General features: G+C 35.1%; 1 protein-coding gene across 1 annotated transcript; it reads right to left on the bottom strand.

Annotated features, from left to right (window-relative positions):
* Positions 1 to 37,528: 37,528 nt before the first annotated feature.
* LOC120421436 (protein spaetzle-like) lies at positions 37,529 to 67,776 on the bottom strand. The gene is made up of 2 exons (XM_039584644.1): positions 67,163 to 67,776; positions 37,529 to 37,598 (listed from the first exon to the last, which is right to left on the bottom strand). Exons 1-2 carry the CDS (start codon positions 67,774 to 67,776, stop codon positions 37,529 to 37,531), a joined length of 684 nt encoding a protein of 227 aa, XP_039440578.1.
* Between the last annotated feature and the right edge of the window lie 4,313 nt (positions 67,777 to 72,089).

Genomic DNA, 72,089 nt, shown 5'->3' with positions numbered 1-72,089 from the left:
AAAAAAAATAGTTTTCCAACATTTCGAGCTGGTCTAACAATATTTAAAAATCTGTATCTTGCCAAAGACCAGTTTGGTGTACAAAATTGTAGGTGTTGTAATGTCTTTTCAGAAAAAAAAATCAATCGGCATAAATTATTTGTCGATTTTGTAAACACATTTTAACACTTAAAAAGAAATTTCAAAAATATATTTTCTAGTATTCGAAATTGTTATAAAAAAAATGGAACCAAAAAAAGAACCTTAAGAGCATATGTTTAAGATGAAGTAAATCTGGTTCCAGAGGTATGATTTTGATCTTTTAAAAAAAATAATGTGATTTATAGAAAATACAGTGGGCAAATACAATTAAAAAGCTATTTTATTAGATGCCAAATAATATAGGTCATCGAAAATTGCAAATGTCATTCGAAAAAGTAAACCGTTTTGAAATAATAAAAAATTAAAGGTTAAAACTTTCAACAATTTTTTTTAAGATTCAAAATTGTCGTGAACGAAAAACAACAATGTAAATCGAACATTTAAAAATCTTATCTAGGGAACTATTGTTTCGGTTTTCAATGTTAAAAATTGTTACTTTTTGCAATTTGTGTCTTTTTTTTAATTAAAATAAGGCTTTTGCATTTTTTTTTATTTAGGGGGCAAAACACATGATTGCTAGCTTTTGAAAATAAGGCTTGAAAGCAGAGCAGAAGGGCAAATGCTTTAAGTTAGGGTTCACTCGCCTGAATCAAGCAAAATATTTTAAAATATATTTCATTATAGTTGTTCTAGATATTAAATGATTAACGAGAATTAAACAAAGTATAATTATAAATATGCAAAAAATCACAATATTTTCATTCACACTAAGAGCTATCAATTTGACGAATTTATCAAGTACAGTTCAGTTTCGATTATCCGAAGGCCTCGGAAAAAAATTCATTTCGGATAATTGAATCACAAAATAGTAGTTTTTGTAATAAGTGGCAAACAAAGTATTTTTTCAACAGTCGTACATTTATCCAACAAGGTTCACCGAGTTCGGTTGAAAAACTCAAGTTTTGCAACGAGTTCCATACAACATTTTTTGCAATTACGAAAAACGCCCTTTGAAGTGAATTAAAGGTCGAATTTCCATGCAGTCAATAAATCGTTTAAATAAAAAAACGTTGAAAGGTATTACTTTTCCAAACGAATTCTGAAAAGTTCAATTTTTCAGCATCCATTTCAGTGCTGACAAGTAGAAGTTTTCAGCACTTATTTTGAAAAGGGTTATAATTCTATTCTGGTTTTTTTTTGTTAGAGGAAAGTAGGCTGTTTCGTCGTTTGTAAATGACAGGAAATGTAATTTTACGATGGAACTGCAAAAAAAATTTTTTTTTCGTTGTCTTATTTTTGATTGCGGAGCTTAAGTAAGACCCGTAAACTACATTAAAGTGATTTAGAATTTTTAAATCCATGATGGCGGCCATTATTGCGGGAACAAATCACAGAAAAAAATGCAATTTGTTCGAATTCGACAAAATATAATTTCTTATGAAATTTGCGAAGAAAAAAATTAAGTCCAATGATTCCCTGTAGGGCCGTTGCAAATAATTTTGAAGTTTATGTCCCTCGACTCTTACCAATGTCGAGAGAGGAGGGCAAAAAAAAATAGAATACATATGGGTCATTCCATCTGAAGCGGAACAGCATTTAAAAATTACCCTCTCCGATCCTGCTCAAATTTGGCAGGGCTGTTGATACTATCAAAACATGCAAGAATCCCGAATTTCATCCAAATCGGACCACCCCCTCCATTTTTGTACCCTCCCAAAAAATCGACTTTTTACCGATTTTTGAGCATAACCCCAATCTTCAAACGGCGATAACTCAGGAACCACAAATCTTAGAAGGTCGGTCTTAGACTCAATTTTGAAGGAAATTGGACGTAGAATCCATTTCCGTGATCGAAATGTTGATTAATTTATTTTTTCCTACCTGTATTGCGCAATTGAAAACTTTAAACGGCCGTATCTCAAAACACCCCAACTTATTTTTTTGATCTGACCTCACCATCGTGTTCCCCGGCCAATTTTACATAAGAATCACTTATCGACAGAAATGAATATGTTTCGTTTCAGAGATATCGAATTTTAAAGTTAAGTGTTTTCGAGATTATCTACATCAGCTTCATTCGCCGCATCTGCTAGAAGCACACAAGCGGGCTGATCAATAACTGCTACCTGGTCATTTATTGAAATAATATTTCATCATAAATAATCTTTAACAAATTTGGCAAAAAAAAAAACTGTATAACACTGTAGGAAACCGGAGTCGTGGGTCTCGTGGCGCAGGGGTAGCGGCTTCGGCTGCCGATCCCGATGATGCTATGAGACGCGGGTTCGATTCCCGCCTTATCCACTGAGCTTCTATCGGATGGTGAAGTAAAACGTCGGTCCCGGTTTCTCCTGTCTCGTCAGAGGCGCTGGAGCAGAAATCCAACGTTAGAGGAAGGCCATGCCCCGGGGGCGTAGTGCCAATAGTTTCGTTTCGTTTCGAAACCGGAGTTTAATCGCGAATGTTTATTTGCTCAAAAAAATTAATTAAGTGATTTTCTGTGCTAACCCACAGGACAGAGCAATAACGACACACAGTAAAGGGCGGAGCAGGAAAATGCAATTAATCTTGTTAGTAACACTGAACAATAAGTGCACGATACATTATTGAGTAGAAAATGTGAATTAAAATGAATAAAATTCGTTGATACGTTGTACTCTAGTGAAGGACGATCACAAGGAGTAGGAAAAGGATTTCTGGAAATTATAAAACTGAAAAATGTAAGAAAATCACAAAGTTTGATCTGCTGCAAAGCGGCTAATTCCCCTAATTTAGTTGCGATGATTTCGACACCGTCCGAACAACAGTTTTTTTTCTTCTTTCATTCTTGGATTCTTGGAACACAATACGGCTGCTGTCCTCACGTATAAGGATTTTTTTTAAATTAAATGTACCTTGACCAAAATCATCTTTTTTTTTTGAAGCTGGCTCACAATATAAAAATTGATTTAATATGATCAATCTTTTAAACCATAAATCAGATTTGCCAAATTAAGGTAAAGAATCAATAATAAACTTTGATAATAATAATAATAATAATAATAATAATAATAAAAATAATAATAATAATAATAATAATAATAATAATAATAATAATAATAATAATAAAGCAGGTTTTGGGGTTTTTGTTGAATGGCACTATTTTGCTACCGCTTATGATAAAGGCCCTAGTCATGGCCTCGGAGGTACTCTAAAACGGTTAGCAACATGTAAAAAACTATGCATTCAAAATAACCCAATAAATATTCCTTTCACAAAAATAGATTGATCAAGGTAGAGAAACAGCATCTAATTCCAGCGTTCCTCTAAATTACAGCTAAATTACAGCTGATTAAAAGCGTTTTCAACTGAAATCGAGAGATAAATAGCTCAATAAGAAGTGAACAAGCAAGTTTCTATCAAAAGTTTTGCAAAATTTGTTGTTTGAATAGTGAAAATGAGCAAATTGGGCGAAACTAGGAGTGAGGACTTAATCTGCCAAACATACGAGAATTTCCCCTATTAACCATTTGAATAAATATTTGCGTAAAAATTATAAAAATATAAATTAAATTAATCATCTCCCAGAACACCAGGTAGCAGTTATTGATCAGCCCGCCTGTGATGCGGCGAATGAAGCTGATGTAGGTAATCTCGAAAACACAAAACTTTAAAATTCGATATCTCTGGAACGAAACATATTCATTTCTGTCGATAAGTGATTCTTATGTAAAATTGGCCGGGGAACACGATGGTGAGGTCAAATAAAAAAAAATAAGTTGGGGTGTTTTGAGATACGGCCGTTTAAAGTTTTCAATTGCGCAATACAGGTAGAAAAAATAAATTAATCTAAATTTTGATCACGGAAATGGATTCTACGTCCAATTTCCTTCAAAATTGAGTCTAAGACCGACCCTCTAAGATTTGTGGTTCCTGAGCTATCGCCGTTTGAAACTAGGAGGTTTGGTCAAAAATCGCCAAAAAGTCGATTTTTTGGGGAGGTACAAAAATGGAGGGGGTGGTCCGATTTGGATGAAATTCGGGATTCTTGCATGTTTTGATAGTATCAACAGCTCTGCCAAATATGAGCAGGATCGGAGAGGGTAATTTTCAAATTTTCATTTTTTCGTGCACAGTTGAGATGAAATGACCCATATATAAAAAATTTAAATTACAAGTCATGTTTCCAACATTTAGATAAAAAAAATGTGTTTGAAAATGCATTGTTCACCTGTCCAGTTGATTTAGTTGAAATAAAAGAGGGATCAAAACATATTAATAAAAGTGCAATCCATCCAAATCCATCATCTGAAATTATAAGTTTTAGCAAAATTGCAATAGCTGTAAGAAAAATTACTATATTTTAAAAATGAAAAATATTTTTATGAAAAAATACCTTTTAGGGTTATTTCAGATTCGAAAAAGGCATTAAATTTGCCCACCCAAAATTTATGCTTTTTTATACTTTTTTTCAGCCAAGATGGCGGTCAATCATATTCAGTCAGACCACCCATTATTTATGCATTGCTATTGGCTGCGTCCAATCGGCGTCGTCGTGCTATCTTGTCGCACCCGCCCTTGTCGACGTTCCGAGAAAATTGCGTTTCAATGTTTGACCTTGAATAAACAAAAACAAAAGCACGCAATGTAAACAATAGCAAACACGTTTTGTTTGGCTGACCATTCTGTGCATCGTACCGAAGTTTGGTTGAAGTTGGTTGCTGGAGTCCCGAGTTATAATTACAAATGTTTCGGTAGTATAACTTGTACGTGCGTCAAACGCGTTCTGACCTAAAATCCCTTTGGCCAGTTGTCGCACTTACATCAATTTTCATGGAGTAACAAGATAGCACGAAAAGATGGAAACTACTTTCATATGTAAAGTGACAAAAATGCACGGAGTTTTTTTTTCCGGATTTCGCTGAATATCTCAAGATTTTTGGGATCTGTGAAGGTCAAAAGGCTGCACAAAATGGCGTTCGTAACTCAATTTGGTCCAAAATGCACGTACGACAAATTAGCACGATGGCGACGAAGTTTTCTTTCAGGAGGTTATGATTTTAAGTGAGCTTTTGCATGCCCAATGACACTTGACAGCTACAACACCCATAATTTAAAGAAGCATGCGATAAATCCGTTTGGCATGGCATTGCCATCTGGTTTTGACGACTCTCTTAAAACTTTCATGAAACCTATTTGAAAGCCAGTTGGCTTTTATGTTCAGTGAAAATAACGCACATTGTTCACCAGTTTGCATTCCTGATGCATTAAACCTTGTTAAAACCCAATAATTAGCATTTGCTCATTGGTTTCGATGAATGCCGAAATAAATTTTTCAAGCAATCTAGGTGCTACAAAAAAATCAAATCTAATTATTCGCTCTACAGCATTGCCTTGGCGTTCTTGATTTCGAGGTTCCTACTCGAAACTAGGTGTCCGAAGGTTTGATTGTTGAGGCAATTGCAAACCTCTTTTTACACCTAAGCTTCCATCTATCCCGGGATTCGAACTGACGACCTTTTGATTGTTAGTCCAACTGCCAACCAGCGACTCCACCGAGGCAGGACCCAGGGAGACGACTCCTACATCTGGACTGAGCTAACGACCTAACCTTTTTTTTAGGTTAGTCCGGGCCAACATTTACTTCCCTGTCCGTGATCAGACAAACTCGTCTCAAAATTTGCCACTGGAACCTTCTGGGATCGAACCCAGGCCGGCTGGGTGAGAGGCAATCACGCTTACCACTACACAACGGTCCCGTTTTATGGTGCTACCATAAAACCTTAATAAAACTAGGGGTTCGTTCAAAAATTACGTCCATGAATAGGGGGGGGGGGTCTGGGGTTTGTGACAGCCCATGTTAAAGGTATAGGAAAAGTATGTGACAGGGGGGAGGGGGGGGGTCTGAAATCCCGAAAATCTCTGGACGTAATATTTGAACAAACCCTAGGTGGTGGCTAGTTGATTTAAAAATGTTACTTGGGTTAGACACCAAATTGCCAAATCACCATTTCAAGCTGCAAATAATTTGAAAAATACACGTCTTTTTTTAAATGTTCAAAATTAGAAGGGGTCGTACCACCCCTCCGTCAGATATAGGAAAATGGACCTCGGATTCGTGATCAGGGACAAAAGAGGGGTCTGGGCAACTTTTCCCGATTTCGTGTGAGTTTGTGAAGAATTATTATGTCCATTCTTTTTATTAGTTGAGTTTTATGTTCGATTTTGGAAGTTTAACCAAAGATTTTTTACAGCACATTTCTTCAAAAAAAAATCCCAAACAAAACAGAGACTGCAAAGAAAGTAAACCTTCCAGGACACTTCCGGTGACGCACTTCAGAAGACTAATGATGCTGACGACAAAACGACGACGATGATCTATGGCTGCGATATGGTCTCTGACTTGATTTCTGTTTCAATTTAACGCACCGCTGCATTCCAATATCCTGTGCCGAGCTAGAAGTGGATTCATCTTTCGTAGCCACCCGAAGCCTACCTTCCTACCCAGATGAGCTGGGCTGTGTAACCATGAGAGACTGGCCGGGGCGACGCTGTTTTCCTTTTGCACACGGTCGAAGGTTATCCCGATGGTCAATTTCCATGTCGTTTTCAATTTCCGATCCAATCGGTACCGATTGACCCTGTGTTTGTGTGTGAGAGTGTGTCGTTTGCATTAGCGATATTCCTGGGAATGCTGGAAATTTCCTTAGGGCGTGGAAATTGGGATAGGCTCCGAAGACGGCAAAGTTCAGAGTTAATTACTGCTCAAGAACATGATGTATCGGTACCAGAACTTGCACTCAAGTGAGAAATTAACGTTACGCTTTATGGTTTTGCGATACATCTGATGATTTGAGAATTTGAAGAATTTAGTACCAACTAAAGTTGTAAAATGGCTCTTCCTGAACAATCCTCGACAATCTTATTTCCTCAACCATAAATGCACCAAAATTATTGCCCTCCCAGCAGCACAAATCTTCACCCCGAAACGACAAATTGATTATATTGTAGAAGCGCAAAACCGTGACGTTGTTGGGTGGAAACTCGCGGAAACGTAAAGTAATAGTTGCCCAGTTATGAATATTTAATTTCACACTGGCGTGAGAATCTCCGCCCTCACCCGGGGCAGCATCAGGGAAAATGGACTGCCCCGAGGACGTCGAGGCTAAAGTTTTCGCGGAAGCCAACGCCGGCGAAAAATGCTTTCCGGACAGCGCATTCCGCTCTCTCTCTTTTCACCCGGCATCAGCCAGCAAGTCAGCTTGGCCACACGATGAGAACGGAGGATGACAAAGGAGCTATATAACTTTGCTTCCGGGGTAGGGTTTGCAAAAAGTGGCAGACAAAATTGAAACAAAATTGTACTTTTATATTTTTCAAAAGAAAATAATTAATGAATTTCAAAAATCTATATTTTTAGAAGGGATTTTCTGATCGATTTGGTGTCTTCGACAATGTTGTAGGTAAAATAAAGAATTTTAAAAAAGTCAGGGAAAATCAATGTAGATTTTTTAAATAAACTCTTTATTTTAAAACTTCAAATCCCATAAAACATATTTTTGAATTTTCCGAAATTTTCAGTTTTAGTAGACACCTTTTGCCACCTGGTGCAATATCAATTATCAAAGTTATTGATTTCAGAAAATAGATATCGAAATTATACATTATTTTGGAAACTGTAACCTCGACTGTATTCCCCTTCCAACCCATGTGAATAAATGTGCATGCAAAAATATCTTTTATCTCTTCTCCCGTTTAAGGTTTCACGAGGTTGATGAACGGCCCTTGACAAAATTTAAATTTAAATTGACAATAAAAAAATTTCAAGTCGTGAGCATCTTTAGTTTTTTCAAGCGTTTAAAATACTTTATTTTTCCTTTCAGCAATTCCGCACGAAAACAGCATGATTCAAAAAAAAAGTTCTCCGATCGGACTCAAAAATTGTCTGGGGGTTCCTTGGCCGAAATAACTAGACCCATATTTTTTTTTTGTTTGGCCATTAGGGTGACCTACGCCGTGTAAGAGTGGTCCGAAAAATGGAAATTTTTGTCGATTTTCGCAAAAACCACTGCGTAGGGTAGGGTAGTCATCAATGAGACACTTTTGGTTTTCAACTTTCAACGATTTTTCTAATTTTTTCATCAGCATGTTTTAATGAGCTTTTTGTTGCATTTTCTTTCTTTTAGTTTGTTCTAATATTGACCAAAATATGAGATCCATCTGACATCTACAGCCAGAGTTATTCAACTGTCTCATTGTAGACGCACTTGGCAGGAACAATGAGACAGCTGGGGAACAATGAGACACTCTACGAAAATCAATACTTTTCTAGTAAAACATCATGTTTTTGTACGACACGAATGCCATTGCAATGGTAAAGTGTCTTTAATAAAACTAATAATAATAATCATGTTTTTGTATTGTTCCATTACAGGTGACTTGCCTTGAACATTTTAGATCAATTTTGCCAGCATGAAACTTTAATTAACAAATGTTATACTAAAAAGTATTTAAATCTTGTAAAATCCATATATTTATACCAAATAACTTTGTATGTTTGGTTAAATGAAGTTAAAACTCTATAAATATGCCAAAAATCACTTTCACTTCATGTTTTGAAAGATTTACATGGATTTTGAAATGTTTTATGAAGAAAAATCAAAGTGTCTCATTGTTACCCATGGGCTAAAATGAGTGGGGAACAATGAGACAGCCCTGGAATCTGGGTATATTCTAAATTTTGGTCAAACCTATTGCAAGGACATTGTAGCCCAACTCAATCCCTATATAACGTCGAAAGAAATTTGAAGAAATATTAGTTTTGATGTAAATGGCAGGCTACGAGCGAAAAAGTATTTTTTGTTCATAATTTACTTTTACACCCCAGAATCAAACATTTATGAATAACTTTTCAAGGGAGCGTCCATAACCAAAGCCACTATTATAGCAGACGTGTATCCAGTAGATACACCTTTCCCCCAAATATGAGCCTGATTGGTTGAAACTACGGCTTGTGAGAGCCATTTTATCATTGTTCCCCGTGTCTCATTGATGACTACTCTACCCTATTTCAACAACGAAATTTTTTGTTCCCTAACATGGTCATCGCTTAAATTTTGAAGTTATCGCAGTTTTAAAGAAAAAAGTCGATATTTCCCGTTTTCGTCATTTTCACATTTCAGCGCGTGGCGCGTCGAAAAACCCAGTCTTTATTTTCAAAAAATCGTATCTCAGATTATTGAAAACATAACTTCACCATTTTTTGAATGTTATGTCAAATTTTCCGAGGAATCTGATAAAAATATTTTCAGAAATAGGCTCTTTGGTCCCGAGACCTTCAAAACATGAGCATGAGCATGAGCATGAGCACAGTTGACTGCCATTGAGCTGCTACTCCGTTATTGACAGATCAGCTGGAGTTAAAAAATGATCAGTAGGAGCCAACCATGCGTTCACTGTTTAACCTCTGAAGATCTCTACTTTATTAGTCAATACCGGCGCCCTCCCAAGAAGCCTGCAGTTCAACAAAAGGGATGAATGTTAGTCCGATAGTTGAAGTTGCAGACTCATCAAGCACATCGTTTTTCGCAATATACTTGTTGATACCGCTTGAGACCGTTGAATCCACAGCATCTCCTTCAAGCATCACGTCATTAATTTTTTTTTGGGTTAGTAGGATAAGGTATTTGCTTTTCGATGCCCCTTACAATCCACCCGACGCCGTGCCTTCCGATCAACGATGATATAGGAAGGGCTTTGAAAATCACAAATATCACTTTTCACTCCGAATATTTTTTACGACCACGCGCTCCCTTTGTCAATTATGCACTCTTGGTCCCGAGACCTTCAAAACAGCATGTTAAGTTTTCATACGACCTTTTCAAATGTTAAGCTAGATTTTTGGAAATTCTTACTATTTTTCAAAGAAAGCCAAACTAATCACCTCTCTTTTGCGTCTAAGACAGCCAAAATATGATGAAATGGTGCGGAGGTATGATTTTTTGAAAAAAGTGGTTTTTAAGAAAATCGACGAAAATTGTCATTTTTCGGACAACCCTAACACGGCGTAGGTCACCCTAATGGCCAAACATAAAAATATGGGTCTAATTATTTCGGCCAAGGAACCCCCAGAAAATTTTTGAGCCCGATCGGAGAACTTTTTTTTAAATCATGCTGTTTTCGTGGGAAATTGCTGCTTTTAAACATATTAAAAAATACTGACTGAGATAAATATACATAAGAAACAAATAAAAATTTGAAAAAAAAATCCAAATTCGGAAAGAGCACTTCAAATTCATTTTTTTTTTTTGCTGTTATGATAAACATATCTAGAGTTTTTTAAAAGGTCATGTAAACTTTTGAAAGTAAAAAGTATAAAGAATTTATTGAAAAAAAGTCTAAATATTTTTAAGCCCGAACCAAAATAAGTTTTAGTAAAGAATTTTTTTTTCAATGTTAGGCCGTTGCAAATATTTTTTAAAGTTTATGTTTCTCGATCTAATCTAAGTCGAGGGGAGCAAAAAAAATCGAAATTGCAGGTAAGGGTTTATACTTTTGAATGAAAAAAGTATTTAAAAATGCATTTTACACTTGAGCAGTTCTGTACGAAATCGGTTTTTTTTCTTAATTTTAATTTTTGTATTTTTTAATCCGGCTGAAACTTTTATGGTGCCTTCGGTATGCCCAAAGAAGCCATTTTGCATCATTAGTTTGTCCATATAATTTTCAATATAAATTTGGCAGCTGTCCATACAAAGATGATATGTTGAAATTCAAAAATCTTTATCTTTTGAAGGAATTTTTGATCGATTTGATGTCTTCGGCAAAGTTGTAGGTATTTTTTTTGGTAATTTTTAATTTTACTTTTTGTCACTAAAACTTGATTTTAATAAAAAACACCAAAGGCAACTCATCGTCCGATTTTCAATGTTTAAATATAAATATAACATTCATAAAATTTTCCGATCTCTTCGAAAACAATGTTTTAAAAATTTTAAATCAAGACTAACATTTCAAAAGGGCCAAAATTTCAATATAACGCCTAAAAATGTTAGCATTGATTTAAAATTTTAGAAAATTTTGCGTTTGAAAACATCGAAAAATTTCACGAAGGTTTCATATTTTAACATAGAAAATCGAACGAATTGTGGATTGTTTGCGTGAGACTTAGAAAACATCATTTTTTTCTGTTTTTAAACCGCATGGCAATATCTCAGCAACTGAGGGTCGTATCAACAAAGTTCAAAAGAGCAAAATATAGGAAATCTTAAAATCATCAAATTTAAAAAAATGATAAACTATGACTATTTTCAATAAAGATACCTAAAAATGGCTATAACTTGAATACGGTGCACTTTATCAAAATTTCACTAATGTACTTTTTGATAGCGAGTTCGATTTTATATCGAAAAATGAAGTTGAAAAAATTTTGTATTTCGATTTAAAAAAAAACAGTATTGATTCAAAAATGCATAACTGAGTCGAAGATTTTTTGCACATTCTGGAAATTTCTGAAAAGTTGGCCCCTTAAACATATCAGAAAAAAATGGTGTTTTTTGCAAATCAAGTTTTAGTGACAAAAAGTGAAATTAAAAATCACAAAAAAAATTAACGTGTATCATTTTTTTTTCAGTGTAGTCCTGATCCATACCTACAACATTGGCGAAGACACCAACTTGATCAAAAAAATCCTTCAAAAGATACAAATTTTAGATTTTCATTTATCATTTTTGTATGGACAGCTGCCAAATTTGTATGGAAAATTATATGGACAAACTAATGATGCAAAATGACTTCTTTGGGCATACCGAAGGCACCGAAAAAGTTTCAGCCGGATTAAAAAATATCAAATGACTGAAATCTCAGAGAATTACTCACCTATTTACATAGTCGCGAGCCAGCCGAGATGGTTGAGGCGCGGACTTGGTAAACTGAATATGACTTTCGCCGGATTCATATTGATTTTAGGGTAAGCAACCCTGGACAAAAAATTTCTTTTCAGGAAAACATGTTTTGTTTTATATACTGAAGTGAAAATGTCATCTCAAGGTACAGATTATTAAAATTTCACAGCACTCATGTATGAACAGTAGGATGTGTGTGTGTGTGTGTGTGTGTGTGCAACCAACCAAACGGGACCACGCGGTCGCTTCTTACAAATTGAGTTGTTTCCATGTATTTTTAGATCTTCATTCTATACATACAAATAACTCGCATAGGCATTTGGAAGGTGTTAGCTCTGCCGAGCTTTGGTGACCCATTTCTACGCTGGCTAGCCGAGCGCGAGGTCCCTCAGCTTTTATCGACAAGCCCCGCCCTGAAGAACGATTGCACCAATCGGGTTCAAACGTTATTTAGAACTTCCGAACCCTTGTCAAATGGACAAGGACCCAGCGCGTATATAGTTTGATAGTAACAGTATTCCTAATTCCAGGCGTCGTTCACCAAGCCGTGATGGCCTTGTGGTTATCATTTTTGCTTACCAATCCAAAGGACGGGGGTTCGAACCCCGACCCGGGCGACTTTGATTTTTCGTGCATGTTGTTCAGTGTTTCAAGATTAATATTTCCTATACTTTCTCGTTGGGAGCAGATGGGAATCGAACACAGGACCATTCGCTTAGAAAGCGAACACCGTAACCAGTCAGCCACGGCCGCTCCTACTCATGTATGAACAGTAGTATGTAACAAAAATTACTTTTTGGCAGGCATTCAGGTGCTTGTTCCGGAATATAGAACATTCTAGTTCTGTGGATTGGGGAGCTCCGTATACGTTTGTATTTTTTTAAATTGCCCGCCGAGCTTATCTGGGTAGAAGTCTTCAAAAAAAAGATTATATACAAATTAAAAATTCAATGAAAAGCGTGAAATGAAGGGACAAAAATTACAACGTGGGACCAAGTCTCACGCAAATCAAATAGAGGTCGGGGCAACTTTTTCCGATTTGGTGTGACATTTATAAATTTACTTGATTTTTTTTTTACAAATATTGTCACGATTTTGTCACGAACTAAAACCTGCTCCGCAAACCCCGACCACCTCCAGCCGTGGGTGGATGATTGGTGGGTGATGCAAGTTTCGTGGTAGATGCAAAGTTCACGCTCCGATCCCCCCCTACCTTTCTCCAATTTCGTACGAGAACGCCAACGGCGGAAAAAGCACAAAGAACGGAAGGGGCAGGGACGCGCAAGAGAGAGAAAGTTCAAGTGTGTCACATTCGTGGATGCTAATGAATGGTGAAAAGTTTGCCCAACGCGCTGGGGGAAAACTTTTCCCCGATGGTCTTGGGGTGGCTTCATCGTGGCTCGGAGAAAAGCCAGGTGGGAAATTTTCGGTGAGGGAAAATTTAATCAAAATGGGTACGGTGCAAAGTCGAAAGTCTCGCTGGGAAGAGCATTACGTGGGATTCCGCGCCGGGAGTGTTGTAGCAGCAATAGTTTTCGAAGGAAGAAGGAAGCTTTGGTTTGGCAGAACGGAGACACTAACTGGAGTTAGCGCTAGTGATTACTATTAAAAAGTTCATTAATTGTCGTTTCACCTCGCTGCGCCGCGGAAGTTGGTTTTGCGTTGCGGAGGTTGAAATGGGTTAAAAGTTTGGAAATGAAATATAGGTTATTATTTCTCGAGATTGCAACTTGCTTTTGGCCAATTTATGAACATGGAACTTGGTTGAAAACTGTTGGAATGTGATAAAAACAGCAGCAAACAAAAATTGAAAAAAAAAAACAACCCAAGATCAAACTAACTGCCCGAGTCACAAAATCAAATATCTCTTTCCGTGAAAGATACTGTGCCTAACTAACTTTATGGATCCATTCCGTTTCTCATTATTGATTTCTGCGAAAAGATAGGACACTCGGATGATGGAAATGGCGATTGCTTCCTCATCAAACCAGGCAGCAGAGACGGCTGATTGGCCATGATGATGACTCTCTTCTGTCAGAGCCTTGAAGCGCTTTTTTTTGGAGGGAAAATTTGAAAAAGATTGAAAGAAAGTAGTTTTTGATAGAGTTCCAACACTTCGATTTTTTTTCAAAATTGATCTACAAAGATAAAATTATGTGTTTATTCATCTTTTAAAAAACCAAGTAATAAAACTTCAACCCTTTTCAAACGTTACTCCCCCGTTTCCACCAGACCAGTTGGAAGATATTGTTCCAATCGCCTTAAACTTGCCCCGGTTTCGCATTGTGTGAAGGCATTTTCGGCCAAAAAGAACCGGCCACAGCACGACTCCGGCAATCTGACAGGCCATCAGAAAAAAAAAAGAAAAGAAAAAGCTCAATATAATTGAATTTGGTTGCGCCGCTCCGCCATTCTTGCGACGTCGTCGTCGTCGCCGTCGGGATGAAATAAAACAGATTTCTGAAATAAACGAATCCCGGCTTTGATTCATTGTTGCTGTGCTTCTTTTTGTCAATGCTGTTGATTTGGACTTTAAGTTTCCGAACAAAGTAGCATTTATTTGATCTTCCTGTTTGAGACAGAGAAAAGTAATCAGGAACTGCTTCCAGATGAACGTAGCTGAACCAGCAGGCTGTTTTTTTATTGTTGCTGGCGAGCATGTGTTTCCGCCAAGCAAACACCGGAAATCTGTCACTCTTAGAAAACTTATTAACTTGGTTACCAAGTATACTACTTGAAATTGCAATTGAGGTTTACCTACAGAGAGTTTCCAAACTGTTAAAGCTTTTCATGTTAAAAAAATCATGAGCTTTGCCAATTTAAAAAAAAAATTGAAAATATTTTCTTGTTCTGTGGTTCTGTTGTTCTGTTGTTCTGTTGTTCTGTTGTTCTGTTGTTCTGTTGTTCTGTTGTTCTGTTGTTCTGTTGTTCTGTTGTTCTGTTGTTCTGTTGTTCTGTTGTTCTGTTGTTCTGTTGTTCTGTTGTTCTGTTGTTCTGTTGTTCTGTTGTTCTGTTGTTCTGTTGTTCTGTTGTTCTGTTGTTCTGTTGTTCTGTTGTTCTGTTGTTCTGTTGTTCTGTTGTTCTGTTGTTCTGTTGTTCTGTTGTTCTGTTGTTCTGTTGTTCTGTTGTTCTGTTGTTCTGTTGTTCTGTTGTTCTGTTGTTCTGTTGTTCTGTTGTTCTGTTGTTTTTTGTTTTTTGTTTTTTGTTTTTTGTTTTTTGTTTTTTTGTTTTTTGTTTTTTGTTTTTTGTTTTTTGTTTTTTGTTTTTTGTTTTTTGTTTTTTGTTTTTTGTTTTTTGTTTTTTGTTTTTTTGTTTTTTGTTTTTTGTTTTTTGTTTTTTGTTTTTTGTTTTTTGTTTTTTGTTTTTTGTTTTTTGTTTTTTGTTTTTTGTTTTTTGTTTTTTGTTTTTTGTTTTTTGTTTTTTGTTTTTTGTTTTTTGTTTTTTGTTTTTTGTTTTTTGTTTTTTGTTTTTTGTTTTTTGTTTTTTGTTTTTTTGTTTTTTGTTTGTTTCATGAAAAGATCTTTAGAAATAGGGGGTTATTGTTGAAGATTGGATCCATTTTAATCCTATAATATAGTTCTTTTCATAAATTGATTAAAATTGGTGATCATAATTCAGTTTTCTAGATTAATGCTTGATGCAATAAATTATAAAATACATTCACGATTCCATTTTTGGTAACGCTTCATCAAACCACTCAGTGGAGGATAAAAATGCAAATTGTTTCCATTTTTCCTCGCGCGCTTCAGCGTAGTAAATTAAATTCCGGCATTATTATTTACTTCCCATCGAAAAATATTCAAATCAAATCACCTCATTAGTAGTCGAAACTCTCCTTCCGACTCCTTCTCGTGCAAGGTTTTCCCCCATTTCCCACCTCTAAACCTGAATCAACCAAACATCGTCACAGGTGCCGGCATGACCTTCTCGGAGCAGCAAAATTTTCCAATTAAAAATCTCCACAGGGATGAAAAAAAAATGTTACGCCTCACTCCAGTGAGCTAAACGCGCCACGCCACCTCGTGAATACTTCAAATTTCAATTACTTCAAACAACTTTATCGTTTGCTGGTGGTGGCCTCATCCCCCTGCCAGGATGTCAGCCGGAGACCGGAGACAACATCCAAATCAATAAATCTAACTTGGTTTCCTACAAATTAAACGCAGGTTCCTGGCAGGGAGACTGGCATATTCTAAATTTAAAATTATTTTGATTTTCTGTGTATTTTATTTAGAAAAATACTGTTCATTCATTTTTTATAAATTAATTTTGGACTCAAAAACAAAACAAACAAAAATTTGCATGATAAAAACATGTTTTCTGCAAAGTAAAAAACAAACCCTCAATTTAAATCCCTTTTGCTAACCGTGACCCCCACAGCTATGACTTTTACATCCGGGGTGTGGGGGCCGAAAAACTTGATTTATGTCCTATCGATTTAGAATGCGGGAAAATTGAATTTTTAAACAACTTTACCCTGCTGCCAACTCGACCTCCTTTCAGATTGACTAAATTCCAGGGTCCATTCCGGGTGACCAGCAGCAGCAGCAGTCGGTGGTTGGCCACACAAACTATTGGAATTATTTGTGGAATGCGAAATTAGGATCTGATGGGAAGGAGACGGGGGGTTACCTCGTTTATCATTTGTGGCGCAAATCCCACATGTAGGAGTTTTGGTGGACCACCGTCGAAATTGGTTGAAATAGATGAGGGGAAAAAATCGCGGAAAATGGTTTACTTTTCGAGAGCGTGAGATTTGCAAGTCAGTGATGGGAAAAATTGAAAGAAAAATGATCAAGAGACTAATTTTGGAAATAAAATTCGATTTCAAACGTTTGTTTGGTGAATTGCATAAATGTAAAAAGTTTTGTAATGATTTGGGTGAGTTATAGATGCGATATCTAGAAAATAACCAACACACAATGTGTGTGGTGGTACAAATCCAGTTACATCTACACCTGCTTCCCTCTAAAATCGAAGATTGACCCATCACAGACTGAATTCCAAATTTTAGCTCTGTAAGACCACAATAACAGAATGATTGTTGGTTAAGTAAAATACATTGTTTATAAAGAAAGTTTTGACAGACGGTCTAGAATGATATATTAAAACATGATTTGCCCTAACATTTAAAAAAATAACTGATCTTCATTGAGATTAATGATTTTCTTCAATATTTGGTCATTTAAGAATGGTTGTTCATTTGTTTTTGTTTATAAACAATGTATTTTCCACAAGCATCAATCAATTTGCCCACAAATTCACCGATATCACCTCGTTAAATAAATTGATAGAGAAAAGTCAAATTTAAATTAAGATATGTATCTAAAAACAGACATCGAAAGACACGGAGATATTTTAATAAAATGTTGGTGAAAGTGTGAACTTTCAGGTGCTTTGTTCGGTTTTGCGCCAAAATGCGTTATTTTGAAATCATAGCAACGTAAAAAAGGTCCAAAATAACTTGAAACAGTTATAAATTCTGAATAATGGCTCAAAAACTTTTGCTGTCTTAAGCAAAAATGTGTGATTTTACGTTATAACCAACTCTTCAAAACATAATAGGCTGCCAAAAAGCTAATCTTTTGCGATATCACCAAAAAAGTGTTTTTTTAACCATTATTGCAAAAATTGAGCTTAAACTTCGCATCTTGGACAAACCCTGTATGTCAATAACTTCAAAAGATAGCCTTTATCAACTACAACAACTTTTCCCAAGACACCATTTAGCTGGGACGTCAAATAAAAGAGTTAACAACTTATTCCACTCAATTTTGCATTGCAAATTTTCTGACGATTTCATGATGTTTGAAGTTCCTAGCTGAATTTTATGAGAGATCAAATATAGAACCCTCAACAAACATGCTAAAGCAAATTAATAAGTCTTTACTTTTATACCTTTCCACTCATAAAACTTAAAAAAACAAGATTTTTTTAAAGCAAAATACGTCAAAATTTGATCCAGATATGTAGAAGATACAATTATTGGGGCTGTCCATACACCCAAAGTTAAAGAACGAGGGGATAGTCCTCACAAAAAGAAACGTGAGGAAAGTGCTATATTGCGAGAGTATAGTCCTCTCGCGTGTTCATTCGTTCATTGGAACAGTTCATCCTATGAGTGGCTTATATGGACAAACGACCGCCACTTAGTCACCGAGCCATGGTGGCCCATACGGCAAAGGCACGGTTCAATATGCCGAAGGTCTTTGGTTCGAGTCTCGGTATCGGTACTTTTTTTTTTTTGATAGATGAACTTTTTTGGAAAATGAACCATGAGTAAAGTACTCTCGGTAATTTTGGGATTTAACCTCTCCGTCCGCACACGGTACCATTTTACTACCGAATCGTGCTCTTTATCCTCTCGTATGCCGATGCCCAGTTCTGGGTGTAGAAATGTTTTATGCAAACATTCGAAAAACTGTATCTCGAGAAAGGATTCTCTGATTAAGGTTATTATTAGGACTCAAATTAAAATTAAATTATTAAAAAAAAACTCGAAAAATTTATCCCATAGACTTTTTTTTATTTTTTTTTTATGTTTCAGTAATCTAAAATTGCCAACTATTAAGCAGTAGGGTATGTTTTTGGCCAAGTTATTTTCATTTTATGAAATCATTTTTGGTGAAAATTGAGTTCTTGTTCGATTTGACATTTCACATTTGAAAAAGTGCTCCGTTCTTCAGTTTTTATTCAGAAATTTTTGTGTTGAATTTTTCTGCAACATTGTATTCCTCCCTCTCAAATTTCCACAAAAAAAAATAAATAAATTTGGATTTATTGAAAAACAATCATGAATACAAAAAGATGAGTTGTTCCTTTTAGTTCCGCTATATATTTTAATATCTAGACAGATACGTATTTCGTCTACTACTTGCAGACTTCATCATTGTTCTGTTCTCGACGAGCTTAAGTTATTTGCAAAACTTTAAAATATTGTGTTTTGATCTAATTTTCATTGAACTTTCAATATAGTTTTTGGACAGTATACACCCAGAACTGGGCATCGGCATACGAGAGGATAAAGAGCACGATTCGGTAGTAAAATGGTACCGTGTGCGGACGGAGAGGATAAATCCCGAAATTACCGAGAGTACTTTACTCATGGTTCATTTTCCAAAAAAGTTCATCTATCAAAAAAAAAGTACCGATACCGAGACTCGAACCAAAGACCTTCGGCATATTGAACCGTGCCTTTGCCGTATGGGCCACCATGGCTCGGTGACTAAGTGGCGGTCGTTTGTCCATATAAGCCACTCATAGGATGAACTGTTCCAATGAACGAATGAACACGCGAGAGGACTATACTCTCGCAATATAGCACTTTCCTCACGTTTCTTTTTGTGAGGACTATCCCCTCGTTCTTTAACTTTGGGTGTAGATAGCATTTATTGATATTCTAAGTGTTGATTTATATAGTTTGCCATAATCTTCTTTATTCTATAGATAGATTAGTCTAAAAACATTAGAAAATGTATTTTTAATTGATTTTTATGCATAAACCGTGGTCGGGGCAAAATGCACCGCAATGATGCTCCTTTGTATAAATAGCGGTGTCATCTAGTGGTGACTAGTGAAAACTGCTTTTACCCGGTGCATATTTTCAAGAGCCAAACGACATGCGACACCTAGTGTTGAGTAGCAGAACAGAGCGAAGAATGTCGATTGAAATTTCCGCCCTTTGAGGTTATGTATGCGAGTTCTGTTTTGTTAAATTCCGGCGTTCAAATCAACTTTTGAGCAAAAATTCGAGCTGATACTTTGTTAACTTTTGATGCTCTATCATTTTAAACAATATTATTTTTTCAAATTTTCAAATTTTTTTCTTGCGTTAATTTATAGAGGGCAAAAAGTTTACACTCGTACTACTTGATTTTTTTCTCAAAAGTTGTTCTAAGAGCTGTAAATTCAATTTTAAGTTTGCATTCCTATATACAATCGGAATTACGTCGTAGGAAAATCCGCCGGCATCCGAACCGGTCCACGATTCACAAGTCAACCTATATGGAATCGGAAAGGGCGTAAAATTTCCGATCTTTTGATACCCACACATCTAGGTTTTCTTTAAAACCTACGTTTTAAAATACCTAAGCAAAAACGTTGTTATGGTTTTGTTTGAGCAACCTGCCAAAAATGTATGGAATTTCGTAATTTTTGTTCTCATGGATCAAACTTACTTTTTGCCCAGGTATTTAAAAACGTAGGTTTTAAAGAAAACCTAGATGTATGGGTATCAAAAGATCGGAAATTTTATGCCCTTTCCGATTCCATATAGGTTGACTTGTGACGACGTAATTCCGGGTTGGTACGAAATTCCAACGAAAAATCTATTCTATCGATACAAATACCCCCAAAACGGTGTTATACCCACTCCAAAATGTTTATTTAGCAATTATATGGTAATATTTTGACATTTAGTTGAATTAAAAGTTTGTTTAGATAAGTTTTATATAGAATTTACAGAGTTATATAAACTTTTAAACTAAGTAGTTAGTAAACTTTATATTCAATCCAAATTATTTTTTTAATCAGTCAAGGATGCCTATTTGGAGTTGGGAGACTGGATTTATGGTGATTTGTCAACAAATAACATTATTTATGTTAATTTTTTGAAAGGTGTACATACTTTTTTTGCGCCTTTTTTATTTTCGTAATAGTATTTGTTATATAACTTTTTATAGAAATCATCTTTTCATGAGCTTTTTGTAGCAAAATGTTTGGCATGAGTTTTTGAACAAAACGTAGTACTAGGTTCCTGTCAAACTTTAAATTTTTTACATGTTTCATCACAAAACGTGCATAGTTCCCAAGGGGTGTAAATACTTTTTTTACATACTGTAACTAAACAGCGAAATTTTGAATCTTCAATCTTCGATGCTTTGCGCCATCTGCCGGAATTATGGAGCTTTTGATCAAGAATAGAGAATTTGAAGCAAAGCTAAAAGACACATGTCGCCACCTATGAACAAATAGCGTAAACCTATGATTATTTGAAAAAAATTGTTTTTTCCTTCATAATCAACATTTTTATAAAACTTTTGCCGGATTCGGAAGTGAAAAATTATTTCCAACAATATGGTGCACAACTTCCCAATATTTGTATGATTTTTCTATGAGAAAACTGTAAATTTAGAAAAAGATAGTAATTTAGACTATTTTTTCAAAAAAGTCTGTCAAAAATCAATAAAAATTGTTGAATATACGTAAACACATCTGTTATTAACTATATAACTAGTTATTTCAAAGACAAATTTTTGCGCGCCCAAAAATTGATGTTCATTTTTTTAAAGCAAACAATTTTTCTCGTCCTTTGCAACCTCAATTGAGGTTTTGCAGCGCGACTTTGTTTCAAATGTAGGTGGCGCCAAAATGAGGTTACTTGCCAAAAATCGTATTCCTTTCTGCTGGATTGAAGAACAAAATCGCTTATTTCTCATGATTCCCTGCATCAATCTAAACGAAACTGGTTGCAAAAGACGAGAAAAATGTTTTGCTTTAAAATAATGAACATCAATTTTTGGGCGCGCAAAAATTTGTGAACTTTTACTTCAAAAAACATGTTTTGGAACACGAAAAAATGAGTTTTCCCGTATATATCAATGAACCAATGAAGTCTTTTTTCACATGGATGACGAGGAATAAAAGTTGTTTTAGAACACCTAACCAAATTCTTGCAAATGGTTGAGAAATCATAGTTTGCCCTTAGGGGGTGCATATTACCCCCTCTCTCCCTATATCTTGCAAATGTTTGATAATCGCATAACTGTAAAAACCAAGGAAATTCACTAAATTAATCTTTTTTCGCTTCACTACACGTTTTCGTACAAATTTGGTAATGTTAAAAGGATCTGAACATTTTCAAAAATCTGTATCTTAGAAACAAGTTTCTGATCGATTTTGAGTCTTTGGCAAAGTTGTAGGCATGCGGGAAAAACGAATACAGTCTTAAAAGGGACCACCATATTTTTTTTTAAACAAGGTCAATTTTAGGTGAAAATTAAAAAGTTTTTTGTGGCTGAAAATCTACTGAATCTTTTTTTTTTCGAGTGGAACCATTATTTATCAAATTCTCCTTACTCATGCCTTTAACTTGCCCAAGAAGCCAAACTGAAGCTTAATTTTCAATACTTTTACTTTTAAAACGTTGAAAAGGAAACCAACTAGAAGGGAATTCAGCAAGGGATTTTGGCAAGCTGATTTTCTGGAAAAGCGAATCTTAACATGCAAATGAGTTTCATTTGCAGAAAATTTCGCCTCATCCCTGCGAAAGCGAAAACATCATTTCTCATAAACCATAACCCCAAACCCAGATCTGGGGTTGGGATCCTGTTGAACGTGTTCCGCTGCGGCCACAGAAAGATGGATGACGACTTCAAGGAGGGAGGGGAAAACCAATGATGCGAGATTTGGCGGGATTTTTTCCCCCGGATGCTGCCGCTGCCCGAGGCGGATATGTGCTAGAGTTGTAGCCTTAGAAGCGTGTTCGTATACGGATATCTGGGAACCAACCACGATTTATGCTAATAGGATTTCGCTTATTTTTTAGTTTGGGTGGAGAACGATTGAACGTTTGCTCGAGAATAAAATGGCAGCGTTGAATCATGGGCTCATGAAAAGCTAAAACTAGCTTGAGCATCTTTTAGATTGAAAATTTCTTGGATAAATTTTCACGTGGGAAATTTTTAAAAGAGCTGAGTATTTGTGATTTGCCAAATTCAAGTAGGATGTTTGATCATGGATCAATTAATCAAGTACAACTTTGTTTGTCAAATTGTTCAAAAAGTTAAATTGGTTCAGTGCCAAAATTTCCCCCTCACGCTTCTTCACAACCAAACAATTTCAAATGTTATTTTTAGTCAAGTCAGCCCAAAGTTTAATCGTCAAATATTTTTGCTCCATCCGTATGTTCCAATTCTGTACAAATAGCAGGAGAGAGTCGAACAAAAAAGAAAAACATAAAATATGAGTGAATTTATTTTTCCGAATACCTGATGTTCCAAAACGGACGGATGATGGAAAAGTTTTTTTTCTGCCCCCAGCAACCTCCCAACTCAATGCAGTCCTCTGCCCAGGACTCGGGCAATCGTCATCACCCGGAGAGGAGATGTTTGATCAGGGTGATGAAGGGAACACTTGGAGGGTCCGGAGGGGGGTTGGGTTGGGACATGGAGTTGGCATTTGATCTGGGGCTCTCGATTTGGGGCACAGTTGCCGATGATTGGAAATTGTACATTGAAAAACAAACGGTGCTGCTGAGGCTGCTGCTTCTGGTGCTGGATTCGTCATGGCTTCGTGTGCGAGTGAACCGTGGCAGCCACTCGATGAATGATAAATTTGGCCAAATGTTTAGATAACCTTATTTCTCTTTGCGAACTTTTGACTGTGTTCTGAGCGGTGTTGCCGGGAGTATGGGCTTGGGAATTTATTTTTTCACAATTCAAACGGCTTTTTTTTTAATTCAATATAAATATCTCTCTGAAGTTGTTCAGAGTATTCTAGTTTTAAACTAAATTGATAACAAAGAATGCATCCGCTAGATTCACGCCGATATTGAATGTTGTATGTATTGATTTGAATCGCCCTAACATAAAAAAAAACAAATAAAAGTCAATTTGAACCTAAATCAAGGTTTGTTCATTTCTGAATAATCCAAACCAACCAAGTGATGCACACATTTCCCCGTAAGGACTTTACATTCGCCATTCGAAACAAAGGCCCGATTTGGCTAAGGCAAATGAGCTTAATGGCAATATTCATGTGTTCGGCGCAAAGTCCTAGCCGCTCATTATCCATTCATTGCGATCTGCTTATGCCTAGATATTAGAGGCTGCTGATACAACGTGTATCTTGTTCAACGGCCCAACCCAGCACTTGAGCTTAATTATAGTATCACACAGGATGTTCTCTCTGTGAGCGCAGCGCACCATGCAGATGATAGCAACTCTTGCACCAGGCGCCATCATCATCGTCATCATCATCACCACCGTTGCCATCGGAAAGAGCTTTGAAGAACACAGCTCTGAATTAGAACTAACCCATCGGTATACATGAGGTAGCAAGTGGTTTTCTCCCGGCGAGCTCTAGCTGTGAACTGGGTTTAATTAACGGTGTCGAGGCGCATGAGGCGACATCATTACCGCGTAATTGAATTCCATTTCATTCGGGACCCACCAATTAGGGCATTACTAGTGGAAGATGGTTCTTTTGAGATGATAACTATCTGACTGTTACATCGTGTTTTTTTATCTTATAATGTTTCACTTCAAGAAGGTACGGAGAACCAAGAAAAAAACATATTTTCATTCAAGTACAAGTGTAATCAATTCAATATACTTAGTCCTGAAAGTTTATTTTTATCAGACTTGGTGAAGGCTCCATTAAATTCGTGGACACTTTTTTGAAATTTTCAACCCCCCTTGAATGAAAAAAAAAGGATTTTAGGGATATCCCCCGGTTGTATTCCTCACGCAAAATTAAGCATTTGTGGCAATTTAGAGCAAAATCGGTCAAGATTTAAAGGTCGCTGTAGATCAGGGGTGCCCAACCTTTTAACCTTGCGGGCCAGATCTGATTTTTCTAAAACAGTGGCGGGCTGGAACTAATATTTGATAAAAGTTGAAAAATAAGTTTTTTTATGATTGGGTTCTTTTAAAATAAATAAATAGAAGAACTAGTATTGCAAATAGGATTCATATATCTTGATTTAAAGAATGAAAAACAAAGATAACTTGCAAAAATGTGTTTATTTGACTTATTTCAATTTTTGTTTGTTTGTATAGTACAATTAAATAGCTTGATATAATATTTAAAAAAAATCTAATTTTCATGGTCGTTGCAATTTTTGTTAGTTTAATTTCCTCAACACTACAATATAAAAAAAATAATGAGATATGGTAAAATTTATTCAAACAAAATTTGGATTCGCAATATCCCTTACAAAAAAAACTTTTCGCGTTGTTGTGCACCTTTATCCAAATAAAAAAAAATGTAAATGATTTAAAAAAAACAAAATTTAAAAAAAATTAATGATTTTATTTTTTTTTACTTTTTTTAATTTGTTTTTTTAATCATTTCAAATAATTTTTTTCGCTATTCTTCGAAATTCAAAACTTATTCAGAATATATTTTTGCTCCCTAATTGCTTGACGCATTTTGAGACATTTTTTGATATTCAGTATGAATAACCTGCATTTTAAAGCTTTTCTCAAACTGAAAAGTTGGTCTGGAAAATACATTAGTTTTTGCTTACATATTTATTTAAAAAATAGAAAATAGAAAACAACCTCAATTTAAAAAAAACACTGTTAAAGCTGAAAAATATTTAAATTTAGTGTCTTTTGTACATTTTTAGACAACAATCCAAGTTTCTTCATAAATTTCATAATTTTACAAAATGGACAAGTTTTCAGTTTAAAAATATGAATAAAGAAATTAAAAGAATCAAATTCAAACATGAAGAATGTTGTATATATATGTTAAAATTTGACCTCAAGCTTATTTCGTTTATTTCAGACAATCAATTTATTTATTTAATATTTCATGAACAGCCTTAAGGGCCGATCATAGAACTATTTTGAAAAGCCATCGCGGGCCGGATAAAATGGCTTCACGGGCCGGATCCGGCCCGCGGGCCGGATTTTTTTTTCATACAAAGACGTCTTCTTAAAATCGCAAATAATTTTGCAGGATTAGTATGGATAGCTTTGTACTCTTCAACAAATTTGTAGAGGCACATCGGCACCGTCGTGCTAACTAGTCATACGTGCATTTTGGGCCAAATTTAGTTACAAACGCCATTTTGTGCAGCTCACTATGCCTTACCTTTTAACCTTCACAGATCCCCGAAATTCGATTTCAATCCGGAGATATTCAATGAAATCCGAAAAAACTTCGTGCATTTTTGTCACTTTACATATGACAGAAGTTTCAATCTTGTCGTGCTATCTTGTCACTCCCTGAAAATTGATGTAAGTGCGACAACTGGCCGAAGGGATTTCAGGTCAGAACGCGTTTGACGCTCGTGAGCAATTCTCTACCAACTCACACGAAATCGGGAAAAGTTGCCCCGACCCCTCTCCGATTTGCGCGAAACTTTGTCCTAAGGGGTAACTTTTGTCCCTGATCACGAATCTGAGGTTCGTTTTTTGATATCTCGTGACGGAGGGGCAGTACGACCCCTTTCGTTTTTGAACATGCGAAAAAAGAGGTGTTTTTCAATAATTTGCAGCCTGAAATGGTGATGGGATAGAAATTTTGTGCCAAAGGACTTTTTTGTAAAATTAGACGTCCGATTTGATGGCAGACTCAGAATTCCGAAAAAACGTATTTTCATCGAGAAAAACACTAAAATAGTTATAAAAACTCTGTTACTCGACTGTAAAAAAAATTTGGAACATGTCATTTAAAGGGAAGTTTAATGTAATTTCTACATTGTCCCAGAAGGGTCATTTTTTCATTTAGAACAATTTTTTTCATTTTAAAATTTTGTTTTTTTTCTAACTTTGCAGGGTTATTTTTTAGAGTGTAACAATGTTCTACAAAGTTGTAGAGCAGACAATTACAAAAATTTTGATATATAGACATAAGGGGTTTGCTTATAAACATCACGAGTTATCGCGATTTTACGAAAAAAAAGTTTTGAAAGAGTTGGTCGTCGTCGATCGTGGCCGTTTATCGTCACTCGCGACAGACACGGACGACGAAACAAAGTGAAACGCAAAAAGTAACTGTTTCAAAACTTTTTTTCGTAAAATTGCGAAAACTTATGTTTGTTTATCAAAGTTTTTGTTGTTGTCTGCTCTACAAATTTGTTGAACATTATTACACTCTAAAAAATAACCTTGCAAAGTTTGAAAAAGCAGGAAATTTCAAAATGAAAATTTTTGTTCTAAATGAAAAAATGACCCTTCTGGATAAATGTAGATTCGAAAATTACATAAAAATTCCCATAAAATGACATGTTCCAATTTTTTTTACAGTCGAGTAACGGCAAATGGCAGAGTAGTAAATATATATATTTTTTTAATGAAAAAACGTTTTTTTCGGAATTCTGAGTACGCCATCAAATCGAGCGTCTAATTTTACATAAAAGTCCCTTTGACACCAAATTTCTATCTCATCACCGTTTCAGGCTGCAAATTATTGAAAAACACCTCTTTTTTCGCATGCTTAAAAATGAAAGGGGTCGTACCTCCCCTCCGTCACGAGATATCAAAAAACGGTGGGTCGGGGCAACTGCTGTGTGAGTTGGCAGAGAATTACCCAAATGGATTTTATTTGTATTTTTTGATTTGGCTCAAACTTTGTGGGGGCCTTCCCTATGACCAAATAAGCTATTTTCTGTCATTGGTTCACCCATACAAGTCTCCATACAGTTTTGGCTGCTGTCACAACAAATATGGTATGTAAATATTCAAACAGCTTTAACTTTTGAGTGAATTTTCTGATCATATTGGTATCTTCGGCAAAGTTGTAGGTATTGTTGAGGACTATTTTTATATTTTTAAGATTTTTTTATATGTTTTAGGGGACAAAAATCCGCAACTTTTGAGCCATAGAGAAACATGGTCAAAAATATGCCTCCGAGTTATGAATTTTTGAAAAAATAGTGATTTTTGGAAAAAAAATCGAAGTTTCATGCAACAACAAGTTTGACATAATTTTTTACTGCAAAATTGAATTTGCAATCGAAAAGTACTTTACAAATTGTTTGATAAAGGGCTCCGTTTTCAAGATATAGCCACCGAAAGTTTGATCTTAGCGAAATATTTGCAGCTTTTCGATTTTTAAAAATAGTGACCATTTCCAAAAATATTTTCTTCAAAAAGTTCAGAAAATTTGCTAAAAATATGTCTAAGAGACATTGAAGATTAGACCTCTGGTTGCTGAGATACAGCGACTTAAAAAAACAGGAAAATTGAAGTTTTCTAATCTCACCCAAACAACTCACTGTTTTCTAATGTCGATATCTCCGCAACTAATGGTTCGATTTTCAATGTTAAAACATGAAACATTCATGAAATTTTCCGGTCTTTTCGAAAAAAAATAGTTTGAAAAAATTAAATCAAGATTAACATTTTTAAAGGACCAAACATTAAATATTACGCTCTTTAAATTTAAAAATTTCCCGAGAATCTTGTCCAAATTTCCCAGGAATTGAGAGATCCAAAAATTGTCGATTTCCCGGGAAATTTTTCCCGGAAATTCCTGCTCGTCACCATCTTGTGAGTACGTGTCAACTCCAAACAACTTTCAAGAACATGGAAGGATTTCTAGAATAGCATTTATTTACACACACGCCTACGAGATACAGGCTAAGAATCGTTACACCCAACGCTTCCAAACAAGCTCAATATTTAATTTATAAAATCTTTAAAAAAAATATCGAAGGTTAAATACTGAGATATTCAAGTTTTAAAGGATTTTTTCCATACTCAGATTGCTTCAATTATTTGGAAGCGATGGTTTTTCTTTAAATAAAATTTGCTTATTTGGTGCAAGAAGCCACTTCCCGATAAGACGATATTTTAATACCATTTATTCCCGAAATGCAAAACCTCAACTCTATTCAAAATCCAAATCACAAACAAATCACGACCCTATCTCGGAAGGTACACCAACAGTACCATTGCGTTGCTCTCTCTCTCCGCTTCAGCTAGTCGCTTAAAAATTAGCATTTTTCCCGTCGGAGAGAGAAGATGAATTCTGAAATTTGCATAGAGAAATAATAAATCCATCTCAGCCAGCTGCCACCACCGGCCGGGGGAGCCTGGAGACTTCCCACGTCTCAGGGTTCACAGGATTCTAAGACAGGGGAAACCTTCAAAAAAAAAAGGCAAAAGATCTCTGTACCGCTCGCACACTATTGTACTGCCGAAGATATTCATGTGCAGTCGAAGGGCTGCCAGACTTGATGCCCAGGAGTCAGCGGTTCCCCTCGAGAGACGATGGGTCACTAGGGTGTAATATCAAAATCGATTTTCCAGCACAGCACTTTTTCAGTTCCTTTTGGGGTCCTAAACAACTCCCCAAAGTTTGGGACCGATTGGTTTAGTCCTCACTTTGCGCAAAGCGATTCAATTTTCCATATAAATTTGTATGGGGAAAACCATTTTTTAGGATTTTGATATTTAACAATTCGACGTTTCATGCCATATCAAACCCGGATTCATATTCGGATGCTTTGGAAGGTGCTCTACAACTTTGCCGAAGAGAGTATGGTGCTAACTTGCTCCTGAAAGAAGATATAGAGCCCTCAAAACTCGTCTAAAACGTGATTTTCGAGCAAAAAACACGTTTTAGACGAGTTTTGAACACGCTGTATCTTTTTTTAGGGGCAAGCTAGCACCATACTCTCTTCTGGAAAGTTGTAAAGCAGATTCCAGAGCATCCGAATATGAGTCCGGTTTTGATATAGCATGAAACGTGGATTTAATAAATATCAAAATCAAAAAAAAAGGTTTTCTCCATACAAATTTATATGGAAAATTGAATCGCTTTGCGCAAAGTGAGGACTAAACCAATTGGTCCCAAACATTGGGGAGTTGTTGAGGACTCCAATAGGAACTGAAAAAGTGCTGTGCTCACTAAATTTAGACAACTTTAATTTTTTCCATGCAACCATATTACACCCTAATGGGTCACGTTTTATTCTGTTTCTATTCAGGAAACGCAAAAGCTCCTCAATGTTGCTTCAATGGACTCCCAGCTTTGTTATTAACTCGCGTGTGCACTCATTTATAATTCATTCAAAGTGTGCTCCCCCCTCCCCCCCCCCCTACTCCCTCTGGTAGCAACAGGGCGAGAACGCAAAATCTTAGAGTGTATGGAAAAGCTAGCAATTTTCCCAAAAAGCTCCCAGACGGCATAAATCATAAGATTTAAAGCTATTCGATTTGGCGAGGGAAGAGTGTGTGCTTTCGTTTGTGGAGGATGCTTTAACAGTTGTCTAACGTTTTTGAATCACTTAAAGGATCGTGTTTCATAGGATTAAAATCATTCAAAATATTACTTTTATTTTGCTATAACCTCAAAAGCTGCTTTACTCGATTTCAAATTTAGCAATTTAGTAAAATTTATTCTCCAACTCTAAAGCGATTCAAAACCATTGAAGCCACTGTACTTTTAGAGTAGCACATTGAAGCAAATACCACTCCTAGAAGGGGCGTCACCGATTAATGGAATTCAGATCTCGTGCGGGGATTTTAATGAATAATAAATCCACCTTGACACTAATAGTATTCGGAGACTCACGCGTGCCAAAGTAGAAGCAAGGAGAGTGGGTTTCATACGAGTTTTAATTTGAAAGTTTTTGTTTGTTTTTGTACATTTTCACTCTCGAAATCTTCTTATTTCAACTTAAAGAGAAAAAAAAATCAACCTTTTTAAACTTTTGTAAGACCACCCTAATCCCCCGGGGAACCAAACTTCGATTCCACCATCCCTCAAGGTGGAAGCAGCAGCACTTTGTCATGGCTGGTTCATTGAATCTTGAGCAATGTGCGCAAATGAAGTGGAACTTTTCCACCGAGAGAGAGAGAGAGAGAGACGGAAAGCTTGGCTAATCACACGGAATCGTTCGAGGACTCTTTTGGCAAGCGGGAGTGGAGAAAAAAAAAAAGCTCGCCAACTTTCAACGATTATTAATTTTTACCTTTGCCGTGCTTCATTGCACCGGCGGGACCAATTGGTGTGGGTGGATTAAGAAAAAAGAAGCTCGTTTTGATTCTGTTTCTGCAGTGGAGAGTTGGAGTTGGATGCTTTTTGAAAACAATCTTGAATTCAAATGGAAGACTGGAAAGACTGCATTGGTTTTTTTTTTCATCTGGAATGAAAAGAATCTATTTTCAATTACAGCTTTTCAAAAAACAAAAAACAAAAAACAAAAAACAAAAAACAAAAAACAAAAAACAAAAAACAAAAAACAAAAAACAAAAAACAAAAAAAAAAAAACAAAAAACAAAAAACAAAAAACAAAAAACAAAAAACAAAAAACAAAAAACAAAAAACAAAAAACAAAAAACAAAAAACAAAAAACAAAAAACAAATAACAAAAAACAAAAAACAAAAAACAAAAAACAAAAAACAAAAAACAAAAAACAAAAAACAAAAAACAAAAAACAAAAAAAAAACAAAAAACAAAAAACAAAAAACAAAAAACAAAAAACAAAAAACAAAAAACAAAAAACAAAAAACAAAAAACAAAAAACAAAAAACAAAAAACAAAAAACAAAAAACAAAAAACAAAAAACAAAAAACAAAAAACAAAAAAACAAAAAACAAAAAACAAAAAAACTAAAAACAAGCGAAAAAAGGAGAAAAAACAAAAAAAAAAACAAGCGAAAAAAGGAAACAAAAAAATGTATGGAAGATCTTTTAAAATAAGTTGGTATATAATTTGATATAAAAAATTGAAAAAAAATCAAATCATCAGGTAATGCAATTCCAATGAAAATATTGAAAAGCACAATATCTTCCGTCTCGAATTTCCAACGTATCACGAATTACCAAATCCATTAAAACAAGATTCCTCTCATAGACCTGACACAACACGGAGCTCGTGATTCCGCTCATGATATCACAATTAGCATATTTCCAGACAAATCAAGTATCGTTCCGCGATACGCATGCATAAATTCATGTAGCCCTTCTCAGGATTCGATACAAAGCGCCCATCCCTCGCCGCCTCCCCCTTCCAGCCTCCAACCTCAGTTCGACAACTTGCAAGATTTATTCAAATCAAATTTGCGCTTAAAATTTCGCCACTTTTGCTTCGTTATTTTCACTCACTCAGTCGCACGAACATTAATGTGTGTGTGTGTGTGTTCGCAGAAGAAAATGAAACCATCTCCACCCACTCTCATGAAAGAAAGTTGAAAAAAAAGTAATGGTGGAACGACGAGCCATTACAGCCGAACACAAATTAAATTTTTCATTCTAATGTGATATTTTTTCCTCTTTTTTCGATGCTGTTTCCATTCAACTGACTGAAACATTTCGCCATGGCTTCTGAAAGGACTTTTGCAGCCCAGGATTTTTCTTTTTCCTCTGAAATGCGTCTTTTTGTTGTTGTTTTTTTTTTTTTGTTTGTTTGTTTTTAATCGAAAAGTTTGAATTTCTTTTCAATATAAAAAAAATTACTGAGCCTTTATTCGAAAAAAAAAAAAATTTTTTTTTTTTGATGAATTGATTGTTTTTCTTTTCCTTCCAAAAGTACACATCATTTCGAATCGCAGAACATCCACCATCCTACCATCCGCAAGCACTCAGAATACCACGTGGCTTGGTACCAGAACGCACGTGTGTTCCACGCGTTTTCCATGTCATTTCCATCATTTGCATTCCATCGCATTGCCGGGGGAAGTGGGAGGGCCATAAAATTGCCAACCCTTGAGTCCTTCCATCAGAAGGTTAAAGGTTTTGGGGTGGGGTGACTGTTCTTTTTTAACCCTTTCAGGCCTGAATTTTCAAAAAAATATTTTTTTAGTTAATGATGGGAAAATGATCCTGAGGACCATACGAAAATTATAGGCTACTTTTGAAAATTTTGATTTTTGGGTCATATATGACCCATCAGGCCGGAAAGGGTTAAACAACGTGAAACAGCTTCTTTAAAAAGCAATCTAAAATTTAGAAGCAATTTTTTTTTTAAATTGGTTGAAGACCCACCCCAATCGCAAATGTTGAGAAAGAGCAGCGTGGTTGTTTTTTGTAGCCTACACTCGCACGCATGGCCATCTTTTCCAACATTAAACATCATAATTGTTTCTCAGTTTATGCATGTAAAAACATATCTTAATGGTTTATTTTGGTCGCATTTGCTTAATGTTTCCAACTAATGTTTCTGGAGATAGATTTTTCTTGTGCTGGAACTTGCTGGCATTTAAAGAATACTTAAAGACGCTTTCGTCGCATTTTTTGACTCTTTATTTGAGAAATATCAGTCAGGTTTGTTAGAACTCTGAAGTTGATTCTGATTAATTGTTTATTCTAGATGGTGTTAATAAATAAAGATTTTTCATGAACTTTTCCCAGGAAATGAACAACAAAACATAATCTAATTAAATTGTTTATTGAAACAGCAGCCAATCGAATTCATCCACGTTAATGTTTTTCACCCATTTGCACTAAATCAAAAAAAAACATTATTATTTATTCGTTCCAATAACGCTGACCTCTGTCTGCGGGGTCAACATTTTCTTCCGTGTTCGTGCGCTGCCCAAAAATAAAGTCCCGCTGGGCGATAAAAACGGTTCTACCACGGCATCAAGAAATAGAGTAACTTGGGCTGGGCCGAAAACAGAATTATTGTAGCACCCCATTACGAAGGGGGGAGGCCGGTGTGGGGTCGCGGCAGGCCATTTATTGCTGGTTATGACACCTGCAAGCTGATTTACTGCACACCTTATTTCTTTGCTCTGGCTGTGTACATAAACAGGGCGACGCAAGTTTATGTGGCTACCACAGTGCGAGTGCTCTCTATTGATAATTATGTTTGTTGGGGCAGTGTTTAGCCTCTGGTTTATGCGAAATGTTTGATGACTGAACGCTTCAATGGGCTTTGCGCTGTAATTCAATTTTGAAAATGGGAAACAGCAAATAGAACTAGAATTAAAGTTCGGTCTTTGGAATTTCAGAACATTTTAGTGTCATCTATAAACCACATCCAAAAAATGTCACGTGGATTCAGGATGGCCCCTAAGATTCAACACGGGGGAAAAGTAGGTACTTTCTGAAAAAAATCCCGTTGAATATATTTCAGGCCTTGCCAATTCCGTGCGAAGTTATCTACAATTTCGCATATTTTTGCGCATTTTAAATGTTCATTTTTTATTTGATTAAAAAAAGGTTAGGTGCACGGAGAAAAAAGAGTTCCTAAAATCATGAACAAGCGTTCATGAAAATGGGAACCACGAACAAAGTGTTCAAATTTCATGGTACGTTTTTCAAAATCGTACCATGGGATTTGAACACTTTGTTCGAGGTTCCCATTTTCATGAACGCATGTTCACGATTTTGGGAACTCTTTTTTCTCCGTGTGGATAGAAAAAATAATAGGAACAACAGATATGCCGATTTTTTTTTAAATTATTTTGTTCTTGGAACTAAAAAAGACATCTTCTGAGTTAGTGCATTCATAGCCTGATGGTGTTTTGGTCCAAGCGTTTCATGGATGCCTATTTTGGTAAGTTAAAATAAATCTTTCCCAGTTCCTGAGGGGAACACCCATGAAGAGTATCGGGGCCGGCATTTACAAAGCGGATTCAGTGGCAGTTTCATTCTCAACTTAATGTTAACATGTTAAGGTTAATGTTAACATTCCATAGGTCGCCTCCCTAAGGTGTCGTGATAAGGTCCAGTTTGTGACGATACACTACCTTCCCTTTACTAAGCAATCGATTCCAGAAGGGAAAAGATCACCAGTTGTGTTGGTCCGAGCCGGGATTTGAACCCCGATCTACCGCTTACGAGGCGGAAGCGTTACCACTGGGCTACGTGGCTCGGTCATTTTGGTGATAGAAACATTTTTGTTGGAAAATATCATTTTTCAAAGCAAAGCAATCCCAGCAATCAAAGCAATCCCACTTTCAATCGCAAAATACTATACATGTGCCCTCACCTTACCGAGAAAATCATAAAAAAATCACTTAATTTGACCTCCTAGACCCACCTTCACGACTCATAATCAAATGCTCTGACAGCACTGGTTGAACCGATTGTATCCGTTTTGGTGTCATTCGATTCGTCTTGGAGTCCTTTCTAAAGACCAAAAACATTGTAGATCTGACAACCCTATCAAAAGTTATTAGCATTTAAGTGTTATTTATACACTAATTAGAGGCCGGATATAAGAAATTTTGATGAAAACGTTGTTCTGATCTATCATGCGACCCAGCGTTGGAGGAGAAATCGAAAGAGCAATTCTCTACGAAATCTGCCTTTTTTAATTTTTTTGTGTTTTTGAATCCTGCTGAAACTTTTATGGTGCTTTCGGTATGCCCAAAGAAGCCATTTCGCATCATTAGTTTGTCCATATAATTTTCCATACAAATTTGGCAGCTGTCCATACAAAAATTATGTATGAAAATTCAAAAATCTGTATCTTTTGAAGGAATCTTTTGATCGATTTGGTGTCTTCGGCAAAGTTGCAGGTATGGTTAAAGACTACACTGAAAAAAATGATACTCGGTTAAAAAAATTGGTGACTATTAATTTAACTTTTTGACACTAAAACTTGATTTGCAAAACAATACTATTTTATTTATTTAATTTTTTTTATATGTTTAAGGGGACATCAAATGCCAACTTTTCAGAAATTTCCAGGTTGTGCAAAAAATCTGTGTCCGAGTTATTAATTTTTGAATGGGCAAACAAAAGGGCAAAATATTCAATATAACGCCCTTTTGAAATGTTAGTCTTGATTGAAAAATTCCGTCCGTCCTGGAGTCATTTGGATGACACACAGGGATGATTTTTCTGTGGTTGCGACTCAGTTCTTGTACACAGCCAAATTAGAAGGTTGAAAGACTTGAACACACACGTACGCTTTCTCATATGGCCCTTTCGCTGACTTAGTTTCCGTCCTTTTCAATCTTCTTCTAAGACACTAGTCACCTATCCACCTATCAGTTTCATTTCTTTCTTCTAATTTTGAGAGTCTAATTTCACCGAAAAATACCGATAAGGAATTCAACAAAAAAACAAAATGATTCTCTTCTTTGCAGTGTTAATTTTTTTTCAAATGTTGGCAAACATTTGCACTAACTTTAAAATAGGAAAAACTGCGACTTTTTTCAAAAAGTAACATAAAAAGTGACAAAAATTTAAATTAAAAATCACCAAATTTATTTTTAACGTGTAATTTTTTTTTCAGTGTCATCCTTTTCCTTACAAATTTGGCTGCTGTCCATACAAAAATGATTTATGAAAATTCAATTTTTTGAGTACACTATCGAATCAGGCATCAAAAAAGTCCCTTCGATTTTTATATCATCTCATCACCATACCGAGCAACAAATTATTATTTTTTAAGTTATTTGGTTAAATGTTAAAAGTGGACTCCGGAAGTAACGAAAGTTGTTACGGATTCGGCCAAAAACTGAGCTTACAGAGAATAGCACAAATATCAAACCTTGATATTTCTTAATACTGTCAAGTTTTGAACTTCGGTATTGATAAGATTTATTTTTGTTTGTTATTATTGAAATCAACCAAGTTTTCACAAAAATGTTTGAGTTTTGAATGTTTGTTTTTTGTTTTTAATAAGGCCGATGCAAATGTTTTTCAATGTTTTTGTCCCTTGGCTCTGGCTGGGGTCGAGGGGATATGAAAATTGGAATATCAAGCCGTAGTCTGAACATTTGAATGCAAAAAGTTTTTTTTAAATGCATTTTACACTAGTTCAGTTGTTTTCAAAAAACTCAAGATTTGACGAAAACAAAAATTTGAGCAAAAAAACTAAACATCAAAAATTTTCTTAAATTAAAATAATGTTTTAATCAATCTAAAAAAAAAACAACAGTTTTGTAGCACATTTTCGCTCCATCAACACTTCAATGTTGAATTTTTGTGATAATTTTTGGTGGAATTTACTAAAACAACCTTGTCATTTAAAAATCTGTTATATGTTTCATTTGATTCCAATTGAAAATGGATATTAACTATATTTTCAAAAATGAAACAAACTTCCAAAACAACTTTATGTTGAACCCAACCTCGATTTCTCGGAACCACTTCATTCCATGGGCAAAGCCTACTCTAATGGATCTGTCATTAGTTTCGCCCAGCATCGCGTCGTGGCCTGCTGCTCCAACCCTCGTTGATGCACGCCGACATACTGCCGTAATACCACCGTTCAACGCCCAGTTCCAACATCCAAGGGGGGGAGGGCGACAGGGATTGACAACTTTTTCCCTGTCAAAGCTCCATTCCCCGGGAAGAAAGAAAAAAAAAGTGGCAAGAAAAAAGTTTTCCTTTCAGAACGATTTCTTGCAAGACTCACCACCAACAAGGAGGAGGACGAGCGAAAAAAAAAACTGGATAATGGCTTCTAAATGGCTTCGGCAAAAGGACCGGAGTTCGAACCCGGGCGACATTGGGACAAGAAAATCTCGGATTAGAATATCTTTTACGACTTTGCTGGCCGCGCGTTCGATTTGGGTTTCGGTCCTCCGAACGACAAGCAGACCAGACCAAACCAGAAAGTTGCATGTAAATCGAAGCAAACCTTGGATTACCACCCAGCAAATGTTAGTTTGTGTGTTTTGGGTTTGCGGCGAATTAAGACCACCTCTCTCTCTCTCTCTCGCTGGAAGCTGGCAGCTCAATGTTATTGGATAGCTATCTATTCATGGCTGTCAGCTCGAAGACGACGACGAGGACGCTTTGCTTTTGGTTGTTGTCCGTTTACATTGTGATTTTTGTTGACAAGTTTGTTTTGGTTTCGGACGAGTTTAGACGGGGAAATCCCACAACAAAAATTGTCCATGTTGATTGTCCAATTTTGCAGCAACCGTCGAGCTATGCAAATTATATCCCCCTTTTGCTGCCGGACCAAACCAGAGACATCACAGCAGCAGCAGCAGCAGCAGCAGCAGCAGCAGCATTTGCATGTTCCGGAGGATGTTGTTGACGGTCCTGGCGATGTTGGGGTACGCAAGCAGAAAAAGAGACATGCTTTTTAAGGGGGGGTAGGTGGTAAGGTGGATAGATCCCCCACCCCACGCAAACCAAAACTCTCTTTACGCTCTACTTCGCACAACTCGTATTATGAACCAGGCAGAGTGAACCTGTTCAACGCAGAAGGCTGCGACGACGGCGACGTTCCCGGTTTCCTGTGTTCCTTTCGTACATCCTAGTCGGCCTGGTGCATCACAACACATCGCTGTCTACTAAGTTTCGCGCTGAAAGGTGCTCACTTTGGGAAACTCGGCAAGGGCGCCTGCTTTGATCAACTTGGTTCCATTGATACCAGATCAAAGCGGAACGCAACTTCATCTTGTTTCAAGTCGAAGACATTGACTACAAAATATTCAAAATTAAAAAAAAAAAGTCTCATCGTGTAGACTTGAAGGACGCCAATGGTCACCACTGTTTGCGGTACCATTTTAGCATGGCCAGCTTAGCTTAATGCAAGGAAAAGGAAGTTGTGGGATAAACAGTGACGATGGTGGTGGTTTCTCCACCCCGTGGGGATTACGAGCAAAGAGACACACACTAACATACAGCTACGGTTGGAATAGCAGCTGATCCCGTGTAGTACCGTGATAACAGTTGAGGGTTGTTCAAAACAAAAAGTTAACTAAATTCTGTTAAATCTTACTTAAAGCATTGTTGTTATATTTAAAAAAAATGGTGAAATGTTTACAAATAATAATTTTTAAATATCTCATCCCACACAAGAAGAAGAATCCTTCCCCACTGTAAACACATATTATTCACACATACAAACATTCATAATGTGCTGAGAGAAAATGGAATTTTGCGTGGGAAACAACGCTTCACAGCCACGGACCACAGCGGAAGTGTTCCCACGAACGGAGGAAAGAACACGCTGTCATAAATAGGATGAGTGTGGCGAACTACAACTCAGATCTCAGATGACATCTAGATTGTCTTTCGAAAAGATCCACAAAACAAAATTTTAGTTTTTTTTTTTTTTGCGTGTTAGATGTTTTTGTAATCGCCTTAAGCGAGCAGAAAAAAAGTCAATCAACTGAAATCAATTTAAAATGCGTTCTCCTGCATTTATAATCATTTTTAGCATGATTGGGATAAAATAAAAATCTATAAAACTTGTTGTATTGAAAATGCTTGTAAATCTGAAGATATTTTTCAATTCTGTTTCAATAACAATAACAACTTGTAACTTAAAAACTATTTTTTCTACTGTTCTTAGTCCAAAATTGTGCAAGGAATCCGATTATGTAGTCCGTTTCCCGATTCGAACTCGTATATCAAAGTTGAAAAAAACATAACATGACACTTTGTGAGTATTGAAATATTGCTACTTGTTAATGTTTGCCTAATTCACTAACAAGTTTTGATTTTTTTTTAATTATGTTGAAACCCCTTTTTTTGAGGTACTTTGAACTTTGTCTATTAAGGTTAGTTCGGTCACATATCATTCCGTTTGTGTTTAATTCGTATTTTTTATTCTGCAATGTTTTACGAAAAGTTCCAGCGAAATATGTTTAACTTTAAAGCATGTTATAACACATGTACAATTTTTCTATACAACAAAAAATTTCAAAAAGAAAGAGAAAAAACGAGATTGAAATCTTTAAAAAGCTACCTAATTTTATCCTTGTCCAATTTATTAAAATAACGATTAACAAATTAAGAACGCAAGGAAAGCTATGATAAAAAATGGTGAAAAATAATTTGTCTTTATTAAATTCGATTCAAATATTGTTATATTGTGTTGTTAGAAATTTCGATGCCTCTGTCTTCTCTTATGCTAACTGCATAGGAATCCCAGCAAGCTTTGAACAAGAGAGCACAGAGACATGGGTTTGTTAAGGTATTTGCAATGAATTCTTATTTTCTGGATGTGATTCTAGAATGTGATTTGGTTTTAAGATATCTAAAAATATTCTTGGTTGTAAAGATATTTTATCAAATTTAATTTCAGTAAATTAAGGCTAAATCGTAAATTCTGCTAATACAAATTTTCATAATTTTATTGCCGTGGAAAATTACTTGCCCTAAGTTATTGAAACCCAATCCTGGTAAACTTTTAAAGCTTTCACTAAGATGATATTTTTTGATAATGTATTCATGTTCAAAAAATAATTACATAAAATTTTCATAAATAAACCGTATTTTGTAAAAGCACTTAAATTATCAAAATACATACATAATAAATTAAGAGTATGAAACGATACGAAAATGTATTTGCATTTTTACATTGAAAAAGTTTGTGTTTTGAAAAAAATACTCATTTTGGACAACTTATAGTACAACTTTCATGAAAACAATGCAAATTTTGTAGCTATTGTATTTGTTTCTTATGTTTTTTGTGAAGTACTAAAATTTTCACAAAATATTGTATTCTAAGAAAAGTTTTATTTTATTTTAAATGATTTCTAGTACGGGTTCAAACGATGCGCGTTTTGTACGTATTTTCACTTTTTAAGATTTTTATTTTGTGAAATAGTCAAATTTGTCTCAAAATACCGAATGTTATATAACTTGAAATTATATTTTGCATGCATTTTCACTTTGGCAGTGTTTTTATTTTGTGTGAAACTCCGAAGTTATCAGTAGGCATATGATGGATAAAATTTAAGAGGCAGTTTTTGTAAATATTGCTCGGTTTGTTCTAGAGGTCGTATCGAGGTGCTCCGATTTGGATGATACTTTTAGCTTACAGGGCAAAAACTAACGTTGTATAGTGTTTGTTACAGAAAAATTGAAAAAACTATGAGAAAAACCACGATTGGCCAAAAAATTAATACCATAGGCTTATAGTCCATGAAATTCCCTAACTTTAGAATTATGGAAGTATGGGTGTTGGAGGCTGTTGCAAAAAGATATTAAGGTTTTAAAAAAATCATTTTTTAACAGTAATTTGCAAAAGCTATGAGAAAATTTCAAACCAATCCTGGATGTCTATGGCACATTTTGAAGTGCTTCAAAAAACATTTCGAATGCATCTAAGAGAGTTGGAATTGATTCAATATTACGGAAATGCTAGAAATTTTAAAAATTTTATGTTTTTTGGACGTCAAACTTCACAGCCCGTTTTACCCCACTTCCCTTTGTCGTAGAGGGCTCATATTTGGCATGAGTTCATCTCATGTATAGACAAACAAACGCTGAAAGTTTCATCCAAATCGGAGCACCTCGATACGACCTGTTACACATTGGTGAAAAACTCGCTCTTAATTTATATTGACAATTGGCGTGAGTTTGGGGAACCATTGTTAAAGGGTTTGTTCGAGGTTTTTGAGGATACAAATGAAGAATTTGGTTCAAATTGAGGTTTTAGTGGATTTGGATTTTCTAGATGTAATTTCTATTATGATTAGAATGAAATTAAATATTTACAGAGTTCATGACACAAAATTGATTTTTTTTAATCTAGTAAGAATTCAATTAAAAATCCTCCGATTGAAGCTCATTATTCCATCTCACACAGAATCGCCCCACACAACAACAAGAATATATATTTTCGCTTCATACCGGAAGTCAATCCTGTAACCGCATGAAAAAAAACTGGACCAACTCACAGAAGCGACATATCCCGCCGGAAGACACTTTTCTCGGGAAGCGGAGCAGAAAATAAAAGACAGTTTACTATTGCCAAGTCAATTCGGGCGAAAGTGCTTCGATCGGAAGCTGGCAATACAAGTTTTTCCCTCGAGAACAAGTTTTTCCCCCTTTTGCCCTCGATGACGGTTGCGTCCTCGACTAGTTTCCGGTAATTTCCCCCTCGCCAGTTGGATGGTCAGTTCTGGTTTCAACACTGTCACTCGCGCAAATGAGCTGGAAAAATGAACTAATCTATGAGTCTGTACAAAAAAAAGTGAAAGTTGCCAACACAGAAAACGACGTCGTATCTGAAAGTCGAGCGAAGAATTCATTAGTCGGGATTATTTCCGTCTGTTTGTGCTGGCTGGGCTGACAGTTCCACGTGGCAATTCCAGAGGCTAGCAAGAACCAGTCGAATGGTTAAGAAGTGGCGGCAAGGGGAAAAAATGAACTAAAGTGAAGTCGGAAAGTTTTGCGCTAATCCGCTTGCAAGGATTACTATTAGTTTGTTCCTTTATCTTGGTTTTGGTGTTGGCAATTATGCAGGACTTTGCGATACTTATGTAAGGTTATTTAGACTGAATAACTGATGGTTAACTTAAAATATAAAAAAAAACACTTTTAATACAAATACCTGTTTGCCGAAAAGCAACAACCCTCGTGATTAAATTTTTCTTTCAGAATCTTCGATTCGATTGAACGATCCTTCGTTACCTTTTGTAAAAATAACTTTCGATAGACCTCCCAAGCTGATCCGAGGCCCCCAAAAACCTCATCCCAAAGGGTCAAGCAATCGGACCGTGTGTAGTATCGTCAGTCTGGGCCGTAGCTGCGAATGCAAATCATGGCGATGAAATCAATCTCCGTCCAACCTCGAGATCTCAACCCGGACAGCTGCCTCGAGTGGCCACTTTCCCAGCGATGGAAAACGTGGATGGAAAATTGATTGTCTCCTCGAGTCATGCTGGGAACGGTTCGATTGGAACCCATCTCACTACGGTTTCCTCCATCATCGCCGGAAGCAGAAGAGTGGAAAACAATTTTGGACGGACCAAAGAAAGAACTATATTATTAGCAGAAATTCACTCTTCACACACTCGATTTCTTCAATTTCTTAGTCTTTGGGGTAACGTGTCAATACTATAACAACTTTTTTTGAAACAACCGCTGAGCTGTATCGATAGTTGGCCCCGGTCATCACTTTCGTCTTCCGTGTGTGGGAGGATTTTGGATTCTGCAAACACCTTCCAATCAACCCGTTTTGAGCAGTTTGATTGGAAGATTTATGAGCTGCCTTGGAATTGGATTTAAATTGATCGAAATAAAGCGACGGACCTCGTCGGTCCTGACAAATGGGGCAGGGGGAGATATCAAATTGGAAACGATTTTCCTGTTGACAGACTGACCAATTTGGGCAGATGCAATTATAAAAAGGTGCGGTGTTAAATCTGTGGTAAATTATATAAAATCTTCTTGAAATCAAAAGACCATCCATCTCACTCTGACTCTTGACTCTTGACTCTTGACTCTTGACTCTTGACTCTTGACTCTTGACTCTTGACTCTTGACTCTTGACTCTTGACTCTTGACTCTTGACTCTTGACTCTTGACTCTTGACTCTTGACTCTTGACTCTTGACTCTTGACTCTTGACTCTTGACTCTTGACTCTTGACTCTTGACTCTTGACTCTTGACTCTTGACTCTTGACTCTTGACTCTTGACTCTTGACTCTTGACTCTTGACTCTTGACTCTTGACTCTTGACTCTTGACTCTTGACTCTTGACTCTTGACTCTTGACTCTTGACTCTTGACTCTTGACTCTTGACTCTTGACTCTTGACTCTTGACTCTTGACTCTTGACTCTTGACTCTTGACTCTTGACTCTTGACTCTTGACTCTTGACTCTTGACTCTTGACTCTTGACTCTTGACTCTTGACTCTTGACTCTTGACTCTTGACTCTTGACTCTTGACTCTTGACTCTTGACTCTTGACTCTTGACTCTTGACTCTTGACTCTTGACTCTTGACTCTTGACTCTTGACTCTTGACTCTTGGCTCTTGACTCTTGACTCTTGACTCTTGACTCTTGACTCTTGACTCTTGACTCTTGACTCTTGACTCTTGACTCTTGACTCTGACTCTGATTCTAATTTTGATTCTGAATTTGAATCTGACTGACTCTATTTAAAGCCATCTCAAGTCAGTGAATGTATCGGTCCAGGTTTTGAACAACAAAAATACTTTGAAACGTAAACAAATATTTTTGGAGATCATTATTCAAACGTTCCATCACGTTACAGATTTCATAATCTGTCCCATTTAAACTGAAATAAGCCAGAGGGTTTCCTCCGTTTAGCTGTAATCTCGTAGAATCGTATCCCACTCCAAAATCCGACCAACTTTTCGACAGAATCTTCTCCACTCCAATATGTGCACTCTCGATTTACATACAGTTATTGATCGAACAAATGTGGCACGAGTTTTATTTATTCATAAAAATATATCAACCCTTTCTGCTTTCTTTTTGTCAGTTCTGCAAGACCCTGAGTAACATCCAAAAGAAAGAAGAAGCGAAAAAAAACTTCAATCCAAACTCTTCAACCAAACAATTGTGACAACTTGATACCTTCTCCAGCGGCAGCAGTGCAAAACATGAGCGTTTTTTTTTTATTTTGCTTCCACCCACAAACCACGCGCTGTTCTGTTTGCTTAAAAATGCTTCCCCATCTGTCTGTCGAATGTGAACCATTTTTCATATTTCGCATCTCGCTGTCTCTCGGTCTCTCTCTCTCTCTCTCTCCACGAGTATTAAAGACATTCCTGTCCGATGAGGTTGGCCACGCTTTGCTCGGAAAGAGTAAGGAAAGCTTTCACATATCAAAAATGTTCTGGTTCGTGGTATTATTTTCACACGGAAAAGCTGCACATTTCAGAGGATGCAGATGAAAAAAAAATGAGAATATCCAAAAATCCTCGTAAACTGATTTTAAACATCATTTATTCGACACATTTGAAGAAATATTTGCTAAATTATTTTGGATGGTTGAAAAATCTTATGATTGAAAATTATCTACATTTTGATGTGATATTTCCTAAGTTTTTTTTTTTAAATATGTAAAATTAGGGGATGGGGTGCAGCTTTTTTAATGTGCATTACATCTAACATGAAATTATTGGAACCTAAGAAAATCATTAATTTGAATAAACAAAAACCATGTTACTTAAGATTTCTTAAGACATTTTGAAAGGTGATCAAGGTTCCAACACGTAACCTATAACGCTTCCGCTTCGTAAACGGTAATTCAGGGTTCAAATCCCGGCTCATACCGACACAATTGGTGATCTTTTCCAATCTTAATTTGAATGTTTATTAGATGAAAGGTAGTGTATCATCACAACAAGGTGAATATTATCGTCTGACGATAACGATAATGGTCTATCCTCGTTATCGTTATTTCGATAATTCTATCGTCGATAACTCATTTTTTAAATCTTTCTCAAATCGGATAATTCAACCATATCAAGTTAGATTTTCAATGCTTTCACTAACCCTTTATTTTTAAGTAAGTTTCCAAATAAAAATATGTACTCAAAATTGCTCACAAAATACTGCATTTTTCGAAAATACTCAAATTTTCATAGTTTGCAAAAAGAATCAAAAGAATCGAAATTTTGTTTGGTTTTTTTCACTCTTTTAAAGTATTTTTGTAAAATACTAAAATATTCACAAAATACCGTATTTTTGAGAACACTTTCCAAATTTCAAAATGGTTATCAAACAAAACGGAATTTTGTATGTTTTTTCATTAGATTAAAGTTTTTTTGAAAAATACTAAAATTTTCACAAAATACCGTATTTTTCGAAAATACTCAAATTTTCATGATTATCAATAAAGGTGCAATTATGCAATATAGGTATCAAAGGTTGCGAAATTTTGCATGTTTTTTTTAACTCTTATAAAGTATTTTGTAAAATACTAAGGCCGATGCAAATATTTAAAAAAGTTTTTGTCCCTCGGCCCTGGCCGAGGTCAAGGGGGGGGGGGCAAAAAAATAAAAAAAATATAAAAATTTGAATAACAAGCCATAATCTTCACATTTAAATGAAAAAAGTGTTTTAAAATGCATTTTACACTAGTTCAGTTGTTTTGCAATCATTAGTTTTCAAAAAATCTAAGATCTGACAAAAACAAAAATTGTATCGAAAAAAAAGATTTTGCATCGAAAATTTTCAAAAAATCTTAAATGTTTTTAATAAACCCAAACATGCTAAAAATGATTTTAAACGCAGAAGAATGTATTTTAATTTGATTTCTGCTGGTTGCACTTGAATTTTCATTGAAATTTTGAAGTTCATTGTAAAAATATTTTTTTTGCCCCCTGATTTTTCGGGCCAATTTTGAAGGGGGGGGGGGGGGGGTGACAAAAACTTTTAAAAATATTTGTAACAGCCTAAAATACTACTCACAAAATACCGATTTTTTCGAAAATACTCAAATTTTCTATTTTGTAATATGAGTACCAAACAAATTGATATGTCGTATGCTTTTTCAATTTATAAAAGTTTTTTATGTAAAATACTCAAATATAAACAAAATACCGTATTTTTCAAAAAAAAAACTCAGATTTTTAATATTTGCATTAATGCTATCAAACGAATTGTTTTTTTTTTTCAATTTATTAGAGTTTCATTTTTGAAAAATATTAAAGCTTTCACAAATTACTATAGTTTTTCGAAAATACTCTAATTTTCAAAATATGAAATATGGGTATCAAACGTAGCGTAATTTTGAATGCTTGATGAAAACATGTATGCAGTCTTCACAAATTACTGTATTTTTTGGAAAATACTCAAATTTTCAAAATATGCAATTTTGAATGCTTAATGCAAACGTGTATGCTTCATACAATATTTTGCGTCGTTTGATAACAATATAGCAAATTTAAAAAATTTAGAATTTTCGAAAAATTATGGTATTTTGTGTAGATTTTATCATTACACACCAAAAAACTCAAATAAAATAAAAAAGCTAAAAAATTTGCAACTTTCAAAAATTTAAGTACTTTTGAAAAATATGGTAATTTGTGAAACTATTTATATTTTCCAAAATAGCTTATAAAAAGTAAAAAAGCATACCAAATTTTGCTTCGCTAGGTACCCATATTGCAAAATATGAAAATTTGAGTATTTTCATAAAAATACGGTATTTTGTGAAAATTTTAGTATTTTATTTTTAAAAAACTACTCATGTGAAAAAGCAAACAAAATTTCACTTCGTTTGATACCCTTGTTGCAAATTCTGAAAATTTGAGTACTTTTGAAATAAAATACGGCAAACTTACTAAGGCTGTTGCAAATATTTTTCAAAGTTTATGTCCCTCGACTTTGGCCAGGGTCGAGGGGGGGAAGAGGGGGGGGGGGGCGGAATATAAAAATGAAAAATAAATAAATAACAAGCCATGGTCTCAACATTTAAATGAAAAAAAGTGTTTTAAAGTACATTTAACACCTGCCTAGTTGTTTTGCAATCAAAAGTTTTCAAAATATCTAAGTATTGAAGAGTTTTTTTGCCGAAATTTTTTGCGGTGCAGTGCATTGAAATCCCGAACAGACGGTAATAACTAAATTCATGCCATTTCAATAACAAATACTGTTAAAATAACAAAAAGTTTTATTGAATATTCTTGCAAAATCCATTTATGCATATTGAACTCTTATGCAGCAATGCGCAACAGTTTATGTTATCATAACAAAATTTGTTATCGGTCTGATATTGATTGAACGCCATAACAACTTGGGAATAACATTTTTTGTTATGGAAGAATACCTCAAACTGTTATTGCAATGATCGCATTAGTTGTTAAAATAACAAAAAATAATAACAAAGATTTGTTCGAAGAATAACTTAAAATTTTATTAGTCTGTTATAACAATAACAATCCAATAACAAAAAAATTATAACGGCGAATAACAAATCTTGTTATAAATAACATAAAATGTTATTGGCCTAGTATTTTCAAATATCAAAAAATGTTATTCCCAAGTTATTGCCGTCTGCTCGGGATTCCACAAAAAAAAATAAAATATTTTTGATCGATCCCAGACATGCTTAATATGATTTTAAATGCAGGAAAATGCATGTCTGATTGTTTTATGTTTGTTAGACTTCTATTTCCTTTTTTTATTTTTTGTTCCTATTTTTTAAGTTTTTTGAAGAAATAATTTTTTGCAACCTGATGTTTCAGATATTTAAGGGGGGAGGGGGGTGACATATACTATAAAAAATATTTGCAACGGCCTAAATGAAAAAAAAATCTTAGTATTGCATTAAAAATTAAACATGATATTGTTGAATTAAGTCGATTAAGATAGATTTAAAAAATGAGTTATCATCCATTATCGGCGAAAGAACTATCGAAATAACGATAACGATAATGATAGCCTTGATAATTTTGCATCACAAGCTGGACGACACCCTGGGAACCCGATACTCTTCATGGCTCATGGGAAAAATTTATATGAAGTGTGAATATTTGAAATTTGTTGAATTTCCAGCATTTAACCATGTTTTTTTTTAGTTTTAATTTGCCTGACAATATTTTTAAATTAAATCCAAAATATCAAAATAACTCAATCTTTCCTTGGTACATTCACAATTGAAAACTTTAGTTGTTTGGCAATAATTGTTTTTTTTTTTATAAATCTAATCAGAAAAATAGCTTATATTTTTTTATTTAGCAGAAATTACCAAACTAACCTCCCCCCCCCCTTATTTCAAATTTATTAAACCATGTCTCATTTTAAAAATCATTCTAAAATTGCCTTCATCAACCAAATCATGTTAAATTTTAAAAGTTTCACTATAAATATATTTTTGATACAGTATGAATACTTCAAAAAAAATCACAAAATACCGTATTTTTTGAAAAATACTCAAATATGCATAAATGGTATCAAACGAAGCAAAAATTTTTATGCTTTTTAATTATTTTTATTACAGTTTTTTAAATACTCAAATTTAACCAATTTCCTTTTTTTGGAAACATTCAAATTTTAATAATTTGCAATATGGGTAACAAACAAATCAAAATGTTGCATGCATTTTCAATATTTTAATGTTCTTTTGATGAAAAACAGTCAACTCTCTGGTTGTCGATTATTTCCTTATTAATAACGATTTCAGTTCCTTCTAGTAGCATACTTTGAAATTTTGTTGTATAATTTGATACCTCCCACTCTTGGATCCCTTCAACATCGATAACGAGTGAGTCCACTGCACTGAAAATCTGACAAAATAACATATTTTTTTTTAAATACTCATTTTTTTTATTTTTCGGTATGGGTATTATACGCTTTGAATTTTTTTGTATTTTCCTGTTTCCAAGTTTTTGGAATTCATTACCAATTTTTACAGAATACTTTTTTTTTTAATCTATAATGTTTTTTTTCTAATTTGTAATATGGGTATCAAACGATTCCATTCAAAAAATCCTATAACAGTGAAAATACATGCTACATTATTTTGAACGTGTCATTTTTAGGAAAGTTTAATGTACTTTTTGTACTTTTTCATTTATAACAAAACCTTTATTTAAAAATTTCGTGTTATTTCTAACTTTGCATGGTAATTGGGCCCTAAAATGAAGCTTAGATTGCTGATATTATTATTTACAGCGATAAAGCTTTTTTTTTACTTTTTCAAACTGACATTTCGGTGTCAGTTGAAAAACACGTATTTTTTCAAATGTTAAAAAAGAAGGGGTCGTTCCGCTTTTCCGTCGTCACAAGATTTCGAAATATGGACCTCGGATTCTTAATCAGGGACAAAAGCTAATAGGGGTCGGAGCCACTTTTTCCGATTTTGTGTGAGTTGGCGGAGAAATACCCGATTTCAATATTTAGTATCAAACTCAAATATACTTAAGAATAGAATGAAAAACATTGTATGAAAATAAAAATTTAATTGTTCATTACACATGATTTTTTTTATTCTCGATCTAAAAATATTCTAAAATAAGCAAAAGTTAAATCAACCAACTAGACCCTTTCTCTTCGGCAAATGGGACCATTTCCCAGCAGCAGCAGAACCGTGTGTGAGCCACATGATAATCGGATTCAATTTTCCCTTTCCCCAGTTTTAAAAGTGTTTTTAAGTTGAGAGCAAATATTCCCTAGCATTTTTTTTCTTCTCTCCCCCCCAACCTTATCACCGTTTGATGCTGTGTGCTCCAACAGAGCTGTCATTATTTGCTGGCTGGCTGGCTGGCGATCGCAAAACATGGAAAACATTTCAATTTGTGAAAGGGCAACGGCGGTGGCGTGGCGTGGGAGTGCATCTGTATAACATATTCTTTTCGATTATTCTTCTTTACAGAGAGCCTGACATCGCTGGCCTGGCATGAGCAGTGCACGCTGAAGAAGCAAATGTGTATTCTTCTCGTTTTCTGAAATGCTGAAATGCAGCAAGATATTTTATTTCCCCCCTTGACAAGCTGTTCGATGTTTTTTTTTTAAGGGAGCTCTTTTTATGCAGAACAGCACCAGCAGTGACACAGAGAGTTGAACACAATATAAATCTGTTGCCATTTCTCCGGAGATGCGCGTCTCGGTTTAGTTTGGCACCATGAAGGGACATATTGCGAAACTCAGCTGAGCAATTCGGTGACAGATGAATATGTAATCAAGACGACCGTGTTGCATTTTGGTGCTGGTGCGACGTAAAGTGCAATGCTGGCAAAGGTTGACCGTACAGAAATGGTTTTAATTTAAATTATCTGATCAACATATAGTTTTGAAAACAATTGCAAGGTTTGAATTTATAAATAAAAAAACCTTAAATAAATAATTTTAAATTTTTATAAATTTGGAAAAAAATTAAAAAAAGATTTAAAAATATGAAGCTTGAAACCGGAGGATTTTTCAATAAATGGTTTATAATATACCAGGAGTTTAAACGAACGATCTTTTAAACGAAATTTCAAATTGTAAGCCTTTGTTCAAAATCTGTAAGCAAAAATATTAGGGGGAGAGGGGGTAATATGCGCCCCGAGTAAAAATGCACCCTCCGCTTTTCTCGATATTGGGAAGAATTTTCAGAGGAAAAAATCATAATTGGAAGCTTTACATTGTGAAACCATGCTGGAAAAATTTGAGCATCGTAGGCTAAAACAGCTAAAATTATTTGCAAAAGTTTAAAATGTTGTGTTTTGATCTAATTTTCATTGAACTTTCAATATGATTTTTGAACAATTTAAAAAGCATTTATTGATATTGTAAGTGTTGATTTAAATAGTTTTTGCCACAATCTTCATTAATTCTTGAACAGAAATGCTGTTAGGGTTGAGAAATCATAGTTTCCCTTAGGTGTTGCATATTACCTCCTCTCCCCTTACAATGTTCGCAAAACACGGGGTCTTTTGTGAGGGGGGGGGGGGGGGAATTAAATCATTAACTCTCATTCATTTTCAAAAATCTAATCAAATTATTCGCTCTACAGCATTGCCTTGGCGTTCTCGATTACGAGATTCCTACTCTAAACTAGGTGTCCGAAGGCTTGATTGTTGAGACAATTGCAAACATCTTTTTACACCTAAGCTTCCATCCACCCCAGGATTCGAACTGAAGACTTTTGGATTGTTAGTCCAACTGCCTACCAGCGACTCCACCGAGGCAGGACCCAGGGAGACGACTCATACACCTGGACTGAGCTAACGACCTAACCTTTTTAGGTTAGTCCGGGGCCAACATTTACTTCCCGTCCGACGGAAGGCGTGGTCAGACAAATCTCGTCTCAAAATTTGCCACCGGGACCTTCTGGGATCAAATCCAGGTCGACTGGGTGAGAGGCAACCACGCTTACCCCTACACCACGGTCCCGGCTTTATACAAAAACAAAAACAAAAACAAAAACAAAAACAAAAACAAAAACAAAAACAAAAACAAAAACAAAAACAAAAACAAAAACAAAAACAAAAACAAAAACAAAAACAAAAACAAAAACAAAAACAAAAACAAAAACAAAAACAAAAACAAAAACAAAAACAAAAACAAAAACAAAAACAAAAACAAAAACAAAAACAAAAACAAAAACAAAAACAAAAACAAAAACAAAAACAAAAACAAAAACAAAAACAAAAACAAAAACAAAAACAAAAACAAAAACCCAAAACCCAAAACCCAAAACCCAAAACCCAAAACCCAAAACCCAAAACCCAAAACCCAAAACCCAAAACCCAAAACCCAAAACCCAAAACCCAAAACCCAAAACCCAAAACCCAAAACCCAAAACCCAAAACCCAAAACCCAAAACCCAAAACCCAAAACCCAAAACCCAAAACCCAAAACCCAAAACCCAAAACCCAAAACCCAAAACCCAAAACCCAAAACCCAAAACCCAAAACCCAAAACCCAAAACCCAAAACCCAAAACCCAAAACCCAAAACCCAAAACCCAAAACCCAAAACCCAAAACCCAAAACCCAAAACCCAAAACCCAAAACCCAAAACCCAAAACCCAAAACCCAAAACCCAAAACCCAAAACCCAAAACCCAAAACCCAAAACCCAAAACCCAAAACCCAAAACCCAAAACCCAAAACCCAAAACCCAAAACCCAAAACCCAAAACCCAAAACCCAAAACCCAAAACCCAAAACCCAAAACCCAAAACCCAAAACCCAAAACCCAAAACCCAAAACCCAAAACCCAAAACCCAAAACCCAAAACCCAAAACCCAAAACCCAAAACCCAAAACCCAAAACCCAAAACCCAAAACCCAAAACCCAAAACCCAAAACCCAAAACTCAAAACCCAAAACCCAAAACAAAATGTCCCCCAAATGTCCCCTAAAACTTATAAGAAATTAAAAAATGTTTTTTTTTGCAAATCTAGTTTTAATGACCAAAAGTGATACTAAAAATAATCAAAAAAATTTTCCGTGTAACATTTTTTTAAAGAGTAGTCCTTACCCATACCTACAACTTTGCCTAAGGCACAAAATCGATCAAAGAATTCCTTCAAACGATAAATATCAGGCCTGCCCAACGTCCGGCCCGCGACGGCATTTCAGAACAGTTCAATTACTGGCTTAAGGCTCGAAAAATATTTTTTTTGCAATTCGAACGACGAAACAGCCTACTTTTCTGTTCCAAAAATAACTGAATCAAATAGTAACCCTTTTCAAAACAAATGCTGAAAAGTTCTAATTTTCAGCACTGAAAGGGATGCTGAAAAGTTGAACTTTTCAGCACTTGTTTGAAAAAGTTGTTCTTTTCGACATGTTTTTGATTTAAACGGTTCATTGACTCAATGCATGGACATTTGTCCTAGAATTCTGTTTAAAGGGTGTATTTCGGAGTTGCAAAAAAACGTTGTATGGAACTCTTTGCAAAACTTGATTTTTTTTTTCACCACTCGTCGTATTTATCCAACTCGGTGCAAAAACTACTATTAGAGTCTAGATTTGAAAAATAAGCTTGTGATCAATTTTTTACAAATTTTAACAAAAGTTAAATTGAGAACATCTAGCTTTTTTTGCTTCAGCAATGGTTTTGTTTCAAATTCAAATATTCTTTTTGTTTGAATTGATTTTTTATCATTCCTGTATTGATGTTTTCAACATCAAAAATTAAACTGAAGACTGGGACGAGGAAACTATAATTATCATTTTTTTTTAATTGTAAAATATACGATAAACAAACTAGGATATTGAAATTCTTACAATTTTGAATCTTTAAATTTCAGTTTTCCTGTTTTGAGGCACTTTATTCAAATTGATTGATTTTTTAATAAATGAGTCAGCAAAAAATAATGTAGTTTTAAGAAAAATTTTGTATAGAAAAAGTTTAGAAGATTAAATTATTTATAGAAATAACAAAGTTTGCTGCAAATATATTTGAAATATTAAATATTACTTTAAAGATAATATTTTTTCCATTTTCAATTTTTATCAATATTAGTTACGGCCCGCCACTGCTTCAGAAAAATCAGATCTGACCCGCAGGGTCAAAAGGTTGAGGACCCCAGATATAGATTTTCAGAATAAAAATCGAAAAAAATGTTAGTGTTTTTATAATTAAATTGATAATATGTCTCAATTCCACCCCTCAAACATACAATTACGAAACACCAATCTCGTGCATGCATCGTACGATTTGATATCACGCCAATTAAACTTTCAAAATGAAAAACACAAACAATCCTCCTCCCCACCCCCACAGCAAATTAACTCGTTTATCTGGGCACTTTCTCGGTCCACTTAATGGTCAGTTGGCTCCCCATCAACACCGTTTCCCGACCCGAACCGAAAGAAAAACTTTATCCTTGGCCCCGTCCAACTTTCGCAAGCTGATCGTGAAAAACACCTCCTCTAAGAACCTCCTCGGCAGGAGAAAATGAAACCGAGGGGATAACCCTTTTTCTCGGTTTAATCCATCAACCCGAATTGAACCTTTCTGCAGGTTTGACTTCGTTCCCAGAGGGGGAGGGGGGGAGGTACATTGAGTTCGATGCAACGAAGAAGTCAGAGTCGGGATGGACGACCGGGACTGATGGCTGGCTGGGCCGGGACTACTCTGCTGTGCGAGCATCACCGATATTGATTGAATGAATAAGTAAACAAACAAGCTTGATCTGGATCCAATTTGCTGAAATCGCTCCATTCGAGGAAGAAGTTTCTTCTGCCCACGTTCGATGGTGTGTTTACTGCACTATTCGACCAGCATCCATGCTCTTCTTAATCCTGATCAACGGGTTGGGGAAGGATGGGGGGGGGGGGGTCGGTCTGGGAGAAAGTTTTACTACTAAATAAGCTGCAAGATTGACGGAAAACATTGTGGCCGGTTCCCCGGGAACTCTCGGTAAAATGTTGGATTTGCCCTTCTTTGTTGTTGTTTGAGATTTATTGGATGATTCTGAAGGGAACTTGTTAATTCCTTGTTAGCACTTCTGATCTTTAAAGATTAAAATTTCCTAAATTAATTAAAGGGACATTTAGGGCGTCCTGAAACATTCACAGTGATTTAAAAGCTGCTAATCAAGAAAAACTCACACCGCTTTCATTTCAATCTACAAACTATTCTGGCTGGCTTTATTGTACGATGCATTTCCACCGCAAATTTGCTCATTTTTCAATTAGCAACCTCCGGGAAAATTTGCTAGCGGTCACTACGCGTATCACTTTCGCAGGTAGTGCAGTCCTGCAAATCCCAACCGACAAAGACCCGACCCGGAGTTACTGAGCTGGTTCTATCTTTCGACGGAGCTTTACTCTACTAATTGATATTTGCTGTTGGAGAAGAAATCTCTGCTCCGGTTAGAAGTACCGTAAGCCAAAGTGAGTTTTCTTCTTCTCGTGAATATTTCAACAAATCAATTGATCGCAGTGTTTGCAACAAAAAAAAGTTTAAAGATAATTCATCAACATCTTGAATATAATACCAAACTCACCCCATCCGACCCCAGCCCTGAAAGTGGCGACCCTTTAATGCATTTGCACCGTGCAAGCCACACTAATGATCCGGTACGAACATGCCTTTTAACCGCACACACTCTCATTTCGCTGGTGAGGTGATACTGAAACCGCCGAAGCTACACTGGTTCCTTCCAGACCGGGACATGAATCCAGCAACGCACGACCAAAGACTCGTTTTTGGCAATTCGGACTACAAATCAAAAATCGCTCCCCGGTTTGCCGCACTTTTGAGCGAGGTTCGCTCAAGGTGGTGGTGCGAACAATCCGAACCCTTTCAGCACCCTGGCTAAGCTGGACCACCTATAGCCAGCCAGAGATGGGAATAAACAAATGCATGCAATACCTGCAAATTAGAGTGGGCAAAAGCAGCAGACAGTACACATTGGTGGCTCTCCTAGTTGTGAAGAGAGTTTATGGGACCTCGTTCAGTTCTCCGGGATCAGTGATGTTCAAGCATTGTTCGTTCATCTCAAAGACCATGGATGTGTAAATATTTAAATAAATATTTTCATTTTTTCCACATATTTTTCAAAGTTTTTGTGCCTTGACTATGGCTGGGGTCTAAGGGATGAGGCCTTATTATATACCTTATTATATAAATTGAAATAACAAGCCATAGTTTCAACATTTGCATGAAAAAGGGTTTTAAAATGCATTGTATAATAGTTCTGTTAGTGCGTCCATGCCAAGAATTCCCAAGAAAAAATTCCGGGATTTTTCCAAAAACGGAAATTCCCGATTTCCGGTAATTTTTATAATTTGTCCCGAGAATTCACGAAATTTTTTATCTGGGAATCAGAATAAGTTGTGGAAATAGATGAACAATTATATTCTTAGTAATCGATAAGAATATTGAAGTATTACACCTTGTATTCGGCATATATCAGCATTAAATTGTCCTTAACGATCATGTAGTCTACGTATGTTGGACGAATAAATAAATAAATAAAAAAAAAATTAGAGAAAATTGTTAGAATGTAATTTCACAAATCCGCAAAATGTTTAATGCATCAAATATCTCTATTTAATTTTATACATTTAAAAGAAGACTGAATATTATATTTACGCACATTTAAAATCTTTAATTTGAAAAAAAAATCCTGGGAAAATCAGGACAAACGAATTAACATTCCAACGCCCAAGGTTCCAAAAAAGTTGGAACGGTAACTTCAACTCGCTGGTCCTCGAGTATAACTCAACCAATCAAGATTATTCTTCTTTCTAGTAATTTGTTAAGATGTCAAATCAAATCTTTAATTTTTGCGATCAAAAACATCGTTCCAACTTTTTTTTTCGCGTGTAAAAAAAAAATCGCCAAAAATTCCGCGGAGACAGTCGTTTTAAAAAAGGTGGAACGATGTTTTCAGTCGCAGAAATTACAGATTAGTTCAAATCAAAATCTGCAAAACTTTAGGATCACCTAGACATTCTTACAAATTCCTGGAAACAAGGATCGTTGAAGTTGCCGTTCCAACTTTTTCGGGAGGCTTGGGCGTCCGTGTAAGTTGGACATGCGTTGGGCGTTCCAGTGTTAAGATATAGCTGATCAAGCCAATATTTTTGCATAATGTTTTGATTTTTTGTTATTGATTTCTGTTCCGATTCCCAAATTTATTGCTTTAAAATCTTTTATGCCTATTCAGACTGCAGTCCGGATTTTCTCCAGATGGTGATAGTGACTAAAATATAGTAAGTAAAATATGTTATATAAAAGATGAAATTCTAAATTTATCTAAAATTTAACACTGACTGGCATCATTTTATTTGTTGTCGCTTTTTTCCGAATATTTTCAAAGAATTATTTAAGTTTTTACAGTTATGTCATACAATGAAATAAATCAGTGAAAAAAATATAAATATAAGAGACTTATATAATTTAAATAACATCAGATAAAACATTGTGGTTCATTAAAAAATCCAAGGCACACCAAAGAACAACAAAAAACAATTCTTAAGTTACTTTTTGCAATTCCGTCGTGAAACTACTAACTTTTCATGTGATTCTTGAACGACGAAATAGCCTATTTTTCGGTACCAAAAATAACAGAATCGAATAGCAACACTTTTCAAAATATATGCTGAAAAGTTCTACTTTTCAGCGCTGAAATGAATCCTGAAAAGTTGAACTTTTCAGCACTTGTTTTGAAAAGTTATACTTTTCAACATATTTTTAATTTAGGCGATTTACCGACAAAAAAACATGAACATTTGACTTGAGAAATTCTCTACGAAATCGGTCTTTTTTCTTCAATTTAAATTTTTGAATTTTTTTATCCGACTGAAACTTTTTTGGTGCCTTCGATATGCCCAAAGAAGCCATTTTGCATCATTAGTTTGTCCATATAATTTTCCATACAAATTTGGCAGTTATCCATACAAGATGATGTATGAAAATTCAAAAATCTGTTTTTTTTTTTGAAGGAAATTTTTTCTCGATTTGGTGTCTTCGGCAAAGTTGTAGGTATGGATATGGACTACACTGGAAAAAAATGATACACGGTAAAACAAATTTGGTGATTTTTTAATTAAATTTTTATCACTAAAACATGATTTGCAAAAAAGCCTATTTTTATTTTTTTTATTTTTCGATATGTTTTAGAGAACATAAAATGCCAACTTTTCAGAAATTTCCAGGTTGTGCAAAAAATCTTTGAGCGATTTATGATTTTTTTAATCAGTTCTGTTTTTTCAAAAAATCGAAATATTGGTCGCAAAAATTTTTCAACTTCATTTTTGGAGGTAAAATCAAATTTTCAATCAAAACGTACTATAGTGAAATTTTGATAAAGCGCACAATTTTCAAGTAAAATCAATTTTTAGGTTTTTTTTTTGAAAATAGTCGCAGTTTTTCGTTTTCTTAAATTAATGCACATGTTTGCCATTTAAAAAAAAAAATTTTTTTTTAAAAGCTGAGAAAATTCTCTATATTTTTCTTTTTTGAACTTTGTTCATACTACCTTTAGTTGCTGAGAAATTGCCATGCAAAGGTTCAAAAACAGGAAAATTGATGTTTTTTAAGTCTCACCTAAAAAATCCATCATTTTCTAATGTCGATATCTTAGCAACTAATGGTCCGATTTTCAATGTTATAGCATGAAATATTTGTGAAATTATCCGATCCTTTCGAAAACAACATTTTCAAACCTTTCATGTCAAGACTAATATTTCAAAAGGGCCAAACATTGAAAATTACGGCCTTTTAAAATGTTAGTCTTGGTTTAAATTTTTTTAAATATTTTTTTCGAAAAGATCGGAAAATTTCACGAATGTTTCATATTTTAACATTGAAAATCGGATCATTTGTTGCTGAGATATCGACATTAAAAAATGGTGGCTTGTTTGTGGGAGACTTAGCAAACATCAATTTTCCTGTTTTTAAACCTTTGCATTGCAATATCTCAGCAACTAAGGGTCGTATCAACAAAGTTCAACAAAGCAAAATAAAGATAATTTTCTCAGCTTTTCCCAAAAAAATTCAAAGGTGGGCAAAATGTGCATTAATTTAAAAAATGATCAAATATGGATTTAACTTGAAAACGATGCACTTTATCAAAATTTCACTAAAGTACTTTTTCAATGCAAATTAGATTTTACATCGAAAAATGAAGTTGAAAATTTTTTGCGACCAATATTTCGATTTTTTGAAAAAATCAGTATTGATTAAAAAATTAATGACTCGCTCAAAGACTTTTTGCACAACCTGGAACTTTCTGAAAAGTTGGCATTTTATGTCCTCTAAAACATATAAAAAAAAATTAAAAATAGTATTATTTGCAAAGCAAGTTTTAATGAGAAAAAGTTAAATAAAAAGTCACCAAATTTTTTTTTACCGTGTATCATTTTTTCCAGTGTATTCCGTATCCATACCTACAACTTTGCCGAAGACACCAAATCGATCAAAAAATTCCTTCAAAAGATAAAGATTTTTGAATTTTCACATATCATTTTTGTATGGACAGCTGCCAAATTTGTATGGAAAATTATATGGACAAACTAATGATGCAAAACGGCTTCTTTGAGCATACCGAAGGCACCATAAAAGTTTCAGTCGGATTAAAAAATACAAAAAAAATCGAATGACCGAAATCTGGGAGAACTGCTCACTTATAATTTCACTCAATGAGTGTTTATCAGAAATGTAAAAAATGTTGTATGGAACTCGTTACAAAACTTGATTTTTTCAGCACTCGCCGTATTTATCCAACTTGGTGAACCTCGTTGGATAAATGTACGACTCGTGTTAAAAAATAGTCTTTATGCAACTTGTTGCATAAACTACTATTAAACTACTATAAAACGGCATGACATTGATGGTTAGGTTTGAGATTTTTCCGCAAAATGAAGTGTACAAATAAAATACGTATGAAAAATCATACTGACCGTGGTAGAAAAGTGTTCAAAGTACCACAAGAAGAACTTTTCGTAAAATTTTTAAAAGTTCAAATAATTAGTTGACTATAATTGAGAAAATGTTGACGAAAAGCAATATTTTAATCTTTTCAAAGTGTTTTGGTTTTCTCAACGAACATGATTTTGAATCGGAAAACGGAAAAAAAATCACTTGGCAAAAGTAAAATAAGTTAACAATTATTAAATTTTATGAATCATAAATTAAAAGGCATTTTCAGTCGAATAAATTTCGTACAAAATGTGAAAACTTTGGTTCTTGCTTCAAAATCAGTTTGAAATGCAATATTAATCGAAATTTTTATAAACAAAACAAGATGGAACAAATTTCAGGCAAAATTGTGAGTTTTTTTTACAATTTTACCTGAAATTTATATGTATTTTGATTAAAACTCGGGTGAGTTTTCAAAAAGCCGTAAGAACCACCGTGACCTCCGACACTCATATTCATATTTCTTTAAATTGGAACAAAATTTCATTTATGTTAAGTTTAAACAATCTAAAGCATTTTTGAAATTGTTTTTTTGTAGGTCGAATACCGAGGCAAAAAAACTTTGTTTACCATTGGCTCTTACGGCTTTTTGAAAACTCATCCGAGAAAAGTTTATAAACTTGGTTAACTTAATACAGACAAACATTGATTTTTCGCTTGAAAAACTATATTGGCAACCTTAATGATGGTACATTTGACTTAGAGATAAAGTTTGAAAACCGTTAATTTGATTTTAACAAGAAAAACTATGACTGCCAAAATCACCCCGAGATTCAAACCAAGAATTTTTAACGTTGCTTTTTTTAAATACTTTTGTTTTTTTTTAATTGTGCATGAACCTTGAGTGGCCTATCCCAGTACATTTTTTAAAAATAATGCTCCTGAGATAAACCTTACCAGTTGGAAAATATTCCAAAAATAAATTAAAATCCTTTTAATGTCACTCCAATTTACGGTATCTAAAAACTGCTGTCCTTGTTTCGATTGAAATGTAGATTATTACTAATTAATGGTATTGAGTAATTCAACGATTATAAGCTTTAAAACAAAACAAATATATTGAAAAACATTAATTTTACGACTATTTCGAAAATTTCCCGAAATACAAAAAAAACGTTACTTAATCCACCTTTAGGTGGTTGGTGCCTTCCTCATATTCATAAAGTCAATACATTCAGTAAAAATAGCAACATTCCCCCTTAACATGTTTAACAAATCAACTTTATTACTCATTTCTTTTGATATGGTTCGCAGACCATCAATATTTCTGGCTCATCGGCAAGGTCTGATAAAAAATACCTATCCAACGATAGTTCGCATGGAAGATTCAGACAATATTTTTATCACAATATCTGAAATCAAACCTCTAAAAAGTGTATAAATAACACTTAAGTGCCAATAACTTTTAATAGGGTTGTCAGATCCTTGATGTTTTAGGCTCATTTGAAAGGTCTTTCGATTATCTAACTAACGATGGGTCGCATGATAGACCCAGACATCATTTTTACTGAAATATCTGAGATCCGGCCTCCAAAAAGTGTATAAATAACACTTAAGTGCCAATAACTTTTGATAGGATTGTCAGATCCTTGATGTTTTAGGCTCATTTGAAAGGTCTTTCGATTATCTAACTAACGATGGGTCGCATGATGGACCCGGACATCATTTTTACTGAAATATCTGAGATCTGGCCTCCAAAAAGTGTATAAATAACACTTAAGTGTCAATAACTTTTGATAGGTTTGTCAGATCCTTGATGTTTTAGGCTCATTTGAAAGGTATTTCGATTATCTAACTAACGATGGGTCGCATGATGGACCCGAACATCATTTTCATTGAAATATCTGAGATCCGGCCTCCAAAAAGTGTATAAATAACACTTAAGTGCTAATAACTTTTGATAGGATTGTCAGATCCTTGATGTTTTAGGCTCATTTGAAAGGTATTTCGATTATCTAACTAACGACGGGTCGCATGATAGACCCGGACATCATTTTTACTGAAATATCTGAGATCCGGCCTCCAAAAAGTGTATAAATAACACTTAAGTGCCAATAACTTTTAATAGGGTTGTCAGATCCTTGATGTTTTAGGCTCATTTGAAAGGTATTTCGATTATCTAACTAACGATGGGTCGCATGATGGACCCGGACATCATTTTTACTGAAATATCTGAGATCCGGCCTCCAAAAAGTGTATAAATAACACTTAAGTGTCAATAACTTTTGATAGGATTGTCAGATCCTTGATGTTTTAGGCTCATTTGAAAGGTCTTTCGATTATCTAACTAACGATGGGTCGCATGATAGACCCGGACATCATTTTTACTGAAATATCTGAGATCCGGCCTCCAAAAAGTGTATAAATAACACTTAAGTGTCAATAACTTTTGATAGGATTGTCAGATCCTTGATGTTTTAGGCTCATTTGAAAGGTCTTTCGATTATCTAACTAACGATGGGTCGCATGATGGACCCGGACATCATTGTCATTGAAATATCTGAGATCCGGCCTCCAAAAAGTGTATAAATAACACTTAAGTGCTAATAACTTTTGATAGGATTGTCAGATCCTTGATGTTTTAGGCTCATTGGAAAGGTCTTTTTAATACCTTTCTGAAAATGTATAACATGACAGGGTTTCTTACAAAAACCACCCTTTTTACAATCTTCCGGAAATACGCCAAAATCGTTTTTTTAGCATAACTTTTGAAGTACTTTACTAAACTTCATAATTTTCAATAGGGACTTATGGGACCCCAAAACGAATCGAATGAGACCAAAACGGTCCAAATCGGTTAAGCCAGTGCTGAGATAATCGAGTGCATATTTTTTGGTGCACAGACCCACATCCCTACACACACACACACACACAGACATTTGCTCAGAATTTTATTCTGAGTCGATAGGTATACGTAAAGGGGTGTCTACGAGGTCAAATTAAGAAGTTCATTTTTCGAGTGATTTTATAGCCTTTCCTCAGTAAGGTGAGGAAGGCAAAAATATAATTCCCTTTTCCTGGGAAATTACAAACCCGGGAAAATTGGACGCCTAACACAAAGAGGGATTTTTGTTATAAAAATGGAGTTTTGTGAAAAATAAATATTAAAAATGTGATTTTTAGAGCGTAACTTTTTTTCAAAATAGTCCTAACAATAACCTACAACTCGTCAATTACAAAAAATTCCTTCAATTCCTTCTCGAGATACACTTTTCCATGGACAGTCCACAAATTTGTATGGAGACTTGTATGAAGAAATAAATTATGGAAAATGGCTTGTTTGGATGTAAAGAACCGACAAAGTTTCTAGCAAATAAAAAAATACAAAAATAAAATTAGGTACCTTTTTTTGCGACATTCTAAATAAAAGTTTTCCTGTCAAAACAAACCGTCTTTTGACCCATTGTAAGTTATTCACGAAAATTAATCTAAGAAAATGATCGAGCTATAGAAATAACTTGTATATTGGCGTTTAATTTAATCCGTCACCGTGCCTTCCGAGCAGCGAAGCTGTAGAAAAAGGCTCTAAATTGTTTAGGCAGAACTTTTTAACAAACTGTTCCAAACTAGAAAAACGGAAACCAAGATCGCTTGAAGTCCGCTGCACCCTGCTACCGTACAAAGAAGCTCCACAGTGCCGCAACGACGTAATCAACCGTTTTCCTAGCAGTCCGTTGGCACCGTCGTCAGGTAGGATGGACGGTTTTCGTTCTCGTCGTCGTCGTCGTTGGTGTTTGCCTGCCAGCATTAGTGCATAAATTTTCACTACGAATTTAATTCATTAGCGCTGCTTTTGGTCCTGCAAGAATTTCCAGGGATCTCCCAGGGGATCACTTCCAAGTGTGCACAAAGCGGCGGTGGTGCTTCTTTCGCACATATGAGGAAAGGGAAAGCCTCGTATTTTTGCTAGATTTGATGCAACTACAAAACGAGTAATAACATTGAGAATTTGTAAGTTTAGCTACTCAAATGCCCTAATAAAAATTAAATTTAAAATTAAAGGTTGGTTATAAACACAAAAACTACTCCATTTGTCGATATTCCTTCTTAATTCAATCCTTTTAAAAGATTTTTTTTTCAATGATGGTCTTTTCAACATCGACAAATATTTGACTCTCTATATTTGTCGATGTTGAAAAGACCATCATTGAAAATAAAATACATTAAAATACATTCAAAATTAGTTAATTCACAATTTTGTTGAGATCTGGTCAATAATAGTCCCTTTCTCCTAGCGTGACTACCAACGCCAGATCTGACCAGGCACTTGCACAGCATCCCAGAGTGGGAAACACCGCCACCGCTGCACCGGAATCTTCCCCAATTGTGACGAAAGAGAGCCATTGCGGTCCAGAGTCACGCGCGTTCGCTTCTCTTGGAAAATTCCTCGACTCAGCTTGGAGCTCCAAGCCGCCGCCAGTCTTTTGTCACTATCCCGAGAAATGAAATGTTCCCGGGGAAAAAGGGGCGCACGCGTTGAGGCGATATGCTTTTCGACGGAATTGCATTACTTCCACATAATTTGGCCAAAGGAATGGCGTGTGAGTTGTGGCAACTTCATTTGTGCAGTGACGACGAGCATGACGGGGACGATCGCTGATGCGTTTTCCTCCTCGCCTTTTGAAAGCTTGGGGAGATTTGGCAAATTGGGGGTATTTGCTCTCTGTAGTTCAGTGGTGATGAGAAAGCTTTTCTCTTCCAGGAATGGTGAATCATTTCTCGTTGAGCGGAAAATGACATGAAAGATGCATTTTGGCTGGGAAGATTCAATAGTTCGACTGTGGGGTTGATTTGCGGTGAGCTTTGCACGGTTGGTTGCACCCCCCCTTGACCACGGCCAGGGCCGAGGGACAAAAACTTTTTTAAATATTTGCATCGGCCTAATTTGAAAAAAAAAATCATAAAATTTATAGGCATTTCAGGCAACTTTTAATTCGTGCTTCGAATTCAGTTTAAATTGTGATATAAATTGATATTTGTAAACACCAAACAAGTATCAACAAACTTTAAGCAATATTCTGCTTTCAATATTTTTTCCTAAAATTTACATGTATTTTGTTAAAAAAGTTTATAAACTAGTTGACTAAATATAAACTTTGAGTCGTGTGGTGTTCGTGGGGGAGATCAGTAAGCGAATCGAAGCGCGAGAATCCGCGAGAAAGTGCTCAAAGTTTCTTGAATTCATTGAAAAAATGTGTCGCGTCGTAGCCTTGCGAGTTGGGTGTCGCAGTCGTGTGGTGTTCGTGGGGGAGATCAGTAGGCTAATCGAAGCGCGAGAATCCGCGAGAAAGTGCTAGAATATTCTTGATTTTATTGATAGAAGGCTTCGCGTCGTCATGTATATATTGTCTTTCTGTTGTTGAGCCGGTTATTCGCGGTCCGGACTGGGTAAATTCGTGGTGAAGTTTGTTACAAAGAAGTCGTGCGCGAAGAATTTCATGAAATCGATTGAAACAGTTCAACATTTCGTTTTGAAAGCCCTTCCCTTAGCTACGTGGCTCGGAAGGCACGCCGACGGTAAGAAGTAAAAAAAATACGGGATTGAGCATATTATTAAGTCCTGCTCATAGCGTCGAAACTCGGAAGGCAACGATTTTGTTTCACTTTCTGGTCATATCGTCTACCAAGATGAATCCTGACCTTCCCTTCCCTTCCCCTACTAACACAATTCCCCCACTTCCCGTGATGGTTGAAGGAGATGCTATGGATTCAACGGTCTCATGCGGTGTCAACAGGTATAGAGCGACAAACTCTGTGTCTGATGAGTCTGCAACTTCAACTATCGGACTAACATTCCTACCTTTGTTGAACTGCATCTCCTTGGGGGGGGGGGGGCGCCGGTATTGACATAAAGCAGAGATCTTCTGGGGTTATACAGTGAGGATGATTAGCTCCCACTACTCATCTGTTGGTTCATTGTGTAACTTCAGCTGATCCGTCAATAACGGAGTAGCAGCTTATTGGCAGTCAACCATGCTCATGCTCATGCTCATGACTAAATATAAACATTGATTTTTCATTTCTTAAAAACTATTTCAGCAACCTTATTGATGATACATTTGGCGTAAACATAAAATTTCAACACTTTAAATCTGATTTTAACAAGAAAAGCTTTGACTATCAAAGTCACCCCGGATTTCAAAATTAGAATTTATAACGCAACTATTTTTTTTTAAACACAATTGATACAACTTTTTTTCAAAAATAGAGCATCGACCATGTGTGGCCTACCCCAGTACATATTTTAAAAATAATAGTCTTGAGAAAAAGCTTACCAGTATTCAAAAAATAAAATGAAATCCTAACAATGTCCCTGATTAACGGTATTATATAATCAAAAACCTGTAATTTTTCAATATTTTTTTATTGATGTGGTGTCTTCGGCAAAGTTGTAGGTATTGATGAGGACTATTCAGAAAAAGATATGTACACTAAAAATGACATTTCCCTAAATCCGTTTTTTTCTATTTTTATTTTTTTTACATGTTTCAGTGGACGAAACCCCGCATCTTTTAAGCCATGCAGAAGTATGGACCAAAATGTTGTTGACGATTCACATATTTTCAGTGGTTTTTGGTAGTAAAAAATCTTGTACGCTGTATCTCAGCAATTAGTGGCCACGTTTTCAATGTTTCTTAGACGAAATTGTAAGAAATTTTCTAAACTTTTTCGAAAAAAATATTTTCAGGATGGACAATTATGGACACTATTTAAAAAAATAAAAAAATTGGAATTTTTCGGACAACACTAAATCAAAAATAACGTACTTTTCAATTGCAAATTTGATTTTACATAAAAATGAAGTAAAAAAAATAAGTAAATGAATTCATTTTTTACAAAAATAACTATTCTAAAAAAATATATAACTCAAGGGCAAAGTTTTGGTCCATGCTTCTGAATGGCTTAAAAATGGTTCTGAATGGCTTTAAAGATCGGGGTTTTTGTCCATAAAAAAACATATAAAAAAATAAAAAATCACAATATTACGGATTCTGGGAAATCGAATTTTTGTGAAAACAAAGTTAGGCCGTTGTAAATATTTTTTAAGTTTATGAATTTTTTGAAGTTTTGAAGTTTTATCTAAGACTAGATTTCAAAAATAAGTGAAATTTTGTGACAATTTGGCTTATTGAACCCGAGATATGATTTTAAACGCAGGAAAATGCATCAACCTTGTTTTTCCTTTAATATTTTGAAGTCTTTTGAAACAAAAATTGCTGCTCCTTGATTTTTTGGACCAGTTTTGAAGGGAAGAGGGGGCGACATAAACTTCAAAAAATATTCGCAACGGCCTTAATTGAAAAATCACCAAAAAAAATCCATACACCTAATTTTTGTTTTAATAGTCCTCATTAATACCTACAACTTTGACACATAACGTTTATGTATGAACAGCTGCCAAAATTGTGTGGAGTTTTGTAGGGGTGAACCAATGACACAAAATTGCTTTTTTGGTGATAGGAAAGACCCAAAGTTTGAGTCAAATAAAAAAAAAATTAAAAAATTGAAACTGGTCGAAATTGGCCGATTTCGTAAAATGTTTTAATTTAACATAATTTCTTAAATTGGAATTAAAGAAGATCAGAAGAAAATCACTTCGGATAATCTCATCTCGAAAAAAAAATCTTTTCTATTTTTATACAAATTTTTATACAAAATATTATAAAAAACATATGCTTTGAGTCCTTATTACATTCATTATTCCATCAAGTTTTATCATCGACAGTTGTCGACAGTTGAAGTAAATGTTCAACTATGTAATCGTGTACAAATTCTTTGTATGCATTAAACCGAATGTGATACGCAATAATTATTGATTGACATCTCAACAAAATTGCGAATATTTTTTTTTAACTATTTTAAAAATAAAATCATCACAAAATTCTATCATAGAAAAAATCTACTTTTCGCTTGAAGAAACTATTGCAAAGGGTGATTCCAAGTAAAAGTATACTGTTGCGTTTTACTGTTACTTGAAATAAAAAAAAGGCAAAAATGGACAAAATTGTTTTGGCAAAAAATCTATAATTTATTTCAGAATGTATATTTTATAAGCTCAACCACGACTTCTATACCGCGATCCACGCCCGAGCGGTTTCATCACGCACTTGCAACACGACGGCACCCGGAACGACTCCTTGTACGGCTGGTTCGTAACAGTGTCGATGGCCAGCAGCGTCCGGTAGTGGTACAGCTGCTTACACTCAGTCCGGTAGAACGACAACACGTGATCCAGCTTATGGCACGATCGCCCCCCGTTGGCACAGGTCTCGATGCGGACACCCTGCGTGTAGCTGGGCGTGTTGACGATCATCACCAGCCGCTTGTCCATGGTGTAGCCACTCTGCGGATGCACCAGCTTCTCCCGACTCTGGCACAGGAACTCGTCGTCGGACGTGTCGAACCGCTTGTCCAGGTGATCTCCGCTGTTTACGACGACGTCGTTTCCGAACACTTCGGCGAAGCGATGCTCATGACGGGCCACGATCGCGTTGACCAGCTGCTGGGGGTAGTCCAGTACGTTGGTACAAATCGGGAAGTCTGGGCCACAGTGTTCTAGTCGGACGGGACCCGTCGATGGTGGGTCGTTTGGGAAGTAGATGTCGCCGGTATTGTGCTGATTGGTGTCGTATGTACTGCGATGGTTAAGGCCGCTGAGCTTCAGGTTCTCCGGGGGCACATAGGTCATTGTACCGTTTGGGGTTTTGTAGACGTATGATTTGTTTGGGTCACGCACGGTATCTGAAGCTTGAAGAGGTCGCTTCCTGCGACTGTTGGATAAACCGACCAATGGTTTAACCCGCTGACGGACCATTGGGCGAGCGTTGGGAGCCGAATCCACTAGGTGGAGAATTGCAACCAAAATTAGCAATATTATCACTAGCTGTGTAATGTGAGCCATTCTGGAGCCTTGGATAGGTAACGGAATAACAGATATGTCACGATGCACTATGTTGAAGGTTTGTTTTACAACTGGTTTTCCCCACTTTAAATCGCTGCCTATTTATATTCTCTCTATTTTGAAGTACCTGTAACAGTTTCATTTTCTAAAATAGGTAAGCATTTATGAAATCTCACATAATCCCTTTAACCGTCGGTCCAGTACAGCGCACAGAATATCTGCACCCTTGAACCAGATTTGCAACGATGTGGTATTTGTTTACCTCATCCTGATGAAATTAATGCTGTTCTGGTGCAGCACAAATTAACATCATGTTTGCGTCCGGAAACCTCTCGACGGACTCTCACACACGCCGGCGGTTGATCCGCACTTGACCCGGCCTGCACTTGTGCGGGACGAGCACCAGGGCAAGGCAAACATTGCGTTGCCAGCATGCCGAAGGATAACGGGTCTCTTACGGGTTCACCTTGTGGGTTAGTGCTTTCTGTGCAAAGATTGAAGACGGCCGCTCTGAGCCATGTTGATTTTGTTACTGTCGGGTGTTTATAGTAAGAATTATCCAATTACTGTTTCTTCATTCGAGCATAATAGTTTTTTACAATTTTTTTCGTTTTCAATCATAGATAAGCGCTGAACTGACTTCGAACAATGAATTTTATACATTACATATGTATATTAAAGTTTCTTTTAATATATGTTTGAAACATCAAAAAAAATCAAACCATCCACATTAACGACTCCGGGTCTTTTTTGTGGTCTCTTTTGCAAATTTCTGCTCGAACCTAGGAGTCCGAAGGCTTGAATGGGGAGAGCACCAAAACCTCTTTCTACTCCAAGGAACTTTCCACCCCAGTGTTTGAACTGACGACCTTTGAATCATATTTTTTTTAATATTCTGACAAAATGTTTATTTTTTCATGAACTTTATTAAAGATACCAATTAAATTTAGATAATTTAATATTTTGAAAACAAAAAAGCATTTTTATAACATTAAAGGAGCAATCGATATTTCTAGAAAATACATTTTTTAAATAACAATATAGTCTAATAAATTGATACTAAGATAGCCCTCTTGAAAAAAATATTAAGATAGCCTTCTGTTATTTACCTAAGAAGTATATTTTGGCGTCATCCATAGTGAATCATTTAAGCTGTTTCCGTCATCAATGTTTTGGAAACTTTGAGTGCTCTAAATGTATATTATGTCCAAAACCCTTAATAATCTCTTTAAAAAATTGATCCTTAATTTTCCTAATAAAAAAAACACTTTTTGAAAAATACAGTAAATAAGGATAACGTTTATAACGAGCTTAACCATGAAATATTATCGTTTTTTTTTTTCATAAAGAGAAATACGACTTAAATACAATCGAAAGGAAACCATACTAAGCCTTTTAGAAGAGTGTTCGAAATACCTCAAATGCATCGAAACTGTACATGGAAATTGTGTAGCTTACCCCAGTAAATGTTTTTTTAAATGTATATTGTGAAACAAATCTTACCGGTTGGAAAAATGAATTCCTACCAATTTCACCCCACAAAACAAAAAAACTTGACTTAGCAAAATCAATGCCAACAGAAATTTCATACTATGATTTAGTAAGAATTTGAACATTTTAGGAACAATAGATAAACCTCATAAGTTCATTTAAGATACAATAGCTAAACTCAATAGGCACACGGAAAAAATCACCGATTTTTACGTTAATTTTTTCACAAGATCTAGTTTCCCGAAGACCGTTTTCAAAATATAGCCACTTAAAGATTAATTTGAATTGAAAAAATCTCGATTTTCATTTATTATAAAAATACTTTAAAATCGTTAGATAATCCACCATTAGGTAGTTGGTGCCTTCCTCACATTTTGAGTGTAGTGCTAGGTACACAGAAAAAAAATCATGGTAATATTACATCTGGGAAGGGGTACATCTTTTATGTCAGAAAAAAGGTGTAGTTTTACCTCTTTTCTGGTGTAATGTCACTTTTTTAGTCTAAATTGAGGTAAAATTACATCATAAAAGAGGTTATATTCATTTTCCAAAATTATAGCTCCCAAATTTACATTATTTTTTACTGTGTAATGGTAATACTGAGACACAGACATTTGCTCAAAAATTGATTCTGAATCGATATGTATACATGAAGGTGGGTCTAGGAGGTCAAATTAAGAATTTCGTTTTTCGCGTGATTTTATAGCCTTTCCTCAGTAAGGTGAGGAAGGCAAAAAGTGAATTACAGTAAATACAAGCAAATTGAAGTTCTTTAAGTCTCATCTAAATTTTCCCCCATTTTCTAATGCCGATATCGCACCGCAACTTATAGGAAAATTTTCAATGTTAGAAAATGAAACATTTGTTAAACTTTATGATCTATTCGAAAAAACATATTATGAATATTTTGGAATCAAAACTAACATTTCAGGAGAACCAAACATTAAAAGTATGGCCAAAACGTTGCCGTTTTGTTTCTTATAACATTTAAAAAAGTTCTAAAAATAAAAAAAAATATTTTTTTTGTACGATAGTTTATTTTAAAAACAGAAAAAATAAGATAATTCCTCCAAATGTAACAAATTGTCAATTACTTACGTACCATTTTTGTCTGGGGACCATTCGTAAACCACGGTCACTTTTTGAAATCTCCGACCTTGCTCATATTCGAAAATAGCACAAATCCAGAATGTTCTTGTGTGTATATTTTTTTTTAGGAATTCTTCTCAAACACTTCTTTCTCAATATACTGAATTTTGATAATTTTGAATGGATTGGGAATAAAAAAAAACCAACTCTTTAATAGTGCCATTCTTGGGGAAAAAATCAAAACGTTTTGATTTGAGGGTGACGATCCCGCCAATTTCTCGGAAATTCCCGGGACCTGGGAGCTTAATTTTTTTTGGAAAAATCATTGATTTGTTGACACAAATTTAAAAGAATTATTACACATTTATAAATTGTTACAAATTTAAAATAATTTAGTCAAAATTGTTTAAAACAATGTTTGTTTAATATCGAAATTAAAATAACTTTGATAAAAAATATCTACTTGTTGATAAAGCTTTCCAAATCTGCTGGTACAAGTTTAATTGAATGGTTTTTTTGGGATTGTTCTAAATTTTCACTGTATGGGGTTTCCTGAGTTTAATGAATTTGTCTATATCTTAGTTGGTGGTGGTAAACAACAACTTGTTATTTAAGTATAATTTACAAAACATAAACAATAGTTGAAATATTAATATGCAGAATCGGGATTTTGGATATAAGTCAAATAAGAATCCTAAACAACATTTTGAAAGTTGTTTTTTCCTTCCCAAATGTTAATAAGCTGTAAAGAAATATTCACAGTTACAAGAAATACTGAACTGAAATGAACAAAAGGCTTTACTAAACATTACAAAAATACCGGAGTTTTACTTAAACATTAATGGATTTTTGGTGCCAGTTCGAAGCTCAAAATTAAACACCTCCAAATTTCGAAATTACCTTGAAGGAATGAAGTCTACTTATTTTGCCAACTTTTTAATTTCTGGGCTGTGACTTTGATAATTTGGGCTCCTCAACTTATTTACAAGATTGATTTTACACTTTCAGAATTTGCAAATTAAAGAAGCATGGGGAATTGAACTTAAAAATGTTTTTACGTTTGTTTTTTTTTGCCTATGGAATTCAACTTTTCTTTTGTCACTGATTGGACTTTTTTATTTTATTTTGCCTCAATATTTATGAGTATCGAAATTCCCGGGAGTCTCAACAAAATTTCCCGCTCATCACTTTCTAATTTTGATGATTTGATATTGATTGAAAATTGAAACACGTTTTTTAAGTACTACCCATTTAGAAACAGCGTTGAGTTGAACAATGTTTCCTGAAAAAAACACGTTTCAATATCATCTGTCAGTGCCTCTAAAACAATGTGAAGCACTGCGATGATCTAGTGCCACTTTCCGAACAATGCCTAGCCCGCATAGGCAAGTAGCGATATTAAAATTTTAATTGGATTTTTTTTCCAACCACGTGAAAATAAAACACTAAAATTAATTTTAATTTTGAGCTTAGAAGCGAAACCTCCCCCCGTAAAGGTTCATAATCTTAATTAAAAACTC

Source organism: Culex pipiens, chromosome 3, assembly GCF_016801865.2.
Source record: "Culex pipiens pallens isolate TS chromosome 3, TS_CPP_V2, whole genome shotgun sequence".
In the NCBI taxonomy this organism is placed as follows: Eukaryota; Metazoa; Arthropoda; class Insecta; order Diptera; family Culicidae; genus Culex; species Culex pipiens.
Note: the sequence above shows the minus strand (reverse complement) of the source record. Positions and strands in the feature narration are given on the sequence as shown.

Coding starts and splice junctions, on each gene's coding strand:
- LOC120421436 (XM_039584644.1), bottom strand. CDS start 67,776: ATGACCTATGTGCCCCCGGAGAACCTGAAGCTCAGCGGCCTTAACCAT. Junction 37,599..67,162: donor CCGCTCGGGCGTGGATCGCG/GTATAGAAGTCG, acceptor CAACATCGCCAG/GACCGTCAACAACATCCTCC.